At 33.9% G+C, this 65,469-nt stretch overlaps 5 protein-coding genes and 2 non-coding genes across 9 annotated transcripts; 2 read left to right on the forward strand and 5 right to left on the reverse strand.

Moving 5' to 3' along the window:
• Positions 1–1,426: 1,426 nt before the first annotated feature.
• LOC126692898 (probable protein phosphatase 2C 25) lies at positions 1,427–6,022 on the reverse strand. Its single transcript, XM_050388701.1, has 4 exons — positions 5,330–6,022; positions 3,499–3,863; positions 2,211–2,447; positions 1,427–2,113 (listed from the first exon to the last, which is right to left on the reverse strand). Exons 1-4 carry the CDS (start codon positions 5,661–5,663, stop codon positions 1,865–1,867), a joined length of 1,185 nt encoding a protein of 394 aa, XP_050244658.1. The 5' UTR covers positions 5,664–6,022; the 3' UTR covers positions 1,427–1,864.
• A 184-nt stretch (positions 6,023–6,206) lies between these two features.
• Positions 6,207–6,278, reverse strand: TRNAC-GCA (transfer RNA cysteine (anticodon GCA)). Its single transcript has one exon. It is a non-coding gene; the product is annotated as a tRNA-Cys (tRNA).
• Positions 6,279–9,306: 3,028 nt separating this feature from the next.
• LOC126692899 (uncharacterized) lies at positions 9,307–12,920 on the reverse strand. Its single transcript, XM_050388702.1, has 2 exons — positions 12,481–12,920; positions 9,307–9,601 (listed from the first exon to the last, which is right to left on the reverse strand). Exons 1-2 carry the CDS (start codon positions 12,814–12,816, stop codon positions 9,512–9,514), a joined length of 426 nt encoding a protein of 141 aa, XP_050244659.1. The 5' UTR covers positions 12,817–12,920; the 3' UTR covers positions 9,307–9,511.
• A 968-nt stretch (positions 12,921–13,888) lies between these two features.
• Positions 13,889–25,303, reverse strand: LOC126692900 (DNA polymerase delta small subunit). 2 transcript variants are annotated; one of them, XM_050388703.1, is made up of 16 exons: positions 25,136–25,303; positions 24,843–24,972; positions 23,784–23,890; positions 23,541–23,667; positions 22,824–22,931; positions 22,102–22,217; positions 21,896–21,979; positions 19,876–19,944; positions 19,720–19,791; positions 19,553–19,644; positions 19,301–19,428; positions 18,965–19,066; positions 18,767–18,834; positions 17,578–17,644; positions 17,196–17,242; positions 13,889–14,167 (listed from the first exon to the last, which is right to left on the reverse strand). In XM_050388703.1, exons 1-14 carry the CDS (start codon positions 25,199–25,201, stop codon positions 17,585–17,587), a joined length of 1,329 nt encoding a protein of 442 aa, XP_050244660.1. In that variant the 5' UTR covers positions 25,202–25,303; the 3' UTR covers positions 13,889–14,167; positions 17,196–17,242; positions 17,578–17,584. The 2 variants fall into 2 exon arrangements, with proteins under 2 accessions (XP_050244660.1, XP_050244661.1); XM_050388704.1 differs by having other exon boundaries at positions 17,196–17,299.
• A 15-nt stretch (positions 25,304–25,318) lies between these two features.
• On the forward strand, positions 25,319–25,391 carry TRNAA-UGC (transfer RNA alanine (anticodon UGC)). Its single transcript has one exon. It is a non-coding gene; the product is annotated as a tRNA-Ala (tRNA).
• Positions 25,392–33,417: 8,026 nt separating this feature from the next.
• On the forward strand, positions 33,418–39,966 carry LOC126692902 (probable plastid-lipid-associated protein 13, chloroplastic). Of its 2 annotated transcripts, none has more exons than XM_050388706.1 (7): positions 33,418–33,917; positions 34,382–34,503; positions 34,583–34,666; positions 34,845–34,941; positions 37,044–37,260; positions 38,006–38,058; positions 38,374–38,412. In XM_050388706.1, the coding sequence occupies exons 1-7, from the start codon at positions 33,660–33,662 to the stop codon at positions 38,395–38,397; spliced, it is 855 nt and encodes a 284-aa protein (XP_050244663.1). In that variant the 5' UTR covers positions 33,418–33,659; the 3' UTR covers positions 38,398–38,412. The 2 variants fall into 2 exon arrangements, with proteins under 2 accessions (XP_050244663.1, XP_050244662.1); XM_050388705.1 differs by lacking the exon at positions 38,374–38,412 and adding an exon at positions 39,705–39,966 and having other exon boundaries at positions 33,422–33,917.
• A 5,314-nt stretch (positions 39,967–45,280) lies between these two features.
• LOC126692903 (VQ motif-containing protein 25) lies at positions 45,281–46,026 on the reverse strand. The gene has a single exon (XM_050388707.1). It carries the CDS (start codon positions 45,948–45,950, stop codon positions 45,444–45,446), a length of 507 nt encoding a protein of 168 aa, XP_050244664.1. The 5' UTR covers positions 45,951–46,026; the 3' UTR covers positions 45,281–45,443.
• Between the last annotated feature and the right edge of the window lie 19,443 nt (positions 46,027–65,469).

Below are 65,469 nucleotides of genomic sequence, written 5' to 3' on the forward strand. Positions count from 1 at the left end.
CCCATCATAAAAAACTTGTCTGGTTTAAGAACTTATACTTAGTTTTCATTTTCAGTATCCTAAAAGCTGAATTTGAATACAAAAAATGAAAACACCTTTTCAGTGTTTTCATTTTCATAGAAAACGAATACAAAAGCAATTTTGTAAATATTGTGAAAATGCAAAGGACCCCACGTGATTGATGTGAGTGTGTAAGAGAAAAAAAATTAAAAAAAAAATAACTTTAAAAAAAAAAATATATATATATATATATATAGGAAACAATACCAAACCATGTATTCAAAATAACTTACTCAACACCCTCCAATGTAAAAATAGGTCATCTTTTCTATATTCAATTTTTAAATTTGAATACAAAAAAGAGAAAATGAAAATGAAAATGAAAAGTGAATACACCAGTTTTAAGAAGCAAACAACCTAGCATTTCATGAGCTATTTCGGGCTTCAATTTACTGGCACATGAAGCTTGTGGGCCTTGAGGCTTTATTATTTTTTATTTGTTGTCCAAAAAATGCCGTTAGCAGTTAGAAGAGTCACCTGAGACTCTAGTGAGCTTTTAACTTTGGATTTACTCCAAACAAATAGAACCAAATTCTTCTCTCTTTTCTAAATTTTTTTAAAATGGTTGAAATTACAGTTAAGTACAGCACAATAGCAAAAATACATTTGTTTCATCATGTTACACAAAATACCAAATGCTGAATACTTTATGGCAAATACATACTTATTTCACTTCTAGAATCCTCCACTCTAATTCTCTTTAATTTTTAATTAGATGTAAGACATGTAGTATTCAAAAGTCAAATATATACCATATGTTGCGCATCCTTTAAAAATGGGAGGAAATAGAAGATTCAATTGGAGTAATCATTTCCCAATGCAACTTCTAAAATAATCAAACCTAAGTATAGGCAGCATCACATCCCGCTCTCCCTTGTTTGATTCATTTGTTGCATCTCTACCATCGTTATCTTTCTTGTATTGGTTTTTTTTTCCCTTCAACTTTACAAATCAATGAATTGTCTTTCTTGTATTGTTTTTCTTCTTCAACTTTACAAATCAATGAATTAGGTTTGGGCATTTATTTATGCGTGGGAAACGTGTTAGGTGCCCCAAAACATTATTTTATTCATATCCTTACTCATCGAAAAGAGACATCAGTTTAGTAAAAGTTAATTTAATTATCCAATAAATTCTAGCAATCTATAAGGAATTTATTGATTAAATAGTTTTTAAAAAGCTTGCTAAGGAATCAACGATGGAATCAATTACTCTAGCTTTAGCATAGTCCCGTAGCTTTTATTCAGAAGCTAGAGAATATAAAACTACATTGTTTTAAAAGCAGTGGAAACTGGGCAGACAAATCACAACATGGTATGAAATTTTTAAGGACGAAATTGAACAAAATTAAACAGTAGGAAGCAGATTGAAGATAACCAAAGCTTAAGGATTACAAAATGTAACTTGCCTATTATCAATTTCACAGATACATCCTTGGTTCACCCAGAATCATGACACACTGATCTACTATTATGCTGAAAAATATAAAAGGGTAGCCCAACAACATCTACAAAACTTAATTAAGATATGTTCAAGAAGGAAAAATTTATTCAAACAAATTGTACAATTGCACAACGTTTGAGTGTATACAGACTCCCAACATAGAACCCCAAAAAAGCTTTCCTTGTAAGGATTAATCAGTTTCAAACTTTGCCGTAAAAAACTTGGAAAGGAGAAAATGAAGGCTGAAAGAATCAACAATGAGATGTAGCAAAAAATGTTAAAATGATCTGAACCTGTCTTCTTATACCAGACCAAGCCATTGCAGTTATCGGGTACTTATTTAAGATAAAGGACCTGACATTCATGTCATTCCTTGAAGAACACTGAAATTTGATGGTCCAACTGTATCCATGAACCCTCTTACTGACATCTCTGGTACAGATTGCGTTTTACTCAGCAACTCATGGTCTATAAAGATAACGACAACTGTAATATCATCATGAAAGAACCGCCTGATCCCCTTTTCAACCTTCTTAAGGTCATCATATCTCATCTCCCTTTTCCTAGCTGCTACATTTAAAGCTGATTTGAGAAGTCTTCTTGCAATTCCCTGATAATTCAGGATAAAGTAAGAACAAATTTATAAGTCTTTCACAGATAAAAGAGCAAAATATAATAAAAGAGGTACGTTAGAAGATAGAGCATACTTGTCTTGGGTTATTATGCACAATCTCAGCAGCTTCCTGATTTGTCATGTGTTCCCAAAGCCCGTCAGATGCGAATATGATAAATTTATCTTTGGGTTGTAAAACTCTAGCACATATAGATGGTTCTGCTGTCAGCACAGGTCGACGGATGGGTTCTTGAAGGTGGAATTTTGGAAATGAAGGATCAAGACAAAACTCTGGCCTTTTCAAGTATGCATCACCTATAGATCTAGATACCTGATACCAATGCAAGGGATGAAACAAGTTGAATAGTTACAAGCATAGTAATTGTCACTGGTCAAAATTGCAGTCAAACAGCTGACAAATGACCACCAATCTAAGAAATTGTACAAATTCTCTTTATGCATACAAGTGAATATTAGCACCAGATGTCACATAGCTTGCATCATATTTAAAACAAAGAAAAAAAAAAAAGGAATCTTAAATGGGGAGTAGAGAGATGTTATGGGGCACAAGAGTCAACCGAGTCCAACAAAACCCTGTAGTGTCATATACTCAACTGATGGCTCCAATAACCACAGAATCTATTTGGAATAAGCTCAGGATTTGGAAAATCTAAAAAAACCATCCATGTATGACCAAGTGTCATGGTAATATAGAGCCATAAAAGAGAAATTATTTGTCATTAAAAAAAATAATGATAGCAATAAAACCTAATAATAGCCTTTCTGAAATCCATAGAATCTAGAAATACTATAATATGGTAGAAAAGATTTTCCTGTAAGCCTAGTTCAATTTGACATTTACATTAACTGATGAACGTCCCTCGCTATAGTGTCAATATGGTTTTCATAAAATCTGAATACAACCTTTCAAATAAATAAACAAATAAAATTTTCACCCCAAATGGAATAAATCCTGAGTGCAATTTCATGTTGTGAAGCTAAAACACAAGTATAACTACATGATTACAGTTTATTTCTTAAAGGGAATGGCATAATTATTGTGCTGGGAACTCTCATGCATGTGACACAAGAGTCAATGTTAAGGCTTGGTTTTGTGGATGTGAGTATTAATGTCCATCCACATGCACATACACGCATGTTATAGGGTCATGTGCATGAGTGGTAAACAACTACAATATTAAGAATGCAAACAGTTTGCCAAAGCGATTGGGAAAAAAACTGCCTTAAAAAATATATAATTGCAGTAATTTAGAAAAACATGAATCCTTTCAAAATAATATCTTAAAAAACAACAATTAATGTAAATTGATTAAGGCAAAAAGAATTTACATAAGGAGGAGAAAACTAAAACAAGAGCACACCTGTATGATGCCTTTGATACGCCAAACTCCATGCTTCATGACTACAATATGTGAATCATCAGGATGCCTGGACATGAGTTCTTGTCTAACCTCCTCCATACTTGCATTGTGATCTCTGGTCAACTGCTCAGCAATTATCTCATTATTTCTACCTACAGAACCAATAACAGCTCGAGAATCACCCAAATTAGCAACATATAATGTTCCCCTCCAGATGACCCCAACCAGGCAACAAGACCCAATTGCTGCAATCAGTGGTTTTATTCCCCAGGACCTACGAACAAGAGTAAGAAATCCCTCCTCAGTTGCTGAAAAAGCACTCCTAAGTACATCTTCAGATATGGTTCCATTTTCTCTAGCATGCCCTGTAAAACAATAAATCAGATTCACCACTAAACATTCAGAACTACCTAAAATCAATAAAGAAACAAAGGGTGACAAGCAGAAAATATGATAGAATGTACATTTGATGCGATCTAAGGTTTCAGATAGAGAACACAGGGACGCAATTTTGAAAACATTTCTATTGAGTTAAAGTGAATTCCATAATGTGTTGAAGTAATACCAGGTGGAGTGGTGGTTACTATCATTAGTTCAGATATACCAACGAAAAATGAAAATCTTGCAAATACAACTTTGTAAAACCACATCAATCAAGATCCTAGCTGAAAGCCTTGTAACTCAGTGGCATTGACTGGTCTCCATCCACAGGGAAACCTGGGTTCAAATCCTCCATCCCCAACTTGTAACAATTTTCTTGTAAAAAAAATAAATAAATAAATCCAAATCTTATAGTCAAACAAATATGAACACAAGCTCCATGCCTCTGTTAGATATGCTAACGTCAAGAAGGTAGAAACCTCAGGGAAGAGCAAAATGCAATACCATCTTTCTATTCCAAACAACCTGTTATGATTTTCAAATAAGAAATTATATCTAAGCTTTTGATAACAGAAAAAAACCTCGATAAAATCTTACAGAGAGATACGCAATGTCAGGCTGAAAAACTGGATGAGAAAAAGACACAAAACATCCAAATTTACTCTCATTAAGAATGACAAGATAAAATAATGTGAGTGATAAACATTATCATTTTTCATCTCGTCCAGTTGCTTTTGGTTCTCCTTTATACTGACAAAGTGAAAAGAAACAATCACAAGAAATGAAAACAGCTTCTTGCTTCAACTTTTTTTTTTTATGGTTAAGTTACACACACACCATGCAGTTTAACCTACAACCTTGCCCTCCACCTTACTCTTATAAGAGAAGCAGGTGTCAATTCATTTAAACAAGAACTCATCGGCACTTCTTACTTCACAATTTTTAGCATTCTCTTTACTTTTCCAAGTAAAAAAGTGTGTTAGCTTGCACATAATATGAAATTTAGGCCTAAAACCACAATCCTATCTTCCAAATCTGCCTATAGTCACTTCAAGAAATCTTAATAAAACTTCAGATTGAACTACATTTTTGTCTCTGTGGACCAATCAGCATAGGGTCTCAGAATTATATACAAAACACCCCTAATACACTGCTACAAATCTACAACAAAAAACAAGATAGATCATCCTAATTTAGCAAAACAGAAAACCCAATTACAATAACTGAATTATCAACCCAAAAAAAGAATAAAAGAAACCCTTTTTCACAATCACAAAACTGAGTCTCTCTTAGAAGCAAGACAAGCAAAGACCCACATGGAAATTCATCATAACAAGTAGTATAAATTGGTTTTTAGTAAAAACTAGTACTAAAAAAACCATTAAAACCCATTTGACCTACAACAAAAGCTGAAGTATAATAAAAAGAGCGAAGAGGATCAAAGACTCACTAACTAGATGAAGAAAGAGATGGTCACAGATATAACGAGAGGCATCAGGGCCACCATGGCCATCATAAACGCCAACAAAGGTGGCATTAGGAGCGGTCTCAACTTGGCTCTGATCTTCAATAACCTCATTGGCTTGAACAATAGCGAAAGAGTATTCACCTAAAGAGTGTTTGTGAAGGTCACGGCACCAAAGAAGCGAGTCAGCGAGTGAAGAATCGAAATCATCGCCATCATTGCTAGTTCTGTTGCTGCTATTATTATCCTTGCTCATACGGGCATATCTCCTTACTGGTTTCCAACACGCCCAAGCCATCCTTGCCAACCACGACAACATCCCTCATTTCCCAAACTGTAGTTCGATTTCAAGTTTTGAAAGAAAGCAGAGAAAGACCCCAAAAAAAAAGTTTTCTTTTTAGTGTTTTTGGTTTCTTGGTTTGGAATATGGAAGTGGGTTCAGATTAAAGATTGCAAATTTTGATCAGAGAAAGAAAGACTGAAAGAAAATGTGAGAGTTTGGACTAGAGTGAACACTGAAGTGACAGAGAGAGAGAGAGAGAGAGAGTGCGTGTTTGTGTTTCTGTAGTGTGAGAGGGAAAGTGGGAATTTCTCTGCGTTTTCAGATTTTAGAGAGAGAGAGAGGTTTTACAGTTTTTACAGAGAGAGAGATGTAAGGAAGAAAAGAAAAGAAGAGTAGTGAGGAGAGAAAGGAAGGGAAAGTTGACGAAACCGTGTGCTTTTAGTAATTAAAAATGGGCATGTCCGCGTTAATTAATTACACATTTTGCCATTATTAGTGTGTCCTGGATCTGGGACCCGCTATATTTCAGTGGGTCAGATTTAGGAGTAGATATAAGGATAGAAAAAATAAAAAAGTATAAGGGCCCAACCGGGTTCGAACCGGTGACCTCTTGATCTGCAGTCAAATGCTCTACCACTGAGCTATGGACCCCTTTTTTGTCACTACCCCAATGAATAATTTTATTTAAAAGTATATAAAAATTAAATAATTTTAATTTGAAATTTAAATGAACTAAAAGTAGCTTTTGGCTCTTAAATTTTGAAGTTATTTTTAGGCTAAAATACAAACTACACCTCTAAATTTTGGGATTAGATTTTATACTCTAAAATTTAAGAATTTGAATTTTACCTTCTAAAGTTATATTCTGCGTACATTAGCATTTTCTATCTATATTTTTTATTAAATGCCACAAAAATCTTTCAACATGTATTTAATTCATTCAATAAAATGATGCCACACGGCATAATGAAAATGATATGTCATTATTTTATTGGACAAATTAAATATATGTAACAAGTTTATGTTACACATAACAAAAAAATATGAATGAAAAGGCTGCTGATCCAAACAAAATATCATTTAAAGGAGGAAAATCCAAATTTTGGAACTTCAGAGTGTAAATTCAAAGACTCCCAAACGTTAGAGGTATAGTTTGCACTTTAGCCTTGTTTTTATTTTGATAGTCTATGTTTCAAAATTTTCGCTTTAGCTCATGTTTGATTATATTTTTATATTAACATTCATCATTGCCATCTATACTCATTAGTAATCTAATAGTCTAAAAAATGTTTTTATGCTTACAATAATAAAATTCTTGCATTCTACAATATTTTTATAAAATTGTTAAACATAAAGGATACTTAACGGTCTAATTATTAATAGATATAGCACGAACGATATAAAAACATAATCAAAAGAAGAATTAAAATGAAAATTTTAAAATGTAATCGGTCAAAATAAAAATTAACCTAAATTTTAAGGGAGAAAAGTTTTATTTTTTTAATCATTAAGGGAGAAAAATATACTTTAGTCATTGAAATGCAATTTTGCATTTACAGTTCTTTTACATATTGCAATTCATGTTGTGCAACATGTGCTATATGAATACTAGTAGCTATAAAAATTTCTTTTTAAGTCAATATAAATTGTGAATTCCAGTTAACTCAACTGGAAAAATTTCTTGTAATCCAATAATATTTTTGGGGCTTAAATTACGTCTAGACTAAAAACTAATTGATACATTGATATGCTAATAATGAGCAATCATCATAAAACAGACACCCTTAGTTGAAATTCTATCTTTAAGGAAAAAAAAAAATCAATAGAAATTGTATTTGATGAGAGGGTATAGGACGCGTGTGATGGAGTAGGTGCGGCTTATCAATTACACACCTTTTTTCCTATGAATTAAAAAGCAGGATTAGTAGTTGTGTTGTTAGAGTTAGAGGCATGTTGTTTTCCTCCCTAACAAAAGGGGCAGCAAACACACATGCGACCCGTGAAGTAAAAGCCTTGCCTACTTTTGTATATCACAAGCTTGTTATTGTATTCACTATTCAGTTTACCTACATTATCTAATCTAATCCTCAAGGGCTACCAATGGTACAGTTAGCATTAAAAATTTGTTGTTGCCAACCCTTTAAATTATGTCCCCACACATCATCCATATATTATGTATTGGATTTTATTGCTATCCAGTTTCTTTACCATAAATCCATTTAAATTTTGTCTTAGGAACAATAAAATTTCACAACATTTTTGTAACAATTAAGCTATCAATCCATTAAAGATCAAAAAAAAAAAAAATATTACTATATAGGGACCAACCCATCAACTCAATTATGAAAATGTTGTGACATTTTATTGTGTTCTTAGACTTTCTTAATCATGTATGGAGATTTTAAAATCATATTTATATATTTTGAAATGAGCGGATTGGACTTTCCACATCATCAATGATTATAAATAATAAAAACTAAGATGATGATAGTCAATATTTGTATTAGTGTTGTTGTAAAATCTAATCCATTATTTATCATGAATAAGAATTTCAGAACACTCTTATGATGGAGGTATCTCAATCTAAATAACTCTAAATCATCATCTTCCTGTAATCATAACAAATGGACTAGTTTTCAATAGTATCTAATAGACATTTCTGGAAAGTTTGAGGAATGGTGTTCCTCGATAATGCTTAGTACATCTATATGTCAATTTTCAACCATGTGTTAATGTTTTCATATACTTTCAGTTTCCTATCTGCTTTTCAAATCAAAACAAATATAATTTATCATTCTTTCAAATTTTTTTTGTGAAACATAATCACTTTATCTTTTATCTTGTTTAGGATGTGCTTCGTGGATATGCACCAAAAAGTGGAAAAGAGAGAAAAAAGTCTTGCTTAGGTAGCAAAAAAAATCTTTTTAATTTCAAGATTGGACCCTCCTGCCTATATGCATTTTGAAATTCTAAGCAGAAATCCATTTCGAGTGAGAATATGGAGAAAAATATGTTTCCACTACTTAGTGTATGTTTAGTATTATTGTAAGAAGTTTTAGCTGAAGATTTTAGTAATAGAATTTTTACAATTCGTTAGTATTGAGCAAGCTTTAAAAACTGTGAATTTATAAGCATGGATAATAATTAATAAATGGTAAAACTTTTTTTTCTTTTAGTTTAAAATTTTGGTTTTTTTAAAGGTCACAAAAGAGCTTTATAAGAATCAAAATCTCTTTTCATCCTTGCTACTAGACATTATTTTTTCAATAAAAAAAAATCACTTTATAGGGCCTTTTCTTTTTCTTTTTTTTCTTTTTTTTTTCTTTTTTGATAGATATAGGGCCTTTTCTAGTTGACTAGCCCCTAGAATTGATCTAAAAACGTGAAATCAGGATATGTATAGACGTGTATATTTTCTACACGTGACTTGTGCATTGGTTCATATTTCCTCGTATATTTTTATGAGTTTGTGAGTTTGAATTGCTTTTGGCTTCCACGCCAAAACCACTTAATTTGTGAATTGCTTGCATGATTCTCCAAATCTTTCCACCGTGCAATTATGTATGATTCATCCCAATTCGTGGACAATTTGACTTTTGGGCTATTTTATAGATGCTCTTTTTTAATTTCTCCTCAGAGAGAGAGAGAGAGAGAGAGATTGCTTAGAATATGCAATTAATTAATTAAATTGATCTTAATTTATTTCTTATATATGAAATGAAATACTTATAATAAGAACAACTAGTGTAAATTTCCTCTAAAAAAAAAAACTAGTGTAAATTTAATGCCAATATACGACGGCTAAGAATTTCCCCTTCCCATCCATGGCATTAAGGCCACATTAAAAAAAGCTTTATATGAGAGAGAGAGAGAGAGAGTTGAAGCTAGACAGTGTCATTTATTAAACGCTTGTGCCGGTTGTAATGCTTCTCTATAAATACTTTTGAAGCCCCTTCTACAGTTTTACGCCATGTCTGCAAAATTAGCACATATATAACTCATTAGAAAGAAGAAATAGGAAGTATAGGCTACAAAAATAGTAACATTTTTTTTAAAATAAAAAATAGAAATTCTACTATAATTTAATTTAAATGTATATCTGTATGAAACTTCCTCCTAAATTGAACTCCGACCATTTACCCTCACACTCCACAAGCACTTATACTTGTAAAGTGATCATTATTCTAAGGGTACACAATGATTGTAACATCTATTTTTGGTAAGTAACAACAGTGACATTTTATATAATTAAGATTTGAACCATTACTGATATTAGCAGTTGCAGACTTGTAGTTACTAGTTATATTTAGTCTCAAAATTATATATATATATGGTAAGTAACAACAGTGACATTTTATATAATTAAGATTTGAACCATTACTGATATTAGCAGTTGCAGACTTGTAGTTACTAGTTATATTTAGTCTCAAAATTATATATATATATATATATAATAAAAATTAAAAATTATTAAAAAAAATAAAAAATAAAAAAGGACTTGCAGTTATAGTGATACCATGAATTCACAAGCTCTTAGCAAAAATAAATAGAGAACCATGTTTGGTTGGGTAACAATCTAAGATTGGACCAAACTCTAAACTTAGACTGGAACCAATTTTAGACAAGTTTTGTATACACTTGATGCAATACTTTATTATTGATTGAAAAATGTTCTTAGACCAAGATTTGGCCTCTCTAAATTGAGGACAGCATTGCCTATTACGGTATTACCAACTCTCACGAATTCCCCTAGAAAAGGGAAATCTTGTGTAATAGGTAATAGGTAAGACTTTTTTAGACTCTCTAAATTGAGGATAGCATTTTTTTCTCAAAAAAAAAAAAAAAAATTTGAGGATAGCATTGCCTATTACAGTATTACCAACTCTCACGAATTCCCCTAGAAAAGGGGAATCTTGTGTAAGGTAAGACTTTTTTAGACTTTACGTAAAAGAGGACTACGTGTGCATTTGAATATGCTTATTTTGCTGAAAACAATAAAAAAATAATTTTTGGTTACTGTTCACACTCACAAAACACTGTGCATTTGCCTTAATACATGAACAGTGCAAGAGACACTGGTCAAAAATAGAAAAAGAAAAAAAAAAGCCAGACGCAGACGCAGACACGTGAATCCAAAATGCAAACCAAACGAACATGTATAGTGTATACCAATGCCCCATGCCGCAAGGACTTTTGCTCTTTTTATATTTTTGTTTTCATGAAAACCTTTTTTTTTTTTTTTTTTTTTTTTTTTTGAGAAGCTGTTTTCATGAAAACTTGATTGTTGATTTGAAAAATTATCTAGAATTATGATTTTATGAACATCTAATTCTCACTTTTTACAAAGCAAATATAAACGTTAATTTTCACACATTTTGTATATGTAAGTATTATTAATCTACTTTAGGGGAAGACTGTTTATTTTTTACCCCAAGGATATGTTTGGTACACTGAATGTAGATTACATTAGGAATAGTAATCTTTATTACTAGGAATAGAAGACATTGTAATGGAATAACTATTACTATTCATAAGTTTGGTTGTTACATATGGAAAGCTATTATATGCACTAAGGACTATTCTTTAATTTAAAGAATAATTATTCCAATGTAATAACTAATCCATGTAATAAAGATGCAATCAAATGACTGAATTGATATTACACATGAATAATTATTCCATTACAAGAGCTATTACAGCGTACCAAACGTACCAAATAAAAAAAAAATGTTTATCAGTTTTAAGAATATTTTTGTCATGTAGAAACTATTAATAATGCTCAAAATTTATTAATTCTTAAGTTACTAAATGAGTATTTATCTTGCAAACAATTTATTTATTTATTTATTTTGTGAACAATACTGGGGACAAATGTTACACCACGATTTTGTTTCTCAAAAAAAAAAAAATTCACAGATATCTTTTGTTATTTAAAAAATATTAATAATAGTCAAATTATTAATTCTTTAGTCATCAAATGAGTATGGAGCTTGTAATGTAACACATTAGAATTCTTATATTTAAAAACATAGTGTTATAGTATAAATTTAAATTCTAAATACATTGATGATTGAGCAATATAAATATCAATTTTTTTTGGATTTTGAATTCATATGAATTGAAACTCTCTCAAGATTTAAAATTCTCAACAGCAAGGAGGAGAAAGAAGACACAATTCCAACCTCCTCATCCTCCGACAAATATGGTGTGGACTGTGGACTAGGGATAGCATCACAGAATTTTATATGACCATACAGAAAAGGTTAATGGATGATAATGCTACAGGTATTAACCTAACTTGACATAATTATTTTTATTTAGAGAATAGACTTTTGTCTCTTTAGATTTAGGACATGATCAAATTGATGCAACAACAATGACAAGCAGGACAGGAATCAGGATCATCTTAAGCATATTCTTAAAGAAGATCCAAATGGCTATATAGTGAACTACACAATGAGGTATGTGTTTCCTAAAAGCTTCAAAATAGGGTTGAATTTTGGACATTGACTTGACCGCAAAAGCCAAACATCTAATCAAGTTATTGAATTCTAGATGGTTTTATATTGATTAACCAGACAATTCTATATTCTTTGATCAATTTCATTGCATTGTAAACACATTGAGTTTTTTATTAGCATTTGAAATCATTGTGTTTCCTTTCCTTCCAATCAATTTATAGAATATCAACAAATGGCATCACTAAAAACTTAAGTCCTACATTGCCAAGAAAGTGACGTGCTCAAATCCTAAATTAACACAAATTAAGAGTAATAGTATCCAAATCAAAAAAAAAAAAAAAAGAGAGAGTAATAGTATCGTTTTAGTTAAAGACCAAAGATAATAATCTAACCTTCTCAATGGTTCCCAAGAGGGACTTGTTCTTGATATCCCTTGCCCTCAGCTTTGTCCTCCCAATCCCAAGTTGCCGAAGCAATTCTGACCTCCTTGTTGGCACTAGAGGAAGAAGAGACCTCCTTTCCACTAAGCTAGTACTATTAGATGGGCTCTCACATTGACCACCTTCTCTTATTATCCTACCCCTTTTCCGGCGTTTCAACACCCTTAACTCTTTTCTCGCTGGGGCCTCATCACCCGAATCCGAACCCATTTCAGCAAACTTTTTAAGTAATTCATCGGAAGACTTCTTGTTAACATGTTGAACTGTAGCAGAGCTAGCAGAGTCCATTATAGAAAAAGTGAGAGAAATGACCGGTTGAGTTTAGGGAGAGAGGTGATGAGTGATGATAGTGAAAATGCAAAATATATTGGGGGGTGAGATTTATTGATTATAATGTTGGGTTTGTGTCTTATTATGTGGAAAATGGACCGTTGGGGTACGTTAATGATTTGAATAATGAAAGCGGAAAATATAGCCGTTGGGAAGACCAAAGGGATTTTTAAGAGTTCAATAATTGTTAGGCATGTAATATATACAGTGTACTGGTGGATGGGCCATTAATTAATAATTTAATAACAATACTACAAATATTCCATAATTGTTAAGAACGGCAAAGGCGCGCCCCCCACATTCTTTGCTGACAAATGTTGGTGCTTCCTGGTGCTGGTGGCACTGTGACTGTGGTATCAAAGTTGCATCTAATTCCAACTTTTGCTGATGATGATAGTTATAGACTGTTTATACGAAACATGCAATTGACATGATTTCAAACAAAATTGTGAAATTGTATTTTTACCATTTTATAATTAGATACTTTATAGAGTCAATCATGTTTTCAAAACAAGATTTAATACTTGGGTCCGGTTAATATGTACATTTTTATGTGAAATTAAATAAACTGTAAAAAGAATGAATTACTTTTTTGTTTTTTCATAAAAAATTTCTTAAAATGGTTTATTAATATATGTCCTAAAGGTACACATTAATAAATCCCTTAGTACTTTATGATCGGAAGTTGGAGTGCTTTTTTTTTTTTTTTTAATTATATGATAAGAACTGAAGTTGGACACACGTAAAGTATAATTCAATTTAATACACGTAAAAGTATTCATATTCGTAGAACTCACTTTGTATAATTTCATTCTTTTCTCCAAAAAAAAAGATCCCAATCTCTTTGCTAGATTTAAGCTGGTCCAAACTTTTTTGTTTCCCATTGGCAATACGAATATGAATCTTGAATTCCATTACAAGTGACAGACTGATTTGAGTAAAATTAGCTAAAACATGAGGCCACTTGCTAATGGATCAATTTATGCGATTTTATTCACAGAAAATATTCGCAGATGGAGGAGAATCAACAGAAATTTAAGAGAGTCCACTGCTTTATTTATGGTCTAGAAGGGGGAAAACTTCTTTAATCATGAAATATCATATCAGTCATTTAATCAATATCATCAATATTGGCTGGCAAAAAGCATCATTGTATCCTACGTTACAAGTTACAACAATGGTACATTAAAGGAAATTCGACAATAATACTTTACAGATGATAACTCAAATAAAATTAGGAAAGGGGGAGAAAACTCTGTTCAGGCTTGAACTTCAGAGATCCATCTCGTTGATTTTCTCTGCCAGGATTCTACAAACAAGGTTGCAATCAGAACTTAACTTGTCATAACCAGTGAGGTAGAGACTAAAGAGTGTAAACAACTTGCAAAACATTTTCAGATCTGCAGATTATTTCTTTCCATGGAAATATATTAACAAATTAAAGTTCTTTTATTCTTTCGCTGAGGAAATTCAAAGGAGTTTATTGAAAGAAGAAACACCAAAATAGAAGCCAAGATGTTCTTATTCTAGGCTCAAAGAACCAAATGTTTAAATTTTAAGATACCAGAAAATTCACATGGGCTACTTGACAGTGAAATACCATGACAGATTTACAAAAGAAACAAAATGGCCATATTCCTTAGACTTCATTACATACTCAATTCAAAGGAATTGTTTGGATCCATATTGTTCTCTAGAAATGTCTAATAGGAATATGGAAAAAGTAAAATAAATAAATATATATATATGTATGTGTGTGTATGTATATATAATTTTGTAAAAGGAAGGAAAAAGTAAAGGTAAATTCTGTCCTACGTGAATCAACAATTAACATAATTAGTGTACATGCTCCTCAAATAGGATTGGAAGAATCTATTAAGCAAAAATTTTGGGAGGAAAAATGTAAGTCAAATAGATTTTATTTTTACTTGAAAAGCAGATAGTAGATGTTGTAAAGATTGTAAGCTGATACTAGGATAGAGCATAAACACTCAACAAATGGTGGTAATAGATATTGGTATTACAAGATGGTGAAGAAGAGGTATTAAAGAAAGAAACCCAAAGATTAGGTGGTGGGGTTTGAAGAGGGGGGGGGGGGGGGGTGTGGAAAGGGTGTGTTTAAAGATAAAATGATCAAAGAAGGCAAGTGGAATTTATTAGAAGATGTTGATCAGATGTGGAATGAAATGGCTAATTGTATTTAAAAAGTGACTAAAAGACATACTTAGAGAATCTAAAGGATGTGGGCGACCAACTAAGGAGACTTGATGGTGGTATAAAGTGGTACAGGCAGCAATTAGATTAAAGAGAGAAATATAGAAGCTACCTAGATGTAGACACAATGTTGCTTTTAAAAATTATATAGTAGCGAAGATGGAAGCAAAGAGGGTTGTCTAAGAAACTAAATGTAAGGCTTATGATAAATTTTATTTTATTTTTGATAGGTAAGGCTTATGATAAATTATATAGCAAGTTGGGGACAGAGGAGGGCTAAAAGGATATTTCTAAACTTGCTAAGACAAGACAAGGGAAATGAAAACAAGTAAATAAGAGCATATTAAACTTTAAAGAGAGATGGACAAGTTATTTTAATAAACTTTTTAAAGGAAATGATATAAAAGATTGGAGTGTGTAACCCAATGGATGATAGAAACCATAGATTTGTTTGAAGAATTAGGATGACTGAGGAAAACGATGCATTAAAGAGGATGAAAATGGGAAAGCTATGGGGCTGAGTGAAATCCCCATTGAAGTTTGGAAGTTCTTGGATGATGTGGGTGTGTGCTGGTTGACCAACCTTTTCAATAAGATCTTAAGTGTTAACAAAATACCTAATGAGTCGGGGAGAAGTACTTTAATATCTATTAACATGAACAGTGGGGATATTCAAAACTGTACATATTACCTTGGAATTAAACTTATGAGTCACATTATGAAACTTTGAAAGAGAATGATTGAAAATAAGTTAAGACATGAAATAACCATATTGGAGAATCAATTAGGTTTTATGCCAAGACAATCTACTGTGAAGCTCTTTTCTTTACTTAAACGTCTAATGGAAAATTAAAGAAAGGCCTATAAAGATATTGGCTTTGACCTAGAAAAAGGATATGATAGTGTCCCTAAAGGCTATATGGTGGATTTTGGAAAAGAAAGAAGTTCATTTATCGTATATTAAGTTGATTAAGGATATGTAAGTTGTAACTAATGTGAGAACAAGAAAATTCATTACAAGTGAGTTTCCTATCGCTATAGATTTGACTCACAGATTGGCATTAAGTCCATATCTCTTTGCACTAGTGATGGATGAGCTCATTAAATTGATTAAAAGGAAAATCCCTTGTTATATATTTTTTTGCAGATGATATCGTGATATTGTTTTAGTAGGTGAAACTATAAATGGAGTTAATGTCAAGCTAAATTTGAAAAGATTCTCTAGAATCTAAAGGCTTTCTATTAAGTAGAACTAAAACAAAGCACATGAAATATAAATTTAATAAAAGTAGAAACAAAGCTAGAGGGGTGGTAAGACTCGATGGTCAAAAGATACTCAAGAGCAAGAGTTTTGATATCTTGGATCAATAATTCATAAATATTTAGAGATTGAAGAGTATGAGAATCATAGGATAAGAGCAGGGTAGATAAAGTGGAGATGTGCACTAGGATTATCTTGTGATCATAGAATACCTATTAAGTTAAATTGAAATTTTTTATAAAGATTACTATAAGACCAGTTATGCTCAGTAGTACTAAATGTTGGGTTTTTAATATGCAACATATTCAAAAAAAATGAGTATAATTGAAATGAGAATGTTAAGATGGATATACATGAAAAAATAGGATTCGAAATGAGGACATAGCTTAAAAATATAGGTGGCCCTTATTGATGAAAAGATGAGGGAGAGAGATGGTCATGTTCAAAGGAGAGCAATTAATGCTCCAATGAGAAAGAGTGAATCGATTCAAAGTGACAGAATGAAAAAAGTAGAGGAAGACCAAAAATTACATTAGCAAAAAGAGTAAAAAAGGACATGTCAATTGAGAAAGTAACAAAATATGACTTTGGTTGGTGGAAACCTTATAAATCTATAACAAAGTACATGTGGCCAACCTTGAATAACTGTTGGTGATCCATAGCCAACCCTATAATTCTGATTTCTGAGACTAAGACTTGATTGTTGTTGTTATCATCTTGTATGTATGCATGAATATATTATATAAGACTAATCAGTTTTCACAAAGAAAACGCCCTGATTAAGTTTTCTTTCTTCTTGAGTTTCTCATCAACAATAATATATATATATCCTTTGAAAACAAAAAATGAGACAAGCACAAACCTGCATGGGCATACAGTACATTTTATGCTTGTAGCATCTCCTCTCATCTGCAATGTTACAAGTCTCAACTAATTATAGTCAGCTACCTTCAGTTACATGTCAAACTTTAAAAATTGATAAAAAAAAAATAATAATTGCTTTATATCATCATCATCATTAAATAAGTAGCCACGATGCTTTGATGCTCTTTATTAGGTTACTTGTGACATTTTCAATCAAACCATGATATTAAAAGAAACCTGGTGACATGAAGGGTGGCAGTGTCATGACTGAATCTCTTTCAATATTTATTCACTATTACTACAACATTATTCATAATTATGAGAATAAGCCGAAGTTAAACTTTAAATCTAGAGCTCTGAATACCAGCAGAATTTCTTACCATCATGTTATGAGCTGAATTCAGTCCCAAAACTGAGAGTATGGCATTCAAGATTTCTCAAGTTTAGCTGCAAAATGGGAAAAAAAATATTAATGTAAGCATGTATCCATGAATATTTTTCTGTAAGGATGTATCCACAATATTACCATATAAACTTCAAAGCAGAACTGTAAAAAGAAAAGAAAATCTTCTATTTCCCAACTTTTTTTTTATAATTACCATAGATTTATTGACATTTGACACGCTAAGAATATTGATTAAACATGTTGTATTTTATGGAGAGTATGAAATCTATACTTTATAGTGTAACACATAATATGAAATCACATCAATTAATCAGTCATCTTCTTTAAGCAATTTTATAAGCGTAACATAGGCTCAGTCCAAGGACCATAGATGTGTGACAATTAGTTATTACACACCTAGCTCATAGTTTGAACTATTAGAAGGCTTCCATCTTTCAAAATGGATTGACTGTTGTGAAAATAAACCATTTACGCAAGATTAAAGAAGAGAGAAGAAATTTAGACACAAAGAATTTACATGGTTCGGCAATATGCCTACATCCACAAGCAACGACAAAGAAAATCCCACTAGAAAATAAGAAGATTACAATAGTAGCACACATGCACTCTTACCCCAGATTCACCCTTGGCTCTCTCTCATAAAGAATAAAGAATACCCTTTTGTATCTGATAAGTCTATTGTGCAGCTACTCTTTCTCACCTATTCGGCTCTCGATAATTAATCTTTAGCAAGACCACAGATATATATATATATATATATATAGTAGAAAAAACCAACTTGGTGGCTACCCTTCACCGAGTCCAAATTGGAATAGAATTCTTCTATTCCAAGCCAAATTACGTGACACGCAAGAAGTGAAATCCTTAAGCCAATCTAAGAAGGCATAGTCAGTTTTCCATTGCTTATTGTAATTGGCAATATTGCTTGACTAATCAAGCCACCGACTCAACAAACATCAAGCACAAGTTCCATTTCTCTTTTCTTTTGACTGTTTTTACCTCAGATTATAGAAGGGATTGAAGGCATTGGTTGATTATGGGAGATGACATAAAAGCACATGCACCCTCGTGCAAGTTTAACATGTTTAAAGCTTATTCTTTAGTGCCACCCTGATATGATTAAAAGATTATATTTAAAGCTTTCAACAAGTTTAAAAGCTCACCACAACAGCAACTCCTGTATCACAGAATTTAGGAATGCATATGAGTCTCACCAACTGCCCTTCTGACCCTGCACTCAAAAGTTATCATCAAAGTCGTCATCTAATGAAATTTTTTTATTTCCCTGGGAGGGCTTAAAAAGTAACATGTTATTAAATAGTGATGATTTAATTGAGATTTGCAAGTTAAGAAGAAAGTACCCTTTATTAAGTCAGTTTTGTATTTATCCTGATTACCAACAAAGTAAACATGAGGACAGCTATCAATGAAGAAAGGATCCCTGTCCACAAAAGGATAACACCCTGGAAGATAGTAACAACATGAATATTAACTTAACTACATAAACAGAAGAGAAACACAACTTCATGAAAAATTATATTTTTCAAATTTACTCAAACTCTCCCAATTTCTTCTATGAATAATTTTTTCTAATATCAAATTAGTCAGCTGCTAAGCCTCTAAGAAATTTTCAGAGCCAAGCAACAGAGTTAACAGAAGAAAAGAAATCAGATTGATGTCAAGTATTATAGATATACCAAGAGTATTAGGTGTTGTCGGTGCCAAATGCCTCCACTTTAATGTCCTTTCCATGAATTCAAGTTTATCCTTTGCCTCTGAATACTTCTCAAGATCATCTATGTTCTGTCCCGATGTTCCAAGAAATCTTAAATCCAGAACACACATTGTCAAAGTCTTATTCTTTCCTTTTTATTTTTTTCTGTATGTGTTTTTTTTTTTTTTGGGGGGGGGGGGGGGGGGCGGGGATAAATACTGTGACCATCTTATACCTGATATTGTCAACCTCAAAACAATGAGGGTTAGTACAAGACCTAAAAGTGTTATAAGCTGAAGACCCAGGGAAAAGGCATCTATTCAACGGCTGAAAGGAAAAGACATTAGCAACAAATCAAATGATGGAGAAGATGATGATGTATATATGCTTTCAAGGACAAACCTGCTGAGGTAAGGAGAAGTTAGCTGGGTCATCAGATCCGGGCATGATATCTAAAGGCAAACTAGCAGCAACCTAGAAATAGTAAGATATAAGCATCTTCATTCCCAATAAGGGACAGAAAGGAGCTAAATTAGCACGCAAACTAATGATATTAACCTGTGTCAAAAAGATATCTAGCTCTTTAATAGGCTCAGACAGCCTTGATTGATCCTTTGAAGCCAAATTCTGCATATTTTGAATAAAATCACCATTAACGGAAATGCAATAATGGACTATTGTCATGTGTATTAATGATTCTTGACTTATGATCATAAATTTCACTCTTGAAGATTTTAAGAAACAAAACTGAGAACTCCCAGACTTTCTGTTCTCTACTCTTTTTTTTTTTCTTTTTTTTGATAGGTAAGAAAATTTTGTATTAAAAAGAAGCTACTCCATCAAAGAGATGAAGTAAATGAAGGAAATATGTAAAAGCAACAAAGGAAAACAAAACAACTCATGTACAAGAAAAAAGTGAATCTAAAAACAGTAGAATGGATTTTGAAGGAGTAAAACCCCACACACGAGACCAATCAAACAAAGCGGTTGCAAACAACTCTAAAAGCTTATCCCCAGAAAGAACCGAATCTTCAAATATGCTATTATTTCTCTCCCTCCAAATAATCCACATCACACAATGTGGTACCAAATTCCAAACATTTGAAGAATGCTTACCCAACCAATTCCTCCAACCGGCTAGCAAGTCAATAACCCTTTTAGGTAGTACCCAAAAAACACCAAAAGATCTAAGGGCAAAGCTCCATAACCGAAAACCTCACCACAGTGTAGAAGCAAATGATCCACACTCTCGCCATTACATTTACACAGGCAACACCAATCCATAATAGTGCATTCCCTTTTCCTCAAATGGTCCGTTGTGAGAACCCTCCCCCATGGAACTGTCCAAACAAAAAACGACACACAACATGGAGCCTTCACACCCCAAATTCTCTTCCAAGGAAATGTAATAGTGCTTGATCCCCTCAATGCACCATAAAAGGATTTTATATCAAAAACCCCCTTCGACCCCAAACACCACCTCATCTTATCTCCACCCTCAATAGGAGGACTCTGTGACTCCAATGTATGAGTAAAGGCCCCCACCAACTCCATCTCCCCATTCATTAAAAGCACGTCGGAACCATATATTCTCTACTCTTATCAAAATAAGTTCTAAGAAAATTGCATAATTTTTTTACTTATAATTAGGAGCACAATAATTTATCACTTCAGATGTAAGACATACCTCTTGCAGGCTATAACTCAACTAAATCTCTTAAAAACACTAGCCCTTCCAATTGGCAATGAGGGGTTGAACATGTCGAACTAGGGCCTTCGGAGGAGAGATCCTGCCCTAAACTAAGCAACAAACAGACTAATGGACAAGTGACAGACATACAAAGGCCATTAACCAGGGATGTACATGTCAAAGTAGGGCCTTGGGAGGAAAGATCCTGTCCTAACCTTCAACAACTTTTAATGAACCAACAAACAGACTGATGGAGAGGGAAAAAGAATAAGGAGAAATCATGAGATGTCCCTTAAAATTTCTAAAACAATTCTTCAAGAAGATTTTTATTCTTGGTACAAACACTCATCTGCTATCCTGAAAATTATTATGTGATATGGGCATCTAATTTTTATTTTCCTCTAATTGATGCAAAAACTGAAGTATCTCCTGTGCCTGCTCCATAAAATGGGCTCAGGAGATAATTTTAGCTTTACTAGACTTACCAGTGAATTTTCACAATAATAGCACATTGAATGAAAGTTTTACAATGAGAGATAAGAGTAAGTCTGTTCAGAACTTGCACAAAGGCTGATGATATAGCAGAGATCATGAGTTAGGTAATAGCTGCTTGAGAAACCCACAAAGAGGTCATTGTTTATTTTTCTCCCAAAAACAATAAAAATGATAAATAAAAGGAAATCACTTATGAGTTCAAGCAAATATATTAGCACATATTGCTTATGACAATCAAAAGAAAAATAACATAGTTATTAAAAGGAATCACAACAGAAATATGTCGTTATAGAAAAGAATTATTTGATTGGTGTTATAGAATAGAATTATAGAAAATGAAAATGTTGAATCTGCTTATCCACAGAAGAAACCAAAATGAAATAAATGTATTGCCTGTCCATTGAGAAGACCACGAGGAAATTCAACAGAATTCCCAGCAAGTACTACGTGAACTATTTCTGCTGCAATGCCTTGTTCCTGTTCATTTCATAGTTCTATAAATTAGCCATTTAGATTAGTTTGCACTTAAAAAGCAAGTAACTCAATCAAGCAAAAAAAATAAACCAACGTAAGAGACTGAAGGAAAAGACAAAAAGAACCTTCTCATCTCCTAAATGTCCTGTTATATGATCAATAAGAAGCTGAAACTGAAGAGGATTAGAAGTGCTTCCCCCAACACTTAACCCTGATACAAAAACAACATGCTTGTCTTCTCCTGCAAATTTCAAATTTAATGAAATCAAGGCAAAGCTTATAGAAAAGATATGCTGACTCTGCAGACATGATTGAATAACAGATAGAAAAACGTAAGTCAAGCAAAAAAACCAACTTACACTTCCAAGTAGAAACTTACACATATTGAAGTTAAATTCAAAATGGACTAGAAATATCAGTTAAAATGATGGCATTTGACTTCCACAAGATGTTTTCTTGCCATATATATATATATATATATATATTCAGAACTTCATCTGTTAATGTGAGTGTGAACTTATTTCCTACTGAGATAATTTAATTGATAGCCAATGCTATCATTTTTAAATGTAGGAGTTTGATTTTATATTCAATATTCATTCATTGTTGGTCTCAATTTGATTTTCTAAGTGGAGCTTTTTTATATAATGAACAATTAACATATATTAATTCCTATTTCTATAATTTGACATTTGATACATATTGCAGAATAGTTCCATGATTTGTTAGAAGTTATTATTCCAAAAATTACATGAATACATCTGACCAACAAAAAAGTCACTCGTACAGGCAATTTACTGAAAGGTGGAAAAATTAAGAAGAGGGAGGAAGGTAGACCAGATCATACTTGGTTTAAGGGGATGCTCTATCTGGGGTGGTAGGCCGGCTTCTAGGACATCTTGGACCAAGAAATCTCCAGCATCAGTTTCCTTTCCAAGCAAAGCAACAACAACACCTATTACATGCAGTAAGTTAATACAAATAAACATGCTTTAAACAGATAATGATTCAAAATCTTTTGGTCCTACAAGTTCCATTTCTGAGGGGCAACAAGAGACAAGACAGACTAACTGCAGCACAAATTTTACAGAAACTTCAGAATATAAGAATAGCTGAGTAGATCACTCACTACTCATTCCAAACATAAATAAGTGAAGAGGTGAAAATAGCATTAAGAAGTTGATATGCATTAAATCTGGGTTGATCATAACCATCCAATGAATTGTACTCCTAAACCAATTATGATGATGATTTAAAAGAAAAATTCAATAAAACTGGCATTCATCAGGCTAGCAATAAGAAGCATTTTTAGGAGAAAGGAAGTTCAAATTCATAGGTTAAACCCCACATAAATTGACTTCACCTGAAAATGGACCAGAGCTCTAGAAAACCAACCCTACTGCAACTAAAGATGATATAAACCACACATGAATAAGCTTGAGCAATTATTTTCATACAAAAATTGAGGTTTTCCCCCAATAGCTTAAAACAAACTAGTGACCTACCATCTGATCCTGACATGAATTTTCTTATGTTAGTATAGTATATTTTTCATTATACAAACCTGTTACGTATATAGATGGTAAGAGGACACTCCCACTAAGCTTAACTCTTCCACTATCGTCTTCTAAAACTAGCGTATCATCTGGATGCATAAAATTATGAGGCTTGACAAGCGGAGTCACAGATCTCTGTAGATTGCAATTAAAAGCTTTTATTTGTAAAACTTCATTCTCAATCATAAAAACCAAAATAGAGGAAAAAAATATGGAAGAAAATATAACACATTCATTGACAACTACAATACCTCCTTGGAGTATTCATCAAGAATGCAAGGTTTGAGTTTCATGTGCTTGTACAGGGTTCCGACAACGATGCATTCCCTGTCTTTTTCCAATTCCAAAATTGTGCAAACTGCAACCCAGCAAAACCCAATACATATCTATATTAGTCCAAAGAACTCTCTATCTTACCTAATTAGTAACTTGTCAAAACCTCACAAGCAACAAGTTCTCAATTCACTAAATGACTACGTGATAAAAACTGAAATGACTAAGCTAAATTTAAGCCCTGAACATGTGCCCCCACAAAATGAACAATAAACCTTCAAACTAAATTATCACCCAATAAAATATAGCTACCGTGAGCCAAGGAAACCCTACAAGCAAAAGGTGGGTGTCAAAATATAAGCACTGACTCTCCAAAATCCTCACCACGTCCGTGCTGAAAACACCAAAGACCTCTGCATGTGTATCCTCAATGAGTTGGGAGGAAAAAAATATTTTTATTATAAATTTTTTTTAAAAAAAATATATCCTTTGATTTTATATATTTTCTATTAATTAATTATCATATCACCACCATATCGTGTCCTAATTTTTTAAGAATTGCCGTGTTGCCATGTTCCATGTCATGTCATGTCCTTACTTCCTAGGTCAAAATCCTGAATTTCATAACACCCCAAAACCTTAAATGCTTCAATTTTTTCTCAATCACAAATTCCCCTCTAAAAAATACAGAAATTTACCAAAAAAATCCACACACACACCAAAAAAAAAATCATAGGCTACAACTACAAAATCTCAAATTATCAACCACAAATGTGCCAATACATCAAACCCAAACCAAACTAGCCCCACCCAAATTCCATATATTCACATTAAACACACAACACATCAGCTACTTAAACCCCCCGAAGAAAAAAAAAATCACAAAGATTATGAAGACAAAATGGCAAACTCAAATGTAAACCCAAACCCAAAGTGAAAATTAACATAATTAAACTGAAATTTAAAAAAACCCAGAAAAGCAAAATGGGCAAAAGGGTAAAAAGAAACGAACTTGGAATAAACAAAAAAAGGATTACCAGGCAAATGGGGTTTCCAATTTGGGGCTAGGGAATAGAGGAGTGTTCGCATCAAGTGGAGACGAGTGAAGTAAATTTGACTGTACTGCTGTCCCCTATATGTCTCTTTGTGAATCTTAAAAGTATCATCCTGCAATCAACAATGTCAGCCTCATCATCACATAAATTATTTACAAGTTTTTTGAAAAAGAAAAAGAAAAAGTTATCCCATGGTTTCTCGGGAAAGTGACAAGTGTTGAGAAAATAAAGAAGAAGTGGAAATTAGTAAGTAAAAGGGAAAGAGGGATAGTTACCATGGAGGTATAGGTAGCTTGTTTTCTCTGGAGAATGTTCTGTGAGTCGATTTCCATGGCTTCCATGGCGGGAAAAACAGCAAGTTGTACTGAATCAAAGAGCTGTAGGGCTTAAGTAGGGATGAGAGTGTGATATTGTTTTAGGTACAAAATATGCTTAAAAAACGAAAATAAGAAAAATATGGGGATGTAGCTCACATGGTAGAGCGCTCGCTTTGCATGCGAGAGGTACGGGGTTCGATACCCCGCATCTCCAGTTTTCCTCCTTTTTTGTTTTGTATGGCAAGTGACAATTGCAATAATCGTTCTTGGGATGACACGTGTCTACGTGTTGTTATGCAATAATTTCACAACTGGCAACCAATTATATCTAAATTGGTTATTGACAATGACGGAGCTCAAATCACAAATAGACACTTCCCTAAAAATATCCACATAATATATATGTGTATGAAAATATAACTTTTAATTTTCTTATTCTAAAGTAAGTTATGTACATATGCACAAAATTATCAACTTTAATATCTATATATACACACTTAGACACAAAATCTTTTTTATAAGAGAAACTTATAATCTTTTTTTTTTTTTTTTTTGAGGTGAGAAACTTATAATATTCTTAAACTCTAATAAGTATACAAACATTGTATAATTACAAATATATAGAACAAAAAAAGAAAAAAAAATGAATATAGTATCTTCCATCAAAATCATGCTTAACAATAATACTTCAAGTAATAAACATCATCAATTATTATTTTTATAGCAAAATTATTCATAATTTCCTTTTTAATACATAAATTGTTTGCAAAACTTTATTTATTTTTGACAAATCAAAATCATAATTTTATAATTGAAGTCTCATATGAGCTTTTTTTTTTCTTGATAAAATCTTGAGAATAGGAAATTTCAACCAAATTGCATATATTATCAATGTTGAATGATTTGAATGCATTAATAGGTTTTGACATTGAGCTAAAAATTAGGAGTTCCACACTTCCACTATTTACTCACAAAACTTACTACTTAATTATTTCATTCTATTGCAATTGTATATTAACTCTAAACTCTCTTTTTTTTAGAAAAATTACTAGAATATTTGATCAATACTTTCTTTTTGGGGGGGGGGGGGAACTCCTATTTTTTTCCATATAACCTTTAAATATTTATAAAATATACCTAAATTGTAAAAAATTAAAAATTCTGTATACATATGGCTCCACCACTAGTTATTGACCCCCCATGTGTCATTGAAAAACTCAAGAGCAGTTCATTCTTCTTTGATTCGCAAATTGGTCTGACTTTTGTATGGCAAGTGACAACTGCAATAATCAATGCTGGGATGACACGTGTCTACGTGTTGTTATGCAATAATTTCACAACTGGCAATCAATTGTATCTAAATTGGCTATTGACCCCCATGTGTCATTGAAAAACTCGAGCAATTCATTCTTCTTTGATTCACAAATTGGTCTAACTTGTAATTCACTTATGACTACGTGTTCAATAGTGATGTTAATTGGTTTTTTTTTTTTTTTTTTTTTTTTTAGAATCAAGACTATGATTTTATTGAAATGAATTAGCCCAAATCAACTAAGAGTACAGAATTGAGGTGCGGAGGAACATCCTCCATCCACACTGAATAACCACTAACATGTCTTGCATGTTTAACTAAGTTACGAGCAACATAGTTCCTAACTTGGCAAACATGTGAAAAAGATACACAATTAGGATCTGTCATAGCTTTTGTTGACTCTAAAATATGGCCTATCTCTAAGAGTGAGCTCTCATCTTTGTTGAGATTTCTAATCACCACTTCTGAGTCACCCTTCAGGATGAATAAGGAGCACCAGATCTCTAGAGCAAAAGAGATGGCCCGAGCAACTGCCAGTGCTTCAACCACGTCCAAGGATAAAGACAGTGGAATCTGTTCTAATAGAGATGCAAGAGCTTGACCCTCACCATCACTTATGATCACTCTTATTCTTACTTTGCCGATGTCCCTAAAGGTTGCCCCATCAAAATTGGTCTTTAAAGAGTTTTGTGGAGGAGGGGACCACCTGACTCGTTGAGCTGTTTGAGCAAGGATCTAGGTTGAGGCCATGAAGTTGGCTCGCTTGAAATCCTAAAGTGCCTGCATAGCATTCGTAGTGACCTGCGAGATAGGATAGTTTGAGTTCTTCACCCCTATTTGGTTTCGTCAAAACCAAATAGTCCATAATATCATTGCCACTTTTTCTAGTAAGTCTCCTTCCTTCTAACCATGTGTGATGAGGCTCGGGATAGATGAAAAATTATGTGATTGCTGCAACTTTAACTCAGGAAGAGAGCTCCAAATTTGTGACAGTCCAGGACATTTCCACAAGGCATGCAATGCACTTTCGGGTTCTCCATTACAGTGTTCACAGGTGTCCATTGGTATGATTTTCCTTTTCTTAAAATTCACCTTCGTTGGCAGGGCATCTCGACAAGCTCTCCATAGGAAACTCTTCACTTTATTTGACATGACCATACCCCATACTACCTTCCACACTTCATTGCTTGGGTTCAAGTGCTCATTGGGTGGGTTTATAGCATTTTCTTTAGCCAAAACTCTATAACCCAATTGTACAGTATACTGACATGAGGATGTATATGGCTAAATGAGTTTATCTTCGGTGTTGGCACTGCAAATTAGGATGCTCTTGATCAAACTAACCTCTTGTGGATTAAACAATCTGTGGAGAATATTTGAGCCATTGTCTCACTCTCGGGTCAATGAGGTCAACCACTCTAATTTCCTCAAAACCATCAACTGTAGGAGATAAAATATTTGAGTGATCACATGATGGAAGCCATGCATTGGACCACACCCGAATGGATTCCCCATTACCTACTCTCCATTTAACACCCTTTAGGAGGGCATCTTGACCTTTAAGGATACTATGCCATGCATAGGAGCCGATACTAGACTCAGAGGCCTCCATTATCATGCAATTGGGGAAGAATTTTGATTTAAAGACTCTATAAAAGAGTGACTCCTTATGGTGTAGTAATCTCCAAGCCTGTTTAGCTAATAGGGCGTCATTAAATAAAGCTAAATCCTTGAAGCCCATACCACCTTTAGACTTGGGTTGACAAAGAGTCTCCCATCTAACCCAGTGAATTTTTCTTTGATCTCCTTTCTGACCCCACCAAAATTTTCAAATGAGGCTTTCAATCTCTAAACACAGACCCACAGGGAGTTTGAAACAACTCATTGTGTAGGTTGGGATGGCCTGAACCACTACTTTAATCATAATTTCTCTTCCTGCTTGAGACAAAAGCTTCTCTTTCCACCTTTGAATCTTCTTCCACACCCTCTCCTTAATGTAATTGGAGCTTATCTTTTTATTTATCCCCACAAGCGATCGTAATCCCAAGTACTTCTCATATTGCCTAATTTCGAGGACACCCAAGGCTATTTTGATATGATCTTTAAGCTCTTTAGAAGTGGATTTGCTAAAAAAGAGGGTGGTTTTGCTCCTATTTATCTATTGCCCCGAGGAATGACCATACTTATCTAGAATATCCAACACCTTTTGGCACTCCTGAATGGTGGTCCTGCAAAACAAAAAGACTATCATCTACAAAAAGGAGGTGAGTCAGAGGAAGGCTATTTCTGGATATGGAATAGCCTCGAATATCACCCTAATTAGAAGCTTTGCTGATGGGACCATGCAAGCCTTATGTACATAGGAGGGAAAGGAAAGGAAAGAGTGGGTTCACCTTTTGGTTGCCTTTGGATGGAATAATCCTACCTTTTGGTTCACCGTTGACAAGGATTGAATATGAAATTGAGGAAACACATAACATAGTAAGTTTAATCCATTGCTCCATAAACCCCATCTTCCTCATAACTACTTCTAGGTATGTTCACTCCATCCTATCATAGGCTTTGCTCATATCAAGTTTAATAGCTATGTAGTCATCCTTCCCTGTATGTCTCTGCATGCTTTGTAAATATTCAAAAGCTACCAAAATATTATTAGAGATAAGTCTACTTTTGGTAAAGGTACTTTGGTGTTCTGTGATAATTTTTGGCAAAAGTCTTTTTAATCTATTTGCCAAAACTTTGGAGAAAATCTTATACAGGACATTACAAAGGCTTATGGGTCCGTACTCTGAAGCATATTCTAGACCCTTTTTTTTTGTGGGATGAGAGTGATAAAAGTGTGATTTAAGTGCTCAGGTAAGAAAGCATTATTGAGGAAAGGAAGAATATATTGGCATACACCATCACCAACTAGATTCCAATAATGCTGATAAAATAAATAGGGCATACCATTAGGTCCTGGTGCTTTGAGAGGGGCCATTTGCTTGATCGCCTGTTGTACTTCCTATGCTTTGAATTTTGATGATAATTGGGCATTCATCTCGACACTAATTATAGTTTGGATCGAATTAGTGGCTGCTCCATACTAGTGTGATTGGGCCGAAGTAAATAAATCTTGATAGTACTTGATCAAGCATTCAAATACTTGCTCAGTATTTGTAGTCCAGTTGCCAGATTCATCTATAATTTTTCTGATGGAGTTCTTTCTTTTCCTTTGAGTGGCTCAGCTATGAAAGAATTTTGAATTTTTATCACCATTTGTTGCCCATAAGACTTTGGATTGTTGAAACCACATTCTACTCTTTTTGTTAGTGACCTCATTTTTCTCTTTCTTCAGTTCTCGAACTCGATGATTTTGACCAGATTGCATTGCTTCTTTCTTTGCTTCAACCAGCAACCTCCTCTTCTTTGCTAACCCTTTTCTCACGTTCCCAAAGTGATCACAACTCCACCTTTTTAACTCCATTCCACATTTCTTCATTTTCCTCATAATCTTAGTTGATGGATCAGTGATGGTGTTGGAAGACCACACCACTTCAACCACATTTGAACTACCCAGATCTGAGAACCACATTTTCTCAAAACGAAAAGGCTTGGTAGTTGTTGCAACATCCAATCCATTGGGAACAATCCATAAAGGACAATGGTTTGATGAATTAGAAGATAGATGGATTATTCTCGTTCTAGGAAACTTCATTAACCAGTCATTTGTTGTTAGGCCACGATCCAATCTCTCCCAAAGAGAATGTCCACCAGAGAAGTGCTTCTACCATGTATAGGGAGATCCCTCATAACAAAGATCTAGGAAGCCACATTTATAGATCACATAGTAGCTACTTGTTAATTGTTGTTACATTCATAAGTAGCTATATGTTCAAGGATCGGAGATAACTCTTCTTCAATTTTATTCATAGGATGTGAGCATTCATCAATAATGTTGTTTTTTTTTTTTTTTTTGATGGTCAAGATTGAAAGTCTTTCATTGATAGTAGGATAAACCCATAGAAATTACATCCATACGAATATTCTTTAAAATCATTGGGGGAGTGTCCTCCACCCACGTAATATAGTCCATTACATTACGCGCATGTCTAGCCAGCGCATGTGCAGCTGTGTTGCTGTTCCTGTGAATATGCAAAGCCTACCAAGCCACGAAATTCTGCAACCTAAGCTTAGCACCCTCCACCACCATCTGTATCGAGCTTGGAGTAGCCACAAGAGCTGATTTCGTGAGGGCCACCATAATGGTTTTCACATCTCCCTCCACAACCACCTTGCTTAGTCCTAACTCCCAAGCTAAAATGATTCCTTCCTCTGTTGCCCGGGCTTCAGCCTCTAATGGGCCCAACGGGAATGGGAGTTTCTTACTCATCGCCCCCATCAGACAGCCCTCTTTGTTTCTTATGACCACACCCACACCACAACTCCCTTCCTCTTTAAAGACTACCCCATCCACATTTATTTTATACCAGCCACATTCAGGAGGACTCCATTGAGAACCCAACTAAGGAGGCTGCTTGGGAGTGTGTCTAGTATTGACCATACCTTGCCTGTACTCCTTTGTGTACCTGGATGCTTCACAAACAAGGACTCTTGCTGACTTACATTTTCCTTCATGTTTGAATAAATTACGATTATTCCATAAGCCCCAAGCAATTGTTGCAAAAATATTCCAGTCTAACCCTTTTGCTTCTTCCCTGAGTCTCCAGTAAACATCCAGAAAATCATAATGGGAATTTTTCCAACTGGTGAGCTTCAAACCCAATTCCTTCCAAGTATCAGCAACAACTCTGTAGTCCCAAAGCACATGACTTGATGTTTCCTTCTCACCACACCAAGCACAGTTCTCCCATTTGCCCACCTTCCTTTTTGCAAGGCAGTAGTTTGTGGGCAAAATATTTTTGCAAGCTCTTCACAGGAAATATTTTATTTTACTTGTACATTCCAGCTTCCATATTGACTTCCATGTCTCAACCATTTTAGAAGAATCAGAGCATTCCCTATGGACATCATTCCCCTTTGCCTCACACAGCACCTTGAGAGCTATCTCGTACGCACTCTTGACTGTGAATCTCCCATTATTAGACCACGCCCATATTCTAGAATCACATGGAAGGCTCGGGCTGATTGGTATTCCCAAAACAAGTTCTGCTTCAAAGGGGAGGAAAGTATTTCGCACCTTCTCAATGTCCCACGAACCCCTATCCTTGTCTAGAAGATGTTCCACTCTTTCTATCGTTGTGCCTTGGTTTCTTAGGCTGACAACTTTAAAGGAACTAGGAGTAGGTAACCATCTATCTTGCCACACATTGACTCTCCTACCATTGCCAATACTCCACCTCAATCCTCTGTCAATGATGCTCTTGGATTCCATCAAGCTTCTCCATGTATATGAGGGGTTGTTTCCTAACTGGGCTTCCATAAAACATGACATTTTGAAGTATTTTGCTTTCAGCATTTTGTGGAGCAAAGAGTCAGGATTTTGGATTATTCGCCATCCTTGTTTGGCTAAAAGGGCTAAATTAAAGGCCTTGAGGTCCCTAAAACCCAACCCCCCATCCTTCTTTTTCTGGCACATCTTTTCCCATAAAACCCATGCCATTTTCCTCTCATTTTCCTTCTGCCCCCACCAGAAATTCCAAACCATTGCATTTAACTCCTTACACAAGGAGTCTGAGATTCTAAAGCAGCTCATAGTGTATGTCGGGGCAGCTCGTTGACCGCTTTGATAAGAATTTCTTTTCCGGCTCTCGACAGCAATTTACCCTTCCATCCCGCGATTTTCCTTCCCACTTGGTCCTTAATATGATTGAAGGCCTTCTTTTTCTCTCTCCCCATTAATGATGGTAGCCCAAAATACTTTTCATGCTATTTTATAATTTGTGCCCCAAAAAGCTCTTTTACCCCTTCCTTCACATCACTTCTAGTATTCTTACTGAAAAAGAGAGATATCTTCTCCTTATTCAGCTTTTGCCCATACTCTTTATCATACTCTTTTAAGACTTGGCTCACCCTATTGGCCTCTTCCAATGTTGCCTGGCAAAAAATGATGCTATCATCCGCAAAGAAGAGGTGGGAGATCTTGGGAGCTCCTCTACAAACTGCTACTCCCTCAATCCGCCCCATGCTAGCTTCATTTTGGATCATCTCCGCCAAAACCTTCGCACACAACAAGAATAGGTATGGAGAGATAGGATCTCCTTGACGAAGGCCTCTTGTAGGAGTTATTTTTCCTTTTGGTTCTCCATTGATCAACACCGAGTAGGACACCGTTTTCACGCACATCATAATCAGCTGAATCCACTTCTCTTGAAAGCCCATCTTCCTCATCACCCCTTCCAAGTATCGTCATTCAACTCTATCGTACGCCTTGCTCATATCAAGCTTGACTGCCATAAGACCTTTCTTCCCTTTCCGTTTCATGTTTATACAGTGCATCGTCTCAAAAGCTACAAACACATTATTTGTGATCTGTCTCCTTGGCACAAAAACACTCTGAGCTTTGCCTATGACCCCTTGGCAGAATTCGTTTAAGTCTATTAGCAATAACTTTTGCCACTATCTTGTAAATGACGTTACAAAGGCTAATCGGTCTGAACTCCGAAATTTTCTGGGGGCTATTCACTTTTGGTATCAGGCAAATATAAGTTTCATTCAAGGAATAGGGCATCAAACTAGAATTTAAAATATCTAGAACACACTTTGTTACATTATGGCCAACAACATCCCAATATTTTTTTTGTAGAAGATAGGAGACATCCCAATAATGTTGTTGTTTTTTTATTTTTTATTTATTTTAACCAATAATGTTGTTTTTAAATAGTCACAACAAGTGTAAATATGATTGTATATATAATAATAATAAGATAATAACAGGAAACCCTTCCAAAATCAGCAAAACACATCACAACTTTTAACCACCATTCTTTGGAACCTTTCTCTAAAAGTCTCAACCTACCTTTTCAATATTCCCTTTCCCGGCAAGACGTTTGGTGTAGCTTTAAAAAAAGAAAAAAAGACGTTTGGTGTAAATTTAATTATGTCAAAACTACAACCAAATTTGAACTTCACCATTCACTGTTGTTGTTGTTGACCGTTCTATAAAAACCTAGAATTCTCTCTCACTCACTCGCTCGCTCGCTCACTCACTCACTCTTCCTTCAAATTTCAATGGCGTCCGTACAACTACAAGCCTCAATCCCTGCTGCAATCTCTGCAATCCGTACTCGCAACCCGTACTCGTCTGCCTCTTTCACACCTTCTCCGCCGCTGGTTTCATTCGCTGCTAAGTCGCCGGAGACTCACCGGAAACGCGTTGGCCGGAGATTCGCCTGCAGAGCTATGGTTCAGCAGGCCGTACAAGGAGCTCCCGCCGCCTATGCCAAGGAAATGGAGAGGCTTTCCGCTAAAGAATCCCTTCTTCTCGCCGTGAGTCTTTCGTTTTTTCTATATTACAAAACCATTGTTTTCTTTTTCTTTCTTTTTTTTTTTTAATTTTAATATTTGAATTTATTTTGTGCCATGATTTTACTGTTCAAATTGGTTCCTAGATATGTTATAATTTTATTTTGTTCTTCAATTTGATTTGATTTGATTTGATTTATTTATTTATTTATTTTTGTAATATATGATTTCATAAGTTTTGTTTTCAGTTCATTTAGTAGGTACAAAATTGCTAGCTTTACTCTCTGCTTGATTGCTTAGAAAATATTTGGAAATGAACTAACTTGAAAATTTTAGGCATACTCTGAAATTGGCACTATGGTAAACATTTTAAAGGCACCTATATTAATTTCAATTTTTACATTGGTAAATATTTGATTTTCTGGACATTTGGGTATTTTGCAAATGCTCAAGCTCATTGGTATTTGTTTGTGGAACAATGGTTTCAGTTTAAAGATTCTGGGGGTTTTGAAGCCTTAGTAACTGGTAAGACGACGGAAATGCAGCGCATTGATGTGAATGAGAGGATAACTGGTCTGGAGCGGCTCAATCCGACGCCTAGACCAACAACGTAGGTGCCCATTTGAACAAGGAATTTTCAGTTGTATATATTTAGTGTGAGATGCTAATTCATTTCCTCAGCTATCCAGGTCGCCCTTTCTGGAAGGTAGATGGAATTTTGAGTGGTTTGGGTCTGGAAGTCCAGGATTATTTGCTGCTAGAATTTTATTCGAGTGAGTACTTGTTTATTGATCAACTTCTAATGTGTTTTCAAACTTTTTCTTTTCTCCCTTTTTGGTTGGGGCTTGCCGCCTTGGGATGTGATGGTAAAAACCTTAAATTTTTTCATTTAAAAGTTGGTCAAATTTTATGGTGGCTAATAGCACTGGCTTGATTTCTGCATTGTTGTAGGAGATTTCCTTCGACTTTGGCTAATTTGTCAAAAATGGACGTGGCGATCAAGGATGGATATGCAAAGATTACAGCGAACTTGAAATTATTGAACTCGGTAAGGAAGTTTGCACAAATTTATTATTCATGCAAGGAAGTTTCTTTGCCATTTAGTATCTAAAAAAGAACGTTTCGCTTTTAATTATAAAACTGATGCCAAACGTAATTGAGTGCTTAGGGCTCGTTTGGTACGTGTGTTTAAACAACAGTTTTCAGTTTTTTTAGAAATACATGTGGGTAAAAAGGTGGGTGTAAATGCGTGTAATATTGTTTAAAAACTGAAAATATGTGTTTAAAATGATGTACCAAACAACCCCTTAGTATCTGTAAGTGTTATCTATTCCTGAGCAACTCATTCTATGTGAACTATATTACAAATTGGACATGCAGTTATAAGGTAAAGTTCTTACTCAAGTTCTTGCTAGTGGTATAAAGGGAGAAATGCTTGGAAACTCCCAACTTGTAAACAAAATTGTGATTCAACTATGCCCATAATGCACTTAGTTCTTGTCTTCTTGGTGTTTTGAGATTTTAACTTAAGAGTAAATATGGCAGCAAATAAAATTAACATGAATTGACATTCATATGAAGAGAAGTTTATCATCTTTCTTGGGCTTAGTTTGCTCTACTTTAGCGAGAAGATAAGTTTTTATTGTACCCCATCTAAACAAAGAGGGCTTGAGGTTAAGTCCTACCATAGAGCTTTTGTCCTAAAATAGCGGAGTGATTTTTTCCTGGAAAAGCATTTGGAAACTTAATCCCAACAAGAGTTGTGTTTTTCTTGTGGACAACTTAGGAAAAAACATATTATCGTGGTAGATTGGTGTTGCATGTGCAAGAGAAATGGGGAAATAGTTGATTATTTACTCCTTCATTGTTCTTTTGCTAGAGAGCTGTGGTCTATGGTTTTTAGCCTTTTTGGGCTTCAGTGGGTTATTTCTAAAGGAGTAATAGAGTTGGTTGGCAAGGCGGTTTTGGTGGACATCAGTGCATAGAACATTGGAAGGCGATTCCTCACTGTGCTGGAAAGGAATTTTAGAAGTTTTGAGGGATGTGAACAAACTCTATTGGATCTGAAATTGATGATCCTCAAATCCTTGTTTGAATGGATGGTTGTGTCAAGATTGTTTCCTTTTTAACTTATTATACTTGGGCTTATGCCTTTCTTTTGATTTAATAAAAATTGTTACCTTTTTTAATAAGCAATAAAAGATTGCTGATTATATATATATATAAACATAAAACAAAGAAAGTTATTTGCATCTTTGTTTAAGTGGTTTTCTGATATGCATATTTGGAATCAAATCTGATTGAGTGGCTTAGTGAAACAGAAAGAAGGAAAATGAAAAATAGTGGAATTTGTAAGTAGTATTTTAAACCAGGACCTTAAAAAATAGTCTATATACCAACAAATATAGGGGGCTTGAATATATTAACTGGGGCCTTTGGGTTTGAGCTTCAAGTGGAACTCATGAAATTAGACAACCCTTAAGACTTGAATTAAACAGATCCTTTCATGCTAAAAATTAAAAAATTAAAGAAAAAAGGAAAAAAGAGACAGAGAAAGCCTTTATGGCATTCTTTGGGGAGATTATATGATCATGTTATAATTTCCTTTGCAATTCTCATTGGCTTACTTTCTGCAATTATTTTTGGAACAGATTTACAAGATTAGCTGATTGCTTAATGGAAAAATGGTTTGCTTCTTTTTCCTTTTCTTCTTTGGGGCACATATGGGCAATTTTTCATGTTGGTTTATGATTGGGATCATTTGTTTTCCAGTCCATTCAAGTAACCATTATTGAGAAACTATCAATCAAAGGTGATCTTAAGAATTCCAGTCACCTGTGCTTAGATCTTGTCCTCATTCATAACCTTAGAAGCTCACTTCCGTTTGCTTGTGCATTCATGGAGAAATAAAAACTTTCAGATGTATACAAGAAATATTATTGATTGGTTGCAATATCCATGAGGTTGTATAAAACCCAATGTTCAGAGTTTTGATTTCTAAGAGTGATAATTTCTTCGTAATGTCTAATTAAGAGATGAGGTAATGCAGGCATCTCAATTGTGCCACTGTATGTCTGTATCTAGTCCAAACTTTCTCATTTTCAATTTTTTTGGAGCTTTTATAGTGGACTGCTCTATGATGAAATGCAGATAGAAAGCAAATTTATTCTTTCCACCAGGTTATCTGTGGAGGGACCACTACGAATGAAGGAGGAATATGTTGAAGGGATTCTTGAGTCCCCAACAGTTATTGAAGAAACGGTACCAGAACAGCTAAAAGGTGCACTTGGCCAGGCAGTTAACACAATGCAACAAATGCCTGTTCCTATTCGGGATGTCATTTCCAGTGGGCTGACAATTCCTCTTAGTAAGCTCTTTTTTTAATTTTTAATTTAATTATTTCTTTCTATTGTCATTGGACAAACAAACCTCTAAGGTCTTCACTTCTACAAATCCAATGAGTAAGTCAGTCCAGAGAGATTGACAGTTCAACTAATCTGGTTGTTTTAAGTGTAACATATATTACTATAATTGAAAATTGAAGCAGTTGATGATCTGGGCTAGAAAAATGCTAGTGAATGACTTTTATGCTTCCGTTAACAATTGTTGTACTCAACAGTATATCATCTTGATTGTTTAAATCTTCCTACTATCCTCTTTGTCATTCTATGTGTGGCTACAAGTAACCTTGGCTGGGGTTGTAAATAAAGGCTTAAACTGAACATGCAAAACCAGCCTGAGGTGTTAGAACCTGTATACATCCTCTGAGATTTTCATTTAGAATGTTATATCCCATTGAAAATGTGATACATATGTATAGACATCCACACATACACTACTGATAAAGAAAACCCATTGACAGTTTTCTTTTGGAGTTCTATCACAAGAAAGCCCTAAGAAACTTTTCACATTTAACCGATGTTTGCGATTCTTAGTTCTTTGTGGAATTGGGTGGTACTCCCTGCAAATGCCTAGTTAAAAATGATAAATTTTTAATTAATTTATTTGGAAAAAATAATTCAAATTTCAAATGATGAATTATTATATTTTTATATGTATGTTTATCTGACCCATAATGAATTCATGCTAAGCTCTTCTTTTTACACGAGCAGATGGAGCCTTCCAAAGACTATTTATGATTTCTTATCTTGACGAGGAAATACTTGTAAGTATTTTTATAGGGCATTTTCTCCTTAGATGAATTTAAATGCTATTTATGCACGTGCTTCCCTTACAATATTGGTGTACTATGGTGCTGCAGAAGTAGATGATAGTGTGGATGAAATCAATTTCCATTGAAATTGCCTTACTAAAACAAACTTACACTCTGTTGGTCTTGGTGGAAAATGTTTTCTGTGCAAAATATATAAATTTCTGGAAAAATGACTTGTTTTTAATTGTGTTTCATTGTGATTCTGAAAATGATCTCAAAAACATTTTGCCATTGGCTCACACGGGAAATCATTAATAATTCACATAGGCATGGTGGTGGTGGCTGCAGTGATGGTGTGGTGGCACTGGAGACAGTGGGTGGTAGTGTGGGAGGTGGTATGGTAATGTTGGTGTTGGCAATCTGAAGGAGTGGAGAGGGTGAGGGCACAACGGAATGGCAGAAAAGATCTTGAACCTTTTGAATTGTTTTACCTTGACCACAAAAAAATGTTTTTAATTGGCTTTCATATTTTGTTGTACCAAATATTAGAAAATATTTTTTCCTGAAACAATTGGGGCATGTGATTAGAGTTCTTAATCTTTGCTTTAATTGATGAGCTGAATATGGTGTTTTGTATAAAAATGGTTCATTTGCTTCTTTTTTTTTTTTTTTTTTTTTGGGGTGGGGGGTGCATAAGGGAGCACCAAGCCACCCCTTTCTATGGGACCAATCCTGAAGGTAAAATGTGGAGCTTTTTTTTTGATGGATGGGGAAAACAGAGTCATTACTCTAAATTTTTTATTTATTTCTTTCTTTTTTGTTTCCTTTTCCATTTCCTATTTTGGCTTTTAATATTGTTTCACCTTTTTTTCAGCATGATCGAACAATTTCACTTGAATGTTTCCCTTCTTGCTTTAGTTAGTTTTTTTTTTTTTTTTTTTTTGCCCATGATCTTCTTGAACGATTGCAACCTAAAACCGCATATGCTTAATTGATAGCAACCTTTACCGTCCAGTTCGTTTTCATATGACAAACACTTCATAGTCAAGTCAATGGTAAATGCCCCACGCTGTGAGCTTGTTGCATCTCTTGTGATTATCGTACATTTAATAATGTTGTAAAAAGAATAAATTAGCCTCATTAGCTTTCATCTTTTATCTGTTTTTCTGAAGGGAGTTGATTGCTGTTTGGAGTGCATTAAAAAACAAATGATCTAACAATTACAAATTTATTTATTTTTTTTATTTTTGTATTTTTTAAATTAGTGATCCAACTAACTACATGATATTAATTTGAAATTCAATCTAATTAATTATATGATTTATATCTAGTGATGTTATAAGGCCTCAAAAGTCAAAATACATTTGACCCCTTTTTTGCTTCTCAATAATCAGATTGAAAGCCACATACATTTTTTATTTTGAAAGAAAAAGAGAAGTGGGAGATTAAACCCTGGAATGTAGAATTTTAGCTTCCATGCCTAACTTTTTAGAGATGGGGTAGTAACCAATGGCTTTGTGACAGACATAACGTGTATGACCACCATATTCTCTTATTATCTATCAGTTTGCTCAAAAGCTGATTTATTCCATGGCTACCAAGAGGGATTGCTTTTTCTCACAATATGAATTCTTTTGCTGGTTTTGATTTTGACACAGATAATAAGGGATACTGCTGGAGTGCCCGAAGTTTTAACAAGGTTAAGTGCTCCTTTGTCTGCAGAACCAATCGCAGAGTATGAGAGTTAGGAATTCTACCTGTATGACAACTGAAAATTTTCTCTACTTCAATCAGATACCATTTTGAGTTAAGAATTACATTTCATCTCTCTCAGCCGCTTCTAGCTTTTTATTTCCTTGTTCCAATGTATAGATGTTTTTTGATTAAAACAAAAAATAATAATAAATAAATTTGGAACTATTATGTCAAATTTCTAGTTAATTGATTGAGATTGAGTGGTGCATGGCTGTAAATATTGGAGAGGTGGTTTTCAGTGTCGGTCTTTTGAAGAACAATTACAACTGGTGTGGGTTTTTGTCTGGCTCTCCATTTCACACTACCATTTTAGCAATTTTTATTTGTTTTTTTTTCATAATCTTTGCTATGTTATTGGTCCAATGCAGTCTGTTCCTTGCTAATAATCAAAGACACGAGGAAAAGAAAAGTCAATTCTTTGCCTCCATGAAATGTGAACATGCTTGAGTGCTATTTCTTTGGGTAGGTTTAGGATTATTTACATCTGTAAGACTCGTTTTCTCCTAAGCGTTTCCACTTTTTTTTATTTTTTTATTATGGGACCAAGCGTTTTCACATTATCCAAGTGTGAACAAGCTTGACTAAAACGTGACATGCTGCTTTGACAAACTTTCCATGTGGGTTTAAAGTTTTACCTTAGCCTGGAGAGAGAAATTAGTAATTACTCTAGTAAACAATTTAATTGTTCATGGATAAAGTTTAATTACAAAATTGATTATAGTTTAAAACTACAACCTTACTTAATATATTTTTATTGGAGTTAAATTTTGACAAATTTACCATTGGATTACATCTTTTTCTTATATTCTCAATACTTACAAAATTTCTAAAAAATAAAAATTAATAGTTATGTTATTAATAAATTGTTTAAATGACAAGTTTTATTTTATTTTTTATTTTATTTAAATTATACATAAAATATAAGCTTATAAATCATATAGTAAATGTTATCTGATTAATACAAAATTTGACATGTGTATTAAGAATAGAACATACAATTTAACGGTTAGATTTTTAAAATATGTAGTTTTTATTGAGTAAGGTTACAATCAATTTTGTAGTTAAACTTTGTTCATTGTTTATTAGTGATTATTTTTCCTGGTCTTTTTATTTTATACGCCTACCTCTTTTTGAATTTTCAGAATCCCCATAAGATCATCCTCTCCATAGATTTATTTATGACAAAGATACCATTTTATTTTAATATGGTACCATATTGTTAAAAATTGTACATTATTGAATAAAAAGTAAACTGCTTTTAAGTAACATGATATTTTTCACCAACTTTATACTCGCAAAAATATAAATATTCCCTATTAAATAATCCATCTCTATTCCAAAAAACAGGTAGAGATCCTAATACAACACCTTCACTAGGTTCTGTTGAGTACTAAGTATTTAGGGTTGACCCATGGGATTAAAAAATTTCAATTAATAATGGATTGGGTTCAAGTTTAAATCTGCTTAACACCTTACCAAAAATTTATAATAATAATAATAAATGCATTACACATTTTATCTGGTAGTGTGGGCATACACATCTTTCCCTATTTAATTTTCTGAGATTTCTTTGGTCAAAAAAATTTTCTGAGATTTCTTTGGTCAAAAAAATTTTCTGAAATTTCTTAGCAATTCAATAAGTGTTTGTGGGGGTGTGAAGGGCAAGGTCTAAGGTTCAAGTCTTCAGGAAAGATTTTCACACATATATATACTTAGATTATACTAGAGTAAAATTTCTATCTTGTATAAATAAAAAAAATTCTAACACTTAAGAATTTGCAATGCCAGTATGCCACACACAATTTAAGAATTTGATCCAGTACTGTGGGCATGCATAGGATAAATTATACAGTTCTCATGGTGGACCACGTTATTCTGTCCACCATTCCATTAAAAGACTCTCACTTGTTTAAAATTACTGAGTTAGTAATCAGTTTCTATTTAAAAAAAAAATTCTGACTCAATAATTTTAAACAGGTGGGAAATTTTTAGTGAAATGGTGGATCACGTCACTTGTCCACCATGAGGACCTTATAATTTCTCCATGCGTAGACATCCTAACATTTAATTACTGTAACAACCCCAATGTGTGGAATTTTTTTATAAAAAATATTTCAGTAAATGAATTATTATTTTTATTTTGATAGACTAAAAGACATTTTATTAAGAAAATTGTAGAATATAGAAACCTTTTATGTATACTAGCATGTAACCCATGCAAATGCATAGCATTTAAAATTAAATACAATTTTTATTATAAAAATATAAATAATTAATTGAATTATTTTTTTTAGAAATAGCATCTAACACATATATATATGTATAGATACATTTAAAATTAAACACAATTTTTATAATAAAAATATAAATAATTAGTCAATTTTTTTAAAAAGTAAAGGTAATTAGTCATATATTAAAATTCTTACCTAAATTTAATACTATTTATGATCATTTTTTCTCTTCTAATTTTTAATAAGATAGAATGTGTAGTGGTGATTTTTGTTATGAGGAGATTTTTATTGAGTATATGTGATTGGTTTCGCCCCCCCCCCCCCCCAATTTTATAGTTCATTAAATTATATCTTTAGTATATTGCACTCATTAACTCACTTGGTACAAAGATTAAAAAAACTTAAGTAGATAATTATGGTGTGGTCTCTACATAAATTTAGACACATGGTGCAAAATTGGATTCTAATTTCAAATTTTAATTCAATTTTCTCTAAACTTTACCTATATATATATATATATATATTGAGTAGTGTAACATTGTTTAGAGTTACACCATGTGTAACTTGAACCTAACTCATATCTATATATATAAATATATATATATATATATATACATACATATATATATATATATATATGTTAGTGATAATGCTAAAAAATCACCAGTGAGTCACACAGTCCTTACACACTCGCAACAATACCTGCGCAACAAAAAGAAAAGGCCTTACAGAGAACACCGGTGTGATGTCGGCCGAATACCCTTTGAAGGTCAAGTTAGAATCTTTTTGCAACTCTAAAGTGTCAGAGCTGGGATCAATTATGCGTACTTGTTTTCTGAGGGTCTTTGGGTTTTTATAGTAGTGTAGAGCCAAACTCCTATACTTGCGTAACAAGTCTTTTCCTTATAGGGAAGATCTCCATTAATGTGCGTATATTCCAGAATCCTCCTCATGTTAGAATTCTATTCATATTGGGACTTCATAGACTAGGGTTAGTCGTGAAACGCAAGTCGCTTCCATTTAGGGTTTCTTGAAGACCACATAATGACCGATTGAGTGCTGTGTGGCCTTTTGATCTGTCCACCCTGTGTCCGTTCACATAGGATCTGTTCACTATTAGCCCATTTGTCCAGCACTGTCAAGTCCATTTAAGTGGATCTGTCACCTCCAATTTTCTCCCTCTTCCATTAGTTTGATTGAAAGCAATTCAGTACTTGTATATACAAATATGTCCATAAAAAGACAAACTATGTCATTTTTGTTTTTACTTTTGGGCAAGATACTGAGTAACAATGTATCTAGGTAATGTAAGTCAAAGTTATTGCATTATTTCTTGCTTCCATGTGAAACCTAAGTAATGTGCTTTGATAAACGAACACATTCTATCGCTTTTCAGCCATTAAAAAAGAAAAAAGAAATGAACACAATACGCCATCGTAGTTACAAAATAGTATATAGTATTAGTATCTGTACGTCATCCTTATCTAATTTTTTTTTTCAATTTTGTAATCGCCAACTTAATCCAATTTAAACGCCGCCCAGGAGGAATCAAATTGCAATTTGCGAATAAAGTTTACCAAAAATGTTGACTTCATGCCGCTGCTTCCAAGTCAAGTGTTAAACGTTAAAACTTGGCTGAAAACTTTGCTTTTGGGGAAAAAAATGAAGAAGAAAAGTTCAAGACATTTTTTTTTTTTTTTTTACCTAAATAAGTTTATAATCTCAGAAAAACATCATCAATAGCACTATAATTTGCAGCTTGAAACACACATTTAATCACTTTTAAAAGTAGATAAATTATAATTTTCTCATTATATATATATATATATATAGTGTATGAATGTGTCGGTCATGGTTGATTGTTTAAGTTATCTGTCACTATCAAACCTGTCGTTCAAACAAATCTAATGCGTGAGCACATGATTTTATCTCACCCCAAAAAGAAACGGCAAAGGCAGAGAAGATTGTATAATCAAATTCATCCTCTAGTTGTTTCTCAAAAAATAATTAAAATTTAAAATATAAAATATTCTCTAGTTAATTCTCAACCAAAAAAAAAAAGAAGTTTTAAATTCATAAAGTGTCATGTTAATTGATGCTCTTTGAGCATTTGTTAATGAACAATATATACTAAAAAACCTTTAATACCACTTTTATAGAAAATATAAAAAATTGTAACAAAAAAAGTCAATTACTTTTTCATTTTTCATAAAAATTCAGTTTTTAAAAAATTTCCTAAACCACCTTTTAGGCTATCCGTTAACTTTTCTCACCTATAATAAATCAGTTTTACAAATAATAAAATGCAACAAAATGGCTACTGTTACCGGCTAATTAAGAGGTGCAAGCTTTACTTTAAATATATATTATAATGAAAACCCTCCATAAATATATAGTTGATATGTCAAGACTTACTAACAAGGTTTCGGTAGTGCAGTTTTCATAATTTCATTACAAAAAGTGTTTATGTTTTTCCAACATTCTTTGATACTGCCATCCCTTTAAATTTACAGAACATATTGAAAAAGATTAATAAAAAAAAAATCACATGCATAGAAATCATGTAATTTAGCAGAATTCATTTCTAGGCCTATTATTTTCCTAAAAACTCTAATATTGTAGCTATATATGGTTACTGCATTTTACTGTGGGTATTGGGTATAGTGTGAACTCAAAAAATGAGTGATTAATTAATGCCCACGTACTACTAAAAAAAAAAAATTACATTACATGGGATTTTGATTAGTGTTACTTATGCCAACTCTGTAGCTAGCATTTATCCTCAATAGGGTTTGCCAAACTTAGAAGATGTGCCTGAGATATATATGTTATTGCAAATTGATGTTAGTGGGAGACGACTTTAGTAATAAACTCATATAAATGAAAGATATATCTAAGTCTTGCAAGAAAAGTAATACATTTATATATATATCTAGAACACATATATTTTTTTATGCACGCTCTTGCTTCATTCACCAAGAAAAATTCTCAAAGGTGGCCCACATAGAGAAGAAAAGGGCCAGTCCCCACATGAAAATGAAAGAGACAAAACCCTAATACATTTAAATGCATTTTCCTGAGAAAAGAAAAGAAAAAACGAAAGTCAAGAAACTATTTTCAGTTGCTTCGATTACATCTAAATGTTATCATCATATGGAAATATGGAATCAACTGCAATTTCTTTGCAAAAGGAGAATCCTTGAAGCATAGCCCTTCTATTTACAGCACAGATAAGTAGAAAAATCTCAGAAAATCAAAAAGAGAGAGATACAATATATTTAGAGAAACCATCTAGCTAAACACCATCAAAACAAATTTCTTAGAGATCAAACATTGATAGATAAAAAAGAAAAAAGACAAGAAAAAAAGAAGATATTAAAGAAGAGTCATTTGATTTGTTTGACTAGCTAGCTAGGTAAGTTGAGCTTCTTCAATGCTATGCAAGCGAGAAGCATCCAAAGGAAGAAATGGGAATTCATCACCAAGGTCTTGAATATAATCCTCTAGTTCTGAAAGGCTTCCCAAGAACCCACCTGATTTCTCAGCATTCCACAATATCCCTTCTTCCTCGTCCTTAATTCTCTCCCTTGACTGATCCAAATTACTACGAAACCCAGATGGGAGCTCCATTTTGTTTGTCTGTACTGTTGGCTTGTCTGATGAAGCACTTCTTGACTCTTCTCTTCGGGGAATTCTGCTTGGTTTCTTGTTGCAACCCTTTTCCATGGGTTTCCCTGTGAGTCGTTGCACTAACTCACGGAAGTTGGCCACGTCGGTTTTGATGATCTCGGGAGCAAATATGTGAATTATGCGTATCTTTGGCTTGGTTTTGGATATTGTTTTTGAATCTCGGTGCATGCCTAGATGGGCTAAAGTTGAACAGGGTTTACAGGTTTGTTTGTTTGTCATGTCATCCATGGAAATGCAGAGAGAGAGAGAGAGAGAGAGAGAGGTGTGGTGGAGAAGTTGGTGTATTTGTTTAGAAGAAAGGATGGGATGCTTCATGCTTATATAGGTGGGAAAGTAATGTTAATTTGAGATTGTTTGGTTGGGAGGACAACATATAAAATTTTAAAAAGGAAAATATAAGCTGTCTGTTGGGAGCAAGTATTGGATGAATCTTGTCTGACAGATTGTAAGTGAAGGGTCTGTTTGGAATTCGCTTATTTTGTTGAAATTGAAATTTTTTTGCTGAAAATACTATAAATAAAAGTAAAAATTAGTTGAATAATGCAATAGAACCCATGAATAGTACCAAAAATTGCAATGTGACCTATGAATAGTAGCAAAAAAAAAACTGAATAGTAAAATAAATTGACAAAATTAATCATGTCAAACGGACACGAAGTGAGTGCAAAGTGTTTAGCAAAAATTAAAAAGCTAGCTTATTTTACTATTCAGCTTATTTTTGCCACTATTCATAAGTTCCACTGTACTTTTTGATATTATTTATAAGTCTCACTGTACTATTTCAACTAACTATTACGTTTATCTACAGTACTTTTAGTAAAAAAAATTTAGTTTCAACAAAATAAGCGGATCCTAAACAGACCTATGTGCGTTTGGCTCCAACTTAAAAAACCAGCTTATTTTACTATTTAGCTTATTTTTGCTACTATTCATGGACTCCACTGCACTTTTTGATATTATTCATAGGTTCCACTGTACTATTTTAGCTAACTTTTACCTTTATCTACAGTATTTTCAGTAAAAAGTTTTCAATTTCAACAAAATAAGCGGATCCCAAACAGACTCATGTGTGTTTGACTCTAGCTTAAAAAACCAACTTATTTTACTATTCAGCTTATTTTTGCTACTATTGATGGGTTCCACTGCACTTTTTGGTACTATTCATTGGTCCCATTGTACTCTTTCAGCTAACTTTTACCTTTATTTATAATACTTTCAGTAAAAAGTTTTCAGTTTCAGTAAAATAAGCAGATCACAAACAAATCCATATATGTCAATGTATTCTTTGTGTTGAGATAAAATTGATACTTATTTTTTTATAGAATTAAATGATACTTAAATGCTTACTATATAATATTCAATAAAATCTTCTTAGCTGCTTAACAAGAATGGAAAATAAATTATCGGATATGCTTCCATGATGGTTCTGCTTTACATAATTTGCCACTAATCCCGAATTAAATGTCATAAGCTATTGTGATGTGCTTTGTACTATAGGTGAGTATCACAGAAAAAGTAATGTTATGTCCACAATATTTTTCACAACAATTTGATAATAAATCCTACTATCCTAGCAATCTATTACTGGTTTTAATATGGATTCATCAATAATATTACTTTTTTATTCATTAATAATAGTCTGCCACCTAGGATTGGGAATGAAGTCAGGACTTAAGAGTTAGGAAAGGTGGAAGTATAAACAAAGAAAAAAAATTCATTATGAAATTTTAAATTAGCATCCACTTAATATTAACAAAAAGTCAACAAAGACAAAGACACAAAATCATTATTTTTTTAATACATTACAATGTAATCATTTATGAAAAGGGAACTCAGTGTTCATCTTATATGCGTGCATCTGCTATTGGGTAAAGGAAAAATGATTTTGTTTAAAATTTTTTAAAGTGCCAAGTTGTTTGTTTGGGCTAAAATTGATTAATTGGACTTCTTTTTTTTTTTTTTTTTTTTTAGTTTTGTTATTGGTAATTTTTGTTATTGGCCTAATTTTTTTGGGCTTGTAATTTTATTTTAAATTGTAAATCTATGGATTTTTTTATGGCATTTGAAAGAATCAATATAATATATATATATATATATATATATTTGAGAATCAGATCAATATATTGTTAAGAGAAGACCAAATTTAATTTTATTGAACTAAATTGCAAAATTAGTACCTAAATATATTAGTACAAAAAAAAAAAAAATTGAGGAGGCCATTGCCACTCAAGTCCATGAATAATTGCGTCTCTGTCTAGGATTTTTTGTGAAATTAGTGTCGACATAGTATTATTACTGTGGAATTTTCTAAAAGTGATATGAATATGGAAGATGGAAGATTCCATTGTGCGAGACCACGAGCGGCTATTTGGTCCAAGGATTCATTTCATTTATACCTAATATGAAGAAAATATGGAAGATTAATTTTACCAGAAATTTCATTCAATAACACGTTTATTTTTATTTTTATTTTTATTTTTTGAAAGTCATTCAATAAGACCTGTCTTACCATTATCTCAAACCATGAGGTCCATGACATATTTTTGAGCTATTAAATCCTGATGGCTAAGGAGGAGAAATTTAAACATCCTTGGATTTGAAGTAACTATGATAATTTATTACCACAACAACTGACAAAGTATTAATTCCACCCATTCAAAATGTAGTTTCTACAAAACAAAAAAAAAAAAAAGGCACCATTAATTATTATCACTAGCTTGTAACCTCATGCATATACATGGATATACTTAAAAGATACACATTAAAATGCATATTATAATTCTTACATATATAATTTAAATATTATTGATAGTCATTCTTATATATATATTTTTAACTCTTTAAAAGGTTTTGTAAGAATGTTATTAGGTATAAAATGTAAATTGTCCATTTTTAAAATATTTTTATGTTCATTAATTCTAGACTCTTTGGTTTTTGTATACAATAACTCACTTAAATGGAGATTTATGATATGGTCCCACATTTGATTCCAAAATTAAGAAATAAACCCGCTTTAAAAATAATAATTTAGGACACATAACGCAAAATTGGACTTCAATTGTAAAATCTAATTGGATTTTTTCTAAACTTTACCCATTAATATATATATATAGATGACTTATAAATTTAAATTTTTTTTAATTATACAAAAAAAGGCTCATAAATATAAAATCATTCAAACTCTCTTTTCCTCTAATTTGTGTTAGATATATAGTTATGTTTTTTATGATTTATTTATATTGAACTTCTCGTTTTCTATACTAAATTAACTCATTTGGCACAAAAATTAAAAAAATTTTGATTAGATGGGATATATATATAGATAAATGGCTTATAAACTTGAATTGTTTTTAGTTCTATATATAAAAAAAAAGGCTCATAAATATAAAATCATTCAAAAATTATGTTTTTTTTTTATGATTTGCTTGTATTGAACTTCTTGTTTTTTACACTAAATTAACTTAATTGGCACAAAAATTAAAAAAACTTAGACTAAATGAAACACATGTCACAAAATCAAACTCTAATTGAAATCAAGTTTTTACATTGAATTAACTCACTTGGCACAAAAATTTTAAAACTTAGATTAGATGGGACACGTGGCGCAAAATTAGACTCTAATTGAAATCTAATTAGATTTTCTCTTAGTTTTACCTATTAATATATATATAGATTATTATTATTTTGACTGAAGCATGATAAATTACCACAAACACGGGAAAACCAAAAACCTAATTTATGAGGATTTATTTGTAATTATTAGATGGAGAGTGAGATAATGAGTTTAATACTTATTAAATGCATGTGTAACTTATTAATAAAACAAGAAGAAATAGACTAGATGATGCTCCAAACAATAAGAGGTGAAAGTTGAGAACTCATACAAAAAATCGGTTTCAGTTAGTTCAATGGGTAAAGTTTCTTATCGTCAAATAAGAGATTTGCAGTTTGAATTCCACTTACATAAAAAATTAATTAGTATCTTAACTTGATAATAAAGAATTAAAGAGCAATCGTCATCGAATTTACGCATTCAAATTCTAACATATCTTTTTTTTTAAAATCTGAACAAAAAGACTTTTTATAATAAGTTTCTCACTATAACTTTGTGCAATTAACAAGCAGTTTTGGTTTGGGGGTTTGTTGAAAATTGGAGGGGGTATCTTGGTCACTGGAAGTCATGTTTAAATATATGTATAGCCAACTGTTACGAATCTGCGTAGTTGTTAACAAAAACCCCAATGTCATATTGTCATGCCTTGCACAAACACAAAGACGAAGAGAGACAGAGTGTATATTCAATGCTCCCTCCAACTGTTTTGTGTTTCATATTTTAGTAACTCAAATATTCTCCCTCTACTATATATCTAAGATTCTCTGTTTCTCCACAAAATTGTTCTATGTTTCCACTTCAGCTTAAGAAAAATGTTGTTGGTTGTTTTGGGCCTTTGGCTTAATTATACAATCCCAAAATGTAGGAACAATAATTCCCAGTGTGTATTTATATAGTTTGTAGAGAATTAATCCGAATTCCCAACTTGTGAGAAACCAAAACAAAAAAAAAAAAACAATCACACGTACAAGACAGTATTTACATGGTTCGGCAATTTGCCTACATCCTCGAAGTTGCAAGGATTTCACTATTATCAGGAAAAAATACAAAGTGCGGCTACAATGTTTTTCTCTCTCTAAAACACGGCAACAACACCCACAATAAAATCCTAATCACCAAAGTCGGTTTTTATATACAAAATGGGCCAAAAAGCTTATCAGCCCAAGCCTCCGCTCCATGGACTAAGCCTCAATAAATCTCCCATTAAAAACCACACAATATTATTCGGGTTGGGTTGTCAAACTGGATCAAACAAAACTAAGCTCCACAAAGCCCATCATAGTTGCTCCATCAGATTCAAATTTGATACCTCTAATACCTTTTCTTTACAGCCTTGACTCTCAAGGCACATAACATAAACTTTATCTTGCCCCATATGGATATTCACTTTTGCATTTATTTTGACACAACTTGTACATTTATTAATATGTGATTGAATAACATAGACTCTTTCTTGCCCCATATGGATATACACTTTTGCAGCTACTTTAACACAATTTGTACACTTATCAATATGTGATTGAATTATATCATTTACACATGGAGACCACTGCTAATACTTGTGAAAATTAATTTAGTCACTACTTGACATGTGTACTAGTTGTTACAAAGGGTGAGCAAGAGGTGGTGGTGATAGTAATGGTGCTATTGGGGGTAGGAGATGGTGGTTCATAATGTCAATCTATTATGGTTCATAATATCACGACCCAAAACCTTTGAAAGAAAAAACTATTTTTAGATGGAAAAAAAGCAAGAGAGTTTTAATCCAAGAGAACAAAAATACGGTTACCTTATAAAAATATTAAAAAAAATGATAATAGGATCTCAACTTTTTTTTGTAATAATTTATTCTCATTCAACAAAATTTGTGTATAAATAGTAATGTATGGAGATAATTATATAATAAGTGTTCATAGTATAGTTTAGTATTTTATGAGTCTATATTAGCTAAAATATTATAAATTTACATAAATTGCACTTGATAAAACCATTCTATTCATAGCTTGAATCTCAACTTTGAAAAAAATTAGAAAAATTAATTATTCATGTGATTAAAATATAATAGATAAATACCATATAATTAATATGCTATCTATTTATGAGTTTTCTTACATATTAAAATTAAATCAAATGAATAGATTTTAATTTTTCAAATTGGTCCACACACAAATCCAAATAATGGATATAAGATTAATGGTTTAAAATTCTTATCAATTTAATGAATCATTAATTTATTTAAAATCTTTAATCCAAACACATTCTTGATGGTGGCTCCAATAATTAAGATAAATAGGAAAAAAAAGGGGGATGGAAAAGATGTACCATATGATGTATGAACCACTAAAATAGATCAGATTGCAATATTTAGCCAAAGAAAAAGAAAAGAAAGGGAAATGGTGTTTGGTACATCACTCAAACATACATTTTTAATTTTTAAATAATATTACACATATTTTTATACATTTTTTCACTCACGTATATTTCTTTTCTACGTGTATTTTCAAATTACAAAACAGTGAAAACACTGTATAACAAACACCCCGAGATTGCAATGGTAGATCTGTTGGGTCACCATGGATTCCCTCCCTTTGTACAGACACGTGTTGTTGTAGGATAAAATATTATTATTTTAGTTGAAGAGATCATGGATTATTATGGCTTGAATAGTGAATACAAGACAAGGACTTTTGGGAATAAGGACAGATGGGTGAAGACAAATGGAAAATGATTGTTGGGCTATGGCTATGGATCATAAAATATCAAGAGGGATATCAATCAATCTCAATCTTATTGCAAAATTTCTTTTCAGATTATTATTGTGTGATTTGGTTAAGGATGATGTGAAGTGATGGGATTTTAAAAGGCGACTGATTTTTTTTTTTTTTTTTCCTGAATAAAATGGTGATCTATTTATTTTCTTATAGTTTAGTTGTTGGGAGAGGGTTTGGGATTTGACTCTGTTGGAAAGATCGGAACAACTCTTACAAATCTCCTATTATACATATGAGTCTATTTAGGCTTTTTATTTATTATTATTCTTTTTTCTTTAACTTACTATGGGTTACATAACACAGGGATTTATTTAGAATTTTTTTTTTAAAGAAACTATTTGGAAAACCTTATTTGAGAATGACCATAGTAAGGTTTTTTTTTTTTTTTTTTTTTTTTTTTTTTTTTTTTTTTTTTTGACACTTAGATTTATCATTTCAATGGAGTTTCCGGTGTACTTTTGTGTTGGAACTTCTTTTTTTTTTTTTTTTTTTTTTTTTTTTTTTTTTTATATATATGTGTGTGTGTTTGGTTCTAAATAAAAAAAAAAGTTTAGATGTTCATTGGCATCATAATTAACTAGCATTAGATTAATACATAGGCTATTTTAATTTAATATGTTTAGGTTAAGAAGAAGCTGCAATTGCAACGACTAATCCAAAAAAAATTTATGTTGGAAAGATTACAACAAGTGAAAAAGAAAAGTAAGAATTTAAATTCAAATTCTTTTTAATGGAAGAATTGAAAAATATCAAGAAACTACGAAACTTTTAATCAACAATACTTCTAATATTACAAACAATCTTGCTAGAACTATAAAATGTGTGAGTAACCAAAGTTAAACAAATACATAAGTTAATGAATGATGACACCAAAATTATGAAGTCACACACATCTCTAAATATCAACTGCCTACGTAACCATAAATAGACAACTTAACATCTCAATATCAACTTATTAATTAATTTGTTAAATTATCGGTCTTGTTTATCTTTTCAATTCACACTAATAAAAAACAACTTAACATCTCAATATCAACTTATTAATTAATTTGTTAAATTATCGGTCTTGTTTATCTTTTCAATTCACACTAATAAAAAGCAACTTAACAAATTCTATTGTCACCAACCTTGTGACTAAGGGTTTAAGGGATAATCTAAATTATCTAATAATAATGGTTTTCTTTTTGTGATGTCCTATATTTGAAGTTTGAACCTCACATCCTCCTCCCTATTTTTGACTGAACAAAGAAAAAAAATCAAAACCCATCCTTGTGATTGATTCATCGATGCTGCCCAATTCTCAATCCTCACTTTTTGTATTAAAAAAAAACTCTCTTTCTCTCTCTGTCTCTAAAAGTTTAAGAAAATATTAGTATGGGTTCGAAAGTATCTCACTTCCTTACAGCAAAATTCACTTCAATACTTTCATTTGTCTCTCCATGTTTAATTTCATCTTAATTATGACCATATATGATAGTACCCATAGCTAGCTAGCTAGCTAGCCGGTTATGTGCGCTGTCAAACACTCACCCCAATAGTGAGCCATTGCCGGTTATGTTAATTTCTCAATGGATTTTTCTGTGTTGCATCATATAATTAATTAATTCATAATGATAAGATAATTAATATTATATCCTTTCATCGGCTTTTAGCAATTGGTGTGGCTCGCTTATTTCCATTTGGATTTTGGACACAAAAAGGATATTACTTAACCCTTTAATATTGATTCATTTATTATATATAATGATAAAAAAAAAAGATTATTGTAATTATAACTATAATAAAGAAGGAATTGTTTAGGTGAGAGTGAGAGAATTTACCTATTCAATGAAGTAGATCGAGTGAGTGTACTCAGTAGTTCACATGGCACAACCAATTTCCATGAATTTCAATTATACTTTTTGACTTTTACATTGTTATTCATCATATATAGCATGGGCTTCACATCAGTGAGAGAACCCTAACTAGCTGGCCACCTAAAAATGGTTTAGTTGATTTTCTCTTCTCTTTCCTTTATTTTTTTCCCAGAACAAGTAAGAATATAAAGAAATTGGTCCAATTTGAAGGTAACAAACCCCAAAGCATTCCATTCCATTGCTTTCACAATAAATTTTAACTTATATTACTAATAAATAATGAGCAGATGCAATTGTGTTTTTGTATATTATATTTATCTATGTAAATAGACCTGCAACTGCATAGCCACTTGTCAGGTATATATATTTAATCGAAACCATTTAGGTAGATTTTCCAAGAAAAATCCTCTTATTATATCAATGATTTGAAATATATATATATATATATATATATATAACTGTAAGCTGGAATAACTAATTAAAGGAGAATTATTTGAGAGGAATTGAGGTTGTGTACTCAAAAACTCTTTCGCTGAGGGACCATTTTTTCAAAACTTGTTGAATTAGGTAGCAAGTTGTGCATGCATGATTGGTGAATAATAAGTTTAACATCATTTTTCTATGGGTCACTACTATTACCACTTTTGTTGCATATTAATTACAACATAAATTGTAGAAAAAGTAGTGTCTACAAAGTAGAATTAATTCTTTGAACTTTGATGCCACACCATAATTGTTTTTTCCATGGTTCTTATTGTCGGTTAGGTGCCAACACGGATTCTTTTATGCTTTCTTTAATTTCCTTTAGATAATAAGTTAGTAACACAAATTAAATAAAAAATTTTCTTCTATAAAATCCATACGATTAGGAACAATTATAATGAAATGAGCACCATAGATTCAAATCTTATAATATCTAAAATAGAGAATTATATAAAAATAAAAATAAAAGTCCATATGATGTGAAATTCTAATTGTGATAACTTCTTGTTTGGTTCAACTTGTTTTCATCTTAAAATGGAATGTATGGTTTTTTAAAGTCCACATTTTTGTTTTCATCTTAAAATAGAATGTATAGTTTTTTAAAGTTCATATTTTTAAGGTACAATTATACTTTTACACAACAAATAAGATAAACAAAATAAATGAACAATATAAAAAACCAACACACATAGAAGGGGAAACAAAGTGTAACTAAAACGGGTGGAGCGTAAAGCATGGTTAATGCCAAATTAGTGACGCATCATAACTATTAAGTAGGCATGCTATGATTGATATATAGTAAAAATAATGTCAATGGTGTACCTATATGAAAATAATGTTATATCAATCATAACTTGTCACTCTAGAGAAATGTAAAATTTTTAGGTCCTAGCATTGCTCCAAAGGAATATTAAGGGTGTTTAGTTCTTTAAGAACCTTGAAGCTCAATTGGCATAATAAATTGCTAACTAATTTGAATTTTTCTGAAGAATTTTATGGGTCCTTAAAACTAAAAAAAAATTTAGGTAATTAAAGTTGAAATTCGTAGCTTAAAAAAATAAATAAAACTCTACAATTCACAATTGATATTTGATAAATTCATATTTTAGGATATTTACTATAATTTGTCAAGTACTCTGAACCTCAAAGGATTTTTCAATTTTTTGAAAAACAAACATTTGCACACACAAGAGAGAATGAATAAGGTTTTAACACAAAAGTACACCACAAATTTCACTCAAAAGTTATGGTAATCTTTGAAAGAAGATGTAACAAATTATACTACACATAACACATTCTCTTAAACAAAAATTCAATTAAAACTCTAAATGACAAAAACTTTATTTATTACTACTCTATAGTTTTCTTAAAAATAAAAACAAACAAACAACTCTACTTTTCAAATGTTACACAATTTTAGTGCGTTGAGTTTATAAATTGATTCGTCACTAATCATAAAAGGAGCAACTTAAATATTCAATTATAAAGTGGTTGATGTCCACGACCACATTTTTTTGTTGTCACTTTACTTCTTGCTACTAAGGTACAAGTTACAACAATGTCACATGAGTACTAACTATACTTGACTAGGGCCTAGGGGGATACGTAGAAATCATATATCATCCGTGAGTGAAAACTGAAAAGTATTTTAACCGTGAGAGATCCGCACGTGAAGTGAGAGACCCCATGAAATCTGACGCACAGAGAAAATTATTGAGATGTAAAAGCGTCATCAAACTGAAAGAAAGGGCACACGAGGGTGGTGCCGGCTGGGCTGGGCCCAGGCCAGGCCAGGAAGGCCCACATCGAAAGAAAAAGAAAAAAAAGTAGAAACTTGTACGTACGAGAATCCTAACGGCCACGTGGCGACGTGCGTTCGTGCGTACACAACACACACAATCTGTCACATATGATACGCACTGCATACACAGAGGCACAGCTGCGACCTAAACGAAGAAGCGAACGAGCCAGCCAACCAAAACCAACTCGTTGACGTGGTTCCAACTTCCCCGCCCCAAAGTGGGGCCTCTCTCTTTTGCCTCCACGCACCATTTCATTAGCTGTATCCTGCTGGGTTTTGCTAATTGACTGTCACTTCTTCTAAAATGTAAACAATCAAACCAATAAAATAAAAAAATCTCCCACTTGTTGATTTTCTTTCTTTGCCAATCTCTTTAGTTAGGACAAATCTCTGTGGTGACCCACGTTGACTCCTCTTCTCTTGGTACTAATAATAAAGTTTATTTATTTATTTTTATTTACCAAGTATTTCTTTTCATACTTTTGCCATACTGTATATGAATCCATATTGTACGGACTCTACATATGACACGAGAAGTTCTATCCCATTTTGAACTAGAAGATAATAAGTGAACTTCACCAGATGATTCTCAACAAGACCCAACCGCAGATGCAAATGATTCAATTAATCTTGTATAAAGTCACTTAACAACTTGATTCGGTGCATCAAATTAGGGCAAGACAACTTCTATTCAGTGCTTTAGTGCACTAGACGAAACATGATGCAAACATGACCATTTGGGCACGTGTAAATTGTATCGGTTTTAATTAAATAGAGTCATCGAATTAAAACTTTTATTTCTTTTTTAGATAACTTAAAAAAAAAATGTTATGTCTACAATATTTTCATAACAAATTAGAAGTGTCAAGTTGTTATTGGTTGTTTTTATTGGAGTAAAAAGATAATTTCAGTAGTAGGTTCAAATTTGAATCAAGATGGTTCAGTTGGTAAGGCTCGAGTACTTCGTTTAACCTGGCTAGATTCGAGTTCTATTGCTAACAGTTCTTCCTTGGTGGGCATCCATAAGGGTTGGCCAACAGGTCTTAACCTGAGCGCCCTGCCTGGGAGTTGGCATAACTTAGCTAACCCCCATTTTTTTTCCAAGGAAACAAAAAAAAAAACCTTCACTAGATGATTAAAATTTAAATAACTCAACTAATTCATTATTTATAATTCATAAAACATTTCTTAATTTCTTCACTTCTCTCTCTCTCTCTCTCTCTATATATATATATATATATGATGGGTCATGCATAAAAAATCCTTCTAAACTGTAAAAGAAAAATCAATAATAGACCACAAACCATTAATAATTAGAAAAATCAATGATGATGCAAAAAATTCATAAAAAGGTCACTCGTCTAAACGAGCATTGTAAGACTTGCTAAAAATGAATACACTAGCCCAAAAAAGGCATCAATGTGCTTTTGGTTAAAATTCTTTTGATACTTAAGTTAGCACTCATAAATTGGGAATTTTCCAGTATTGAGACAACTAAGAATTTCTCTCAAACCTTGGTATGGAGGTCTTGAGCGTATGTAGAGTATCTATTGACCAATATTCCATGATTCTGGTTATTCTCTTTAGTTGGGGAGTAGAAGGCGTCATGACTATAGTCATTGGCATAAGTTTTGGAATTTGTGCCCATATTCAAGGAATATGGGATGAATGCGCCATAGGTGTCACACTCATGTCCTAAGGTTTGTGCCTTTCTATCTTAAGGAGATTCGTTCTTCATATATGGTCCATATATATCCTATAGTTTTGACTCGTCAAGTGTGCCCATTAGATAACAGCGAATGGGAGTTTCAAAAGTATGGTCATTAGATATATATCCTATAGTTTTAAAAGAGGTCGTTGTGAATGAGTGATGACTGACAAACCAGATCCATTAGTTTCCCCCCATCTTGAAGCCATTCATCCATCAAACTTGGATGGGCTTCAAAATGTTAAGTGCCGTAGGTATTATGGTAATTTCATGTTGCTTCAATCTCATAATTGTCGCATTAATTGCAACATGGCATTGGGAATAACTCATTCTAGGACGAATTTAGGGCATTTTGAAGAATAATGTCTCTAATCACTTAGAGCATTCACATCCGGTATTTTTAGACTATTCTATTTTAGCATTTCAAAAGCTATTTTATTTATTATACTATACCATTTTACAAATTTGACCTCCTAAGATAGAAAGAAATGAGAGTGAGAGAAGGAATACTCTTCTAAGTATCACTTTCCATACTGCAAGCTCGAGCCTTCCCGAGATGGAGACACGCTCAAAAAATCGAAACCTCTCTAGGGAAGAGGAAGCTGAACTAGCTAGGAGTAAAAAGAAGGTTAAGGATGTTCATCACTCTGATTTTGCCAATGATGCTTGTGAGAATATCCATTCCCAGGCTTTTCAGAACACGTGGGGAGCTAACCAAACAACTTTTAAAGAGAAACTGGTGGGGGAAATACCAGGTGCCTATGCAAAAGCTTTCGACTTCACGGACTTCCTGGATATGGAAGCAGATTCCGATGAAGAGATGGATGAGCTATGTGAGGGTCTAGTGGCGGTGAAATTATCCAGGGAAACCAAGCTCCGGATTAGGAAGCCATGGGCAAACACATTGATTATTAAGTTGTATGGTAGAACGGTGGGATTTAATTTTCTGCAGAACAAGCTCAATATCCTGTGGAAGCCAACTGGAAGATTAGACTGTGTAGACTTAGGTGAAGATTTTTATTCAGTCAGATTTTCAATGAGAGAAGATATGGAGGCAGTCCTCAAAAGTGGGCCGTGGTTCATTGGCGGTTAGTTTCTCTCTATCCGTCCATGGGAGCCTTTTTTTAAGCCTGCGAGTGCGAGTGTTTCATCCATAGCTATTTGGGTTCGTCTGAATAAGCTTCCTATGGAACTCTATGAATCTGAGGTTCTTCAACAGATAGGAGGAGCCATTGGAAAGGTGCTTAGGATAGACACTCACACAGCTATGGAGGCCAGAGGAAGGTACGCTAGGCTCTGTATACAGGTTGATGTCAACAAGCCTCTCGCTAACACGATCCTTATAGGGAGATTTGAGCAGACTGTGGTTTATGAGGGAATACACAAGCTGTGTTTCTCTTGTGGAAGAATAGGACACAAGAAAGAGTCACGTCTGTTCACCATTAGAGGTCCTGAACCGCCGGAGGTTGATCAGCTTGCAAGCGTAGGAGAAGGGGATGGTACGTCCCAGGAAGCCAAAACACGCAAGGTGCATGGCAAGCATAGTACAGAGCCAGCTAACGGTTCGTTGGTGGACAGTGGTACAGACAAGGACGAGGAATTGTATGGTCCCTGGATGCTAGTGACACGCAGGAAGGCTGGGCAGAATAGGACAAAAAATTCTGCTAATACGGTAGGTCCTACGTTTGCTGGCTGGGGATCTCTGCCGCATGATATGAGACAAAGCCATTTGAATGGGCCTACAAAACGGGTGAATGATTTGGGCACTAATAGAACAAATACTGAGGCTTTGGAGAGTAGGGTGGTTGATGGGCCGGCAAAAGTGGGCCGAGAGGAAAATGTTAGTAAGGATAGATTTAGTGGGAGGCTGCCTAACCGATCTAGTGCATCCGTCAAGGGAAAAAAACAGATGGCGAGAAATAAGGTGACTAAGTGGGATGTTAAGGAAGACACTGGAAGTATTGGGAAACCGGGTTTCAAGAACTCTTTGAAGTGGCCTTTGCTCAACTCCATTGGCGATGGATGTCTCGCTAAAGATCAATTCCAGTTTTCAGCGGCTAGCCGATCCGAAAGGGGCTTTCAACTTCGGAGACACTCCGGTGAAGGTGGGCAGAGTGGTGATGGGGTCTGTAATACCGACGACCCAAATTTGGGGTTGGATGTCCATTGCACGGTGGCTGGTCCAAGCAATAGGTCTGGTGCCAATGAAAGAGATATGGAGTGCGTGGAGGTTGCTCCTAATTTTGCTCAAGAAAAGTCCACTGTAGCCGATTCAGAGGGAAAGGGGAATGGTCGACCTCATCAAGTCCAAGAATCTTCAAGTAAGCAGATCAATTCTAGGCTTCAACAACCATGCCATGGTGAGGGGACTGATGATGGGTATTTGGATGTTGTTGTCGACGTTGTTCCTAGGAATGGAGATAATAAAGGAGCGACGGAAGATGATGGGATGGAATTTGAGGAGAGTAGTGGAGTTGCTATCTCTTGTTGAGTTGGTCTTTCTTTGCTATCAGGTATCTATGAATATAATAGTTTGGAATTGTAGGGGCGCTCTGAAGCCCAATTTTCAGAGTCATGTAAGGGAGCTTGTGAGGAATCATAATCCGGGCATCATGGTGATTATGGAAACCCGTATTGGGGGAATAAGAGCTAAGGAGATTTCGGACCGTTTGCCTTTTGATAGCGCTTTTCATATGGAGACGATGGGGTTTGCTGGTGGCATTTGGCTTCTTTGGAACTTTGATATAGTTAAGGTCGTGCATCTTGCTAATACGGAGCAAGAAATTCACGTGGAAGTTAAGGTATTACCTTCTAACCTATCCTGGATTTTTACTGCGGTGTATGCTAGTCCTAGATATGCTGAGAGACAAATTTTGTGGGGGAATCTGTCCAAGGTTGCTGAATTACATAATTTGCCTTGGGTTATAGCTGGGGATTTCAACGAACCCCTCGTGGATGAGGATAAATTTGGGGGTAGGCCGGTTAGCATGCCTAGATCAATTCTTTTTAAGGAGTGGCTAGATAAATGCAATATGGTGGATATGGGGTTCAATGGGCCAAAATATACCTGGTCTAATAGGAGGGAAGTCAGTAGTCTTATTCAGGAGAGAATAGATAGATTTTTCATGAATCCTAGCTGGTGTCTGCTTTACCCGGATGCTAAAATTTCCCATCTCACAAGGTGCCACTCGGATCATTGTCCTGTGCTAATGGAAACTAATCCTAGAGGGCACATGTTCCTTAATAGGCCATTCAAGTTTCAAAGTTTTTGGCTATCCGATCCCTCCTTTCCTGCTGTTGTGAACCAGGCTTGGAGGCAGCCAAGAAAACTTATGGAAGCTATTGACACTTTCGCTAAGCAAGCTACTCTGTGGAATAAAAACCATTTCGGTAATATATTTCATAAAAAGAGGAGAATTATGGCCCGGCTAGATGGTGTTCAAAGGGCTATGGCCTCGGATCCATCTGCCTCTCTAGTGAGTCTGGAGAATTTTCTTATTAGGGAGTTGGATGTTGTGTTGGAGCAGGAAAAGGATCTTTGGGCTCTTAAATCTCGAATAAATTGGATGGTCATGGGTGATAGAAACACAGCCTTTTATCATGTTTCAGCGATTGCCCGTAGGAAGCGCAATCTCATTATAGCAATCAAGAATGAAGTGGGAGATTGGTTAACCGAGGAGAGAGATGTTGCCAATCATATCAGGGAGGGTTTTATAAAGCTGTATACCACTAGTCAGGAGGCAGCTGCCGGAGGTATTGGGTTTAATCAACATTGGCAAGTTAGACTTATGGATGCTGAGAAGGAAAGCATAAGGCATATGGTGACTGATGAGGAAATAGCCACAGCATTTTGGTCTCTTAAAGCCTTTAAAGCTCTCGGACCTGATGGGTTGCACGCCGGGTTCTTTCAAAGGTTTTGGCACATAGTAGGAGGGTCGGTCAAAGATGAAGTGAAGGCTGTATTTAGGGAAAGAAAGGTGCTGGAGTATCTGAATAAAACCAACATTGTGCTTATTCCCAAGAATCAAGGGCCCGAATCCATCAACAATTACAGACCCATTAGTCTTTGTAACTCGGTGTACAAGATTGTATCCAAAGTCATAGTTAGCAGAATTAGACCACTGCTGGATCAGCTTGTTTCGCCTTGTCAAGCGGCTTTTGTGCCAGGAAGAAGGGGGGTGGACAATGCTATTATTGTTCAGGAGATAATCCACATTATGGGGAAAGCTAAGGGGAAAGTGGGTTATATGGCGCTTAAGATTGACTTAGAAAAGGCCTATGACAAGCTTGAATGGAGCTTCATAAAGGGCATGTTGTGCAGATACAATTTCCCGGAAAATCTCATCGAGATTATGATGAGCTGCATATCTTCGGTTTCCACCTCAATCTTTTTTAATGGGGGTAGTCTTGACCACTTCCTGCCTACCAGAGGCATAAGACAGGGGGATCCTTTATCCCCTTATATATTCATTCTTTGCATGGATTTCTTGGATCAGCTTGTTTCGCCTTGTCAAGCGGCTTTTGTGCCAGGAAGAAGGGGGGTGGACAATGCTATTATTGTTCAGGAGATAATCCACATTATGGGGAAAGCTAAGGGGAAAGTGGGTTATATGGCGCTTAAGATTGACTTAGAAAAGGCCTATGACAAGCTTGAATGGCCCTTCATAAAGGGCATGTTGTGCAGATACAATTTCCCGGAAAATCTTATCGAGATTATGATGAGCTGCATATCTTCGGTTTCCACCTCAATCTTGTTTAATGGGGGTAGTCTTGACCACTTCCTGCCTACCAGAGGCATAAGACAGGGGGATCCTTTATCCCCTTATATATTCATTCTTTGCATGGATTTCTTGGGCCAACTTATTCAAGAAAAATGCGAAGAAAAAGTTTGGTGCCCGGTAAAAGCTTCTAGGAGTGGCCCCCCCTTCTCTCACTTGTTTTTTGCGGATGATTTGATGCTTTTTGCTAAGGCTAATGCAGAAAATTGCGTAGCCATTAGGGAGGTTCTTGACAACTTTTGTAGTCTATCTGGGCAAACAGTAAGTGAAGCAAAGTCTAGGGTCTATTTTTCCCCTAACATTGACCCTAGTGACAAAGAGGCTCTTAGTGACATTCTTGGCTTTCAACAGACGGAGAGTTTGGGAAAATACTTAGGATTCCCCATCAAGCACAAAGGGGGCAGCAGGCAGGATTTTAACTTTGTATTGGATAGAGTGAAGAGTAAGTTGGCGGGGTGGAAGGCTAACCTCCTCTCCATGGCCGGAAGGATGGTTCTAGTTCAAGCTTCATCGTCTTCAATTCCAGCCTATGTTATGCAAAGCAACCAGCTGCCTGCTAGAGTTTTGGAAGGCATTGATAGGGTGAATAGAAACTTTTTATGGGGTTCAGATGAGAGTAAGGGAAGAATGCACTGGGTGGGCTGGCAGAAGGTAACCAGACCAAAGGAAGAAGGGGGTTTGGGTCTTCAAACTGCAAAAGGTAGGAACACAGCACTCTTGGCAAAGTTGAATTGGAGATTTCACACTGAGGCAAAGGCCCCTTGGGCTAAAGTTCTTAGGCTGAAATAATGCAATCCTCAAAGGCTTAGTTCCAGGAATGCTAATTGCCTGCCGAGTTCCAGAACTTGGAAAGGCTTAAAGCAAGGGGAAGAGACTTTTAGAAAGGGAATCAGATGGCTGCCTGGTTCAGAAAGTAAGCTTGATTTCTGGTATGATAGTTGGTCTACACTCGGACCATTGAGGAATGTTATTCATGGTCCTTTGACTTGGGAAGCTTCGAAGTTACAGTTTAAGGATGTTGTAGATTATGCAGGCACTTGGAATTGGAGTATTCTTCAAATGGTTTTACCTAGTGAGGTCATTAGTGAGCTTAAAGCTATGCCTACCCCCCTTTTTGCCCAAGTAGAAGATAGACTAGCTTGGAAGTACTCTCTGAGAGGAGGTTTTGACCTTAAGAGTGCATATCTTTTATCCATAGAATATAGAGGGGATGCTCCTTTTAACGGAAAATGGATTTGGAAATTGAGCACCTTGCCGAGAATTCAAGCCTTTATTTGGAAGTGTATGCATAATAGCATCGGAGTAAAGCAATGTTTGATGAAGAAAGGAATTCAGGTAGATGCCTACTGTCCCCGCTGCCACATTGAAGCAGAGTCCATCCTTCATGCCCTGCGTGATTGCCCTGCTAGTAAAAGGATTTGGCAGCAGCTGGGTAGGCAAGTTACAGATTCTTTTTTCTCTATCCAAAACCTTCAGGAGTGGCTTAGATCAAATGCAAATTCTGGTCAACATCACAGCTCTGGTTCCGTTCTATGGTCTCAGGTTTTTCTCTTTGCTATATGGATGATTTGGAAAGATAGGAACCATCACGTGTTTAGGAATAAAAGTCTGAACCCAAATCTGGACAAAATAATCTTGGACCGTGCCGTGGAGTTTGTTTTCTGCGCTTGCAATCATCCAGCTACCAAAAGGAGGATCTTGAAGAGTATAAGATGGGAGAAGCCTAGTGAGGGGTGGTTGACTCTCAACACTAATGGTTCATTAACTGGAAGTGGTGGGTTGGCTGGAGGAGGTGGTTTAATTAGAGATGGCAATGGCTCTTGGGTAATAGGATTTGCAAGGAAGATCGGGACTGCTACCAATTTCTTGGCGGAACTTTGGGCTCTCCGGGACGGCCTTCGCCTCTGTCTTCAAATTCAAGCACAGGCTGTTTGTATTGAATTAGATGCGAAAGCCGTAGTTGACGCCTTAAGCTCTCATAGTTGTACTAATACTGTTATCTACTCTATCATGGAAGATTGCAGGCACCTGGTTAATCAAATCCCCCAAACGAGAGTCAGACATGTGTACCGAGAAGCCAATAGATGTGCAGACCTCTTAGCTAAAATAGGCACGGGCCTCCAGAATGATTTTGTTATATTTTCTAATCCTCCTGTGGATCTACTTTCTATTTTGGAGGATGATGTCTGTGGTGTTTCTGTAAACAGACTTTGTCCGGTTTTGTTGGCTGTTGTTTAGTTTTAATATATTCCTTTTCTACCAAAAAAAAAAAACCATTTTACAATACATCTAACATCTCAACTTTTATTTTACAATACAACAAATTAAAATAATATAAATTATATAATAAAATAATAAACAAATTATCTCTCTCTCTCTCTTAACAACCAAACAAACAATCACCATCATGCCCACCATGCCACCATTGTCCTTTGCCCACCAAAATCCCACCGGAACAAAAAACCCAAAATAAAAAAATAAAAAAACAAAACCCACCAAAACCCCAGCAAACCCGATAGCAAAAACAACCAAACAACCCATTAACCACCACACCACCACCACTGCCCACCATGCCAACCCAACCAAGTGAACCAACCAATCCAAATCCAACCTAAACCCCATCAAAATCCAAAATACCAACCCATAGGAATCCAAAATCCAACCCATCCAAACCCAAAAGACAAAAATTAATAGCAAAAAATAAAACAAACCCATCGGAATCTGCCGTTCCCATGCC

The sequence above is a fragment of the Quercus robur genome, chromosome 7, assembly GCF_932294415.1.
Source record: "Quercus robur chromosome 7, dhQueRobu3.1, whole genome shotgun sequence".
Taxonomy (NCBI): domain Eukaryota; kingdom Viridiplantae; phylum Streptophyta; class Magnoliopsida; order Fagales; family Fagaceae; genus Quercus; species Quercus robur.

Bases quoted from the DNA above. Each gene is read 5' to 3' on its own strand.
- LOC126692903 (XM_050388707.1), bottom strand. From the start codon at position 45,950: ATGGATGACATGACAAACAAACAAACCTGTAAACCCTGTTCAACTTTA.
- LOC126692900 (XM_050388703.1), bottom strand. From the start codon at position 25,201: ATGGAAGCCATGGAAATCGACTCACAGAACATTCTCCAGAGAAAACAA. The intron at 24,973-25,135 runs GTAACTATCCCT...TGTTGATTGCAG, and splicing joins AAGCTACCTATACCTCCATG to GATGATACTTTTAAGATTCA. The intron at 23,668-23,783 runs GTATTGTAGTTG...TGCAATCTACAG, and splicing joins TTGATGAATACTCCAAGGAG to AGATCTGTGACTCCGCTTGT.
- LOC126692899 (XM_050388702.1), bottom strand. From the start codon at position 12,816: ATGGACTCTGCTAGCTCTGCTACAGTTCAACATGTTAACAAGAAGTCT. The intron at 9,602-12,480 runs GTTAGATTATTA...CTAATTTTGCAG, and splicing joins TCTTGGGAACCATTGAGAAG to ACATGGCGTAAAACTGTAGA.
- LOC126692898 (XM_050388701.1), bottom strand. From the start codon at position 5,663: ATGTTGTCGTGGTTGGCAAGGATGGCTTGGGCGTGTTGGAAACCAGTA. The intron at 2,448-3,498 runs GTGTGCTCTTGT...CATTGGTATCAG, and splicing joins GTATCAAAGGCATCATACAG to GTATCTAGATCTATAGGTGA. The intron at 2,114-2,210 runs GTATGCTCTATC...CTGAATTATCAG, and splicing joins TGCATAATAACCCAAGACAA to GGAATTGCAAGAAGACTTCT.
- LOC126692902 (XM_050388705.1), top strand. From the start codon at position 33,660: ATGGCGTCCGTACAACTACAAGCCTCAATCCCTGCTGCAATCTCTGCA. The intron at 34,504-34,582 runs GTAGGTGCCCAT...TCAGCTATCCAG, and splicing joins CCGACGCCTAGACCAACAAC to GTCGCCCTTTCTGGAAGGTA. The intron at 38,059-39,704 runs GTAAGTATTTTT...ATTTTGACACAG, and splicing joins ATCTTGACGAGGAAATACTT to ATAATAAGGGATACTGCTGG.